The sequence below is a fragment of the Callospermophilus lateralis genome, chromosome 8 (assembly GCF_048772815.1).
Source record: "Callospermophilus lateralis isolate mCalLat2 chromosome 8, mCalLat2.hap1, whole genome shotgun sequence".
NCBI classification, from domain to species: domain Eukaryota; kingdom Metazoa; phylum Chordata; class Mammalia; order Rodentia; family Sciuridae; genus Callospermophilus; species Callospermophilus lateralis.
Window position 1 is genome coordinate 134,180,701 of NC_135312.1, and position 72,089 is coordinate 134,252,789.

Genomic DNA, 72,089 nt, shown 5'->3' on the forward strand with positions numbered 1-72,089 from the left:
GAAAATTAAAACTCAAGGAAGTCAATAAATAAATTATGGACATTTGTAATGTACAAATTGTAAGAGAGATGCGAGTCATAGGTCCCTTTGCATGTATATCAAAATAGGACACATTCTTAGTAAGTCAGATGAAATATACATATGTTAATAACAGTATAGTCATACACATAGCCACAGTATTTTGGAAATCAGGTTTTCATCATTTTTGTTTTGTAATTAGATAAACCTAATTGATTCTTCTGTAAAATAAATGAGATAAGCCTATGTGGCCCCCTTTTTATAGGTCCTCTGTAATAGTCACTCATGTTTCCTGATATGACGTACCACAGAGTGTTTATTTAACACAGATTCATACACTGAAAAGAGACACTTGAGGTGCTGAGCGGTGAAACCCTAGGTCTGGCACTCTAACAGGAAATTTCCCTTCTTCTTCTTTTCTGTCTCATCTGGATCATTCCTATCTACTAACTTTCTCCTCTCTTTTTCCCTTTATGGGTATTCCTACCTACACCCTTTTCTTCTTTTAAACTATAGATTCCATGTTGAAAACAGAAACATCTTCATGAGCAAGTCACTTAGGAGCATGACATCTGCTTCTAGCCTCAGTTTAGCTCTAGGTATAGGAGGGTACAAACATGGAGACACTGGTGTCCATCTACCGCTTCTTGTTTTAAACTAGAACTGGCCTGGTTTGGTAACATCTCAGCAGCCGCCTCACAGTTTCACTTCCATCTCTATTTATAGAAACTGATCCCTGGTACTTTTCTCTCTCCAACCTGGACCCTGAGTTAGATCAATCAATTCATGAGCCACCAGCAGTAAGAAAGCTGTATTTTGCTATTATTAGACCATTCTGTTTTTCCCCCTTCTTCTTCATCATCCCTTCCTTAAGCCAGCCAATCCTTTATCTGACCCTACCAGGCTTCACAACAGTCCCTCAGCCTCTTTTAGTTTGGCTTTACCACTTCCAAACACCATTGCCATTTTATAATCTCAGCTTAGGAGAGACTTATATTGGAGATAATTAGCAAGAGGAAACTGGGGCTTAGAGATACATAAGAAAATGAGAAGAGAGAGGGCTATTTGGAATCCAACTTTACGGAGTAAAATGAGAAGTGAATGAATGTGAATTCTAGTTTGTGAAAAACAGAAAGAACTAAAACATCTAAATAGGACTTATGGAGGCAAAGACTGAACAGTTGGAAGAATGATTCTAGGAATTAAGAAAATGAGATGTGGGAGTCTGGAGTCTGCAATGTCTGAGTCAAAAAGAAATATAGTATACGTTCCCCACCAAATCCTCACCAGCATTTATTATTATTTGTGTTCTTATGTTTTCCATTCTAACTGGAGTGAGATGAAATCTCAAGGTAGTTGCGATTTGCAGTTCCCCCTGATTGTTAGACACGTGGAGTGTTTTTTTCAAACATTTGTCTGTCATTTGTATCTCTGCTTTTCAGAAATATCTGTTTAGTTCTTTTGCCCATTTATTAATTGGGCTATTTATTTATTTTGTGTTGAGTTTTTGGAGTTTTTATTCTGGATCTCACTTTCCTATCAGAGGAGTTGGTGGCAATATTCTCTCCCACTCTGTGGGCTCTCTTTCCACGCTCTTGTTCCTTGCTGTGCAGATGCTTTTTTACTTGATGCCATCCCACATTTTGATTCTTGGTTTTATTTCTTGTGCCATAACGTTGGAGTGTTGAACCTACATTTTCTTCTAGCAGTTGAAGAGCTGCTTCTAATTCCTAGGCTTTTGTGGGGGTGAAAGATACAGTCCAGTCTCCTTCTTCTACATGTAGATATCCCATTTCCCCAGCTCCTTTTGTTAAAAAGGCTGTCTTTTCTCCAATGTAGGTTTTTGGCACTTTGTCAAGTATCAGATGACTGTGTCTATGGGGAATTGTCTCTGTGTCTTCTGTTCTATTCCATTGGTCTTCATGTCTGTTTGGGCGAAACCCAAAGGGCTATTTGTAATTAGAGAAACCTAATTTTAGGACTTCTTTTTATATTTTTCTAGCTCTGTGCAGAATGTCATTGGTATTTCAATGGAGACTGCATAGAATCTGTATAATGCTTTTGGTAGTGTGGCCATTTTTGTCATAGAGCACAGGCCAACCACAAAACTGAAGCAGCACAGAGATCCCCATTTACCCAAATACTTGTAAATAGGCCAGAAAGATTTCAGATTGTAGCATGAGGTTATTAGAAGGCACAGGAAAAGGGAAAGGGGATCCTTTCAGGGGAGAAGGTGGGTCCTCTCCTGCCCTCCAGTTTTATTGGGAGTGCCAGCGCAAGTTTCAGAGTCCTACCTAAGTCTACCTTCTGACTTTTGACTGACAGCAGAGAGATTGCCTGGACTCTCAGAGAGCTGGTGGGGTGCTTACATGGAGTCCCCCTGTTTTCCCCTCAATTTCCTGTCCCTTAATTGGTTTATTACCCTTTGAGTAGCCCTCAGAAAGCTTTTTATGTGAGGGAGTTATTGTTTTTGTTGCCAGGGTGGTTAGTGTTGGGATAGTTTCAGTGACAAAGGAGGATGTGGGCCACCTAGCAGGGTGTGACCTGATCTTGAAAGAGTAGTTTCCTTAAGGGGTCGGGGGGAGACTTTGACACGCCAAACCCCCAACTTCCAGGTGCTTATATGTCAGATAACGTCCCGATGGTTTTCAGTTTTTCTTCATTGTCTTTTCCCTGCTCATCCATTAATGGCTGATCATATACCCAACATTTTGACAATATTAGTTCTGCCTATCCAACAACATGGGGGTCTTTCCATCTTCTGAGTCTTGTTCAATTTCTTTCTTCAGAGTTCTGCAATTTTCATTGTAGATTCCTTTCACCTCCTTGGTTAGATTTATTCCCAAGTACTTAATTTTTCTTTTGTAATTATTATAAATGAGATAGTTTTCTGATTTCTATCACAACAGACTCATTATTAGAGTATAGGAAAGTGACTGACTTATATATGTTAATCTTATATCCTGCACATTTGCTGAATTTGGCTATCAACTTTATTTGTCCTCTGGTGGACTTTTTTATTTTTATTTTTTTTTAGTCTTCTAAATGTAAGATCATGTCATCAGCAAAAAGAGATAATTTGACTTCTTTTCCTATTTGCATTTCTTTAATTTCCTTCTCTTGTCTGATTGCTTTGGCTAGAGTTTCAAGAATTATACTGAATAGAAGTGGTGAGAGTGGATGTCTTTGTCTTATTTCCTGATTTTACATTGTTGGTGAGACTAAAAAATAGAACAACTACTCTGGAAAGAAGTATGACAATTTCTCATAAAATTAGAAATAGAACCATTATATGACCCAGATTTTCCACTCATTGGCATTTATCAAAAAGAACTAAAATCACTATACTATAGTGACTCAGCCAAGTCAATGATTATAGCAGTACAACTGACAGTAGCTAAGTTATGGAACCAGCTGAAGTACCCATTAACAGATGAATTAGTTAAGAAAATGTGGTATATAAACAATAGATTTTTTTAACCATAAAGAAGAATGTAATTATAGTATGGATGGAACTGGAGAATATTATGCTAAGTGAAATAAGCCAGACTTAGAAACTCAAGGGGCAAATGATTTCTTTCATATGTAGAAGTTAGAACAAAATAAGGGGAACAGAGGAAGGGGAAATTTCATGTAACTAGAAGGAAGATCAGTGGGATAGAGGAAGGAGGTTGAGAGGTGGGAGGAGGGATGGGAAAAGAGAGGAGTGGTAGAATGAAATTATCAAACTATGTTATGTACATATATAAATACACCACAGTGAATTTCACCTTCATGTGTATCTATAAAGCATTAATTTTTAAAAGACCCATCAATAAATAGTAGGAGGATCAGTAGAGGAAGAAGAATAAGGATGGGGGAGGGGAGGGAAAGAGGAAGTACCCACTACAGTGGAGCAAAATATGTTCCATGCCTGTATAATTATGTCAAAATAGCCCCAATATTATGTATAAATATATTAAACTAAGAAAACTAGACAAACATAAAAGCACACTTAGTTTTCTACATATATGTCATAAGAATGTTGCTTAAAACAAATCTACTGAGCAACCATACTTACCCTATACTACTGGAAAAGGGAGGAACTATAGATAAATCACCTAAGGAAAAATAAAGATGTTTTATTCTTTTCATGAAAAGAGATGTATTTCCTGTTCTCATCTTAGAATCTTGAAGTAACATCATGGAAATAGAGAGAAGCCATAACTGAAGCAGAAAAAAGCATCAGATTTTTATTCAGTCTGGTAGCTTTTGGAAAAACACACAAAAAAATGTTATTTGAAGTAGAACAAGGACTTATAGGGAGTTAAAATTTTAAAATTAAGAAGTATTGATTATGAATGAACCAAATTCTCTCATGATGTAAGAAACTCTTTGAATAAAAACCTTCTATAAACAAGAAATAAATATGTTTAAAATTTAGATGTAAGTCCACACATATGAAAAAAATACCATTAATGTATATCTAATTCAGATAAAGATCAATCTGAAGCTTCATCTTAAAATGTATATGATGAATATCCAGAAAAGTTTGCAGAAGCAGTGGAAAGTGAAAGGAAAATCAGTGTTTAAGATCATGTAACCTTTGACATTATGTGAAATGCTAACTCTTTTATTTGATGTAAAACTTTTATAACAGCTATTCATATATGCAGATATACCCTGAAAATCTGACCTAATATTCCACTTCTAACATAAAAATCCTTTGTTAATCAATCACCTGGAAAATCAGTTACCAGGAAAAAATATTTTTGTTGGGAGCAAAATTTTGTTTTTGTTTTTTGTTTGTTTTATTATTTTAGTGGTAAAGGGGATTGAATCCAGGGAACTTTACCACTGATCAATTCTCGCAACCCTTCTAATTTAATTTTTATTTGTTGTTTTTAGATATACATGACAGTAGGGTATATTTTGACTTATTATACTTATTATGGAGTGCAACCCATTCCAATTTTGATCCCATTCTTGTGGTTGTACATGATATGGAGTTACACTGATTGTGTATTCTTACACATTCATTCCCCTTTGTCTAATCCAATTAACTTCTATTCTTCCCCTCACTACCTCCCCTTATTATGCTTTATCGTCCACAAATCAGAGAGAATATTTGTCCTTTGGTTTTTTGGGACTGGCTTATCACTTAGCATGATATTCTCCAGTTCCATCCATTTACCAGCAAATGACATAATTTCATTTTCTTTATGGCTAAGTAATATTATACTGTGTATATATATTTTCTTTATCTATTCATCTGTTGAAGGGCACCTTGTTGAGCTGCTGTAAACATTGATGTGGCTGCATCACTTTAGTATGCTTATTTAAAGTCCTTTGAGTATAAACTGAGGTTTGGGATAGCTGGGTCAAATAGTGGTTCCATTCCCAGTTTTTTGAGGAATCTCCATACTGCTTTCCAGAGTGGTTGCAACAATTTGCAGTCCCACCAGCCATGTGAATGTATCTTTTTCCCCCACATTCTCTCCAACACTTATTGTTACTTGTATTCTTGATAATTGCCATTCTGACTGGAGTGAGATGGGATCTCAATGTGGTTTTAATTTGCATTTCTTTAATTGTTAGAGATGTTGGACATTTTTCATATATTTTTGACCATTCATTTTCCTTCTTTGGTGAAGTGCCTGTTCAGTTCCTTTGCCCATTTATTAATCGGGTTATTTATTTTGACAGGGGTCTTAACTAAGTTGCCAAGGCTGGCCTGGGAACATGTGATCCTTTCCTCACAGCCTCTGTGTTGCTAGATTACGGGTCCGTGACAGCAAGTCCAGCTACAACTTTTCCAGTTTTTCAAATATTGGCTTTTTAATTCAGTAGATTGATTCAGTAGACTGTTTCTCGATTATATTTATTCTGATAATAAAATAAAAATAATGATAACAACTGTGGTCTTCTAGTTTTATTGGATTTGCTTTTATTCCTTTTGCTTCTTCAAGGAAGACTAACTGTTCTTGGCTGTGATCGTTAGATTTCTATTCTTTTGAAGTTGTATTTTTAGTTCATTTTACCATCTCCAACTAATTCATATTTTCCCTCTTCTTCCCAGTGTCTGTGCTCACACCGCCGCAGCATTGACAGTAACAGAAATGAAACATAGACCCCAGAAGAACCAAGCAATGCACAGACAGTGCTGGGAGATTTGAGGTACTTAATAAATAAATGTTGGGTGATAAGTAAACAATTCAGCAGAGTTCCATTCAGTCTATCACTAGCCATTTAACTTGGATTTAAAGTTTTTGGAGCTTTATTTTCTTACCAAAGAATTATAAGAATTTTTTTCCCCTTCTTGACCAAAATGTTGTTATGAAAACCAAATAAAACAGTGAGAAATATTTTGGAAAATGTTCAGTGTTAGACACAACTTAGAATGAATTTATAAAATTATTATAAATTTATAGTTTTAATGAATTTGTATCTATCTCTATATCTATTTATCCATCCATACAACTTTCCCTTTATTTTCTTGATGAACTACTTAAAAGTAAGTATCCTGACATTTCATCTGAATTCAGCCTGAATACCCTAAGAGCAAGGACTTTACCTTACGTAACTATAGCAATGATGTAATGAAGAGCATTATTTCAGTGTCTAACATGGGTTCAGTAATATACTTTAAAATAGAGCAACAGAACTTTCTTACATTGCTGGTGGAAATAAAGACTTACATCATCATTTTTAAAAACTTTGGCAGTATTTGGCAAAGTGAACATATAAATGTTTTGTGACGCACATATTTAATCCTGGGTAAAACTCAAGAGAAGCGCATACAGCACATAAATATCAGGAGTGGCGTCAGAAAGATATGCTTGTCCTTCCACAGAAACGTCAATTTGAACAATAATCCAGACTTTAGAATACCTTCACAAGAAGTAAGGAATCCCAGTGAGATATTATGTCCCCTGAGAGGGGCACAGAAAGAAGAAAAGACGCACTGGAGACGGCAGGAAGGCCTCTCACACAAACACGTCCCCTCCCTAGCCCTGACTGTCTGTAGGAAGAGAATGAAGGGAGTGCCAGCTTCACCATGGCCCAGTGCTGGACCACCACAGGGAACTCCGGTGCCAGACCAGGTACCGTCACACCAGGCTGTAGCCTGGCACCTGGGGGCCAAGCCTCTCAACTTGCTCTAGGGCCACTCTGGCCCCCATGGCCCAGGCTCCATTGATCCCACAGACTCATGCTTCAGGCCTGCCTGAGGACTGGCCTGGCCCTGGAGGCTCTGGACACCAGGCTAGTTAGTCCCTGTGGCCCTAGGATTCAACCTCCCCGGGTTGAAGGCCTTTGCAGCAGATCTGGGGTACTGCTACCTCAGTCCATCCTGCTGCTGGGCGTACCCCATAGGCCCAGGCTGACTGGTCTCCACGCTCACTCCCACAGCCCCAGACTACAGAACTCCCTCTGCAATTGCAGGAGCCAGGCTTTCCACTATTGGACACAGACGCTGGCCAACACCAGTGGACCTGGGTATTGGGCTGGCCTGAGAACTGAGGACCAGGCCCATCCTGTGGACCCACACACCTGCTGACCAGGGCCCACCCAGCCCACCTGGGCACAGCATCTGCAAGCCTTCCCCCAGGCCCCGCCCCCGGCCCTCCCAGAATCTCTGGACACATGGATTGGTGAAGTATACTCTCTGCCAGAGCCAGCCTGTAAAGAATTAAAGAGGAGCTTGGTTCCTCACAGACACAGTATAATCAAATTCTCAAAAGTCAAAAGAAAAAGAATTTTTTAAAGAGCAAGGAAAATCATCCTGTCGTGTGCAAGGGAACCTATGTAAGACGAGAAGCAGATTCCACACCAGAAAACTTGCAGGCCAGGAGAGAGTGGAAAATATAAAGTTCTGAAAGACAGACCAACAGACAGACTGCCAACCAAGAACACTAAACCCAGGGGTGCTTCTACAATGGAGAGAGACATTGAAGACACACACTGTAGCTATGGGTATTCGTCACCGGACCTGCCTTCTAAGAAATGCTTACAGGAGTTTGTCAGGTGGAAACAAGGGGTGATTGCCAGCAATGGAAAAGATGTAGAGTATAGAACTCACTGTCAAGTGAGCAGCCTGGGCAAATGGAGACCGTTCCAGTGTGTGCTGGTGGGACGGAAATCACTTTTACTTCAACTATTTTTAAAAGACAGAAATATTAAAAGCTACTGAGGCTACCTACAATAATCCATTAATGGATACACAATATAAAAGATGCCAATTGTAATATTAATAACATAAAATATTGAGGAGAAAAGTTAAAGTATATAGTTTTGTTTATCGTAAGTTATATTGTTACCCTCCTAAAAGACACTGATATAATAGGATGCTTTATGTAAATTTTATGGTAACCACAAATAAAAAACTAGAAGTGGATACATAAAAGAAAAAGAGAAAGGAATGAAGATACCACTATAGGAAAATGACCACATCAAAAATGAGCTAAACTTGAACTGAAAGAGAACAAACTAAGCCTCATGTTAATATAAGAAGAAATAACAAAAATAAGAGAGCAGGAATGAATAAAATAAATAAATAATAGAAAATATCAGTGAAACTAAGAGTTGGTTTCTATGAATTGAAAAGAAAATCAATAAATATTTACCTTGTCTAAGAAAATAAAAGACAAAATTGTATGAAGAAGGCAGCATTACAAGTGAGACCACAGAAATTCAAGGGACCATAGAAGACCAGTGCGAATCATTGTATGTCAACAAATCAGGAAGCTTAGGAGAAATAGAAGAATTCTGAGAAATACAACCTACCAAGATTAAATCATGAAGCAATAGAAAATCTGAACCAATCAGTAACTGAAGAGATTAAATCAGCAATCAGAAACCTCCTGATAAAGAACAAGAAAATTCAGGACCTAATTTCTTCACTGGTTAACTCTAAAAAAATAAAACTAACTAGAACTATCATATAATCCAGAAATCCTATCCTGCTTATGGGTATATATTCCAAGGAATTTAAATCAATAAATCAATAACTCAAAAATACATTTGTATGGCCATTTTCATTGTAGCATCTTTGGAAATGGCCAAGATATGGAATAAACCTAATTTTTGTGTGTGTGTGTGTGTGTGTGCTGGGGATTGAACTCGGGGGCACTCAACCACTGAGCCACATCCCCAGCCCTCTTTTGTATTTTATTTAGAGACAGGGTCTCCCTGAGTTGCTTAGTGCCTGACTTTTGCTGATGCTGGCTTTGAACTTGTGATCCTCCTGTCTCAGCCTCCTGAGCTGCCAGGATTACAGACGTGAGCCAGCTCAACCTAATTTTTTACTGGATAAAAGACAAAGACATTACACACACACACACACACACACACACACACACACACACGAATACTAACCCTTATAAAACACAAAAATCCTATCCTTTGTGAAAACAGATGTACCTGAAGAACGTTATGATATGTGAAACAAAGCATCACAGGAAAAAAATAATGTATGATCTCATTTATATGTGGGATTTTAAAAAGTTTAAGAAGAGATTAAGTGTCAGTTGCCCAGGGCTGGAGGACAGAGAAGATGAGTTGTTTTGTTGTTGGCTACCAGTTTCAGTGAGGCTGGATGGATGAGCCCTGGACACCTACTGTTCAGTCTGGTGACTGTGGTGAACAATATACTCTATTGGATTTTTGGCATTTGTGAGGAGAGTAGATCTTAAATATTTTCCTCACATACACGAGGAATAGTTATGTGAGGTGATGGAGATACTAATTTGTTTGACTATATTCATCATTTCACAGTCTACACATATATGAAAACAATTTTTACAGTTTAAACATGTACAGATTTTTATCCATTATATTTCTGTAAGTCTGGAAAATGAAATAAATAAATACTGGAAAGTACCAGGTATTGGTGATGCTGTAGTACAACAGAAATTCTTTTATTATTGGTAGGAGTATAAATCATTAAACATTTTTGGACAGGACATCATAGAAAAAAAATGCATATGTTTTTACTAACAGGCACATGAAAACCACCTAGAATAGCTCATGATGTCAGTCTCACCTTTCTGAGCCTTTTCTTTCAGTCATGGCCTTCAAATTGCTACTGCATTAGTAGTGCCATAATACTTTCAAACACATTAAAAATATCTTCCAGCTTTTCTGGTTACTCTTGGCATAGACCTGGTTTATAACACACCATTCAATTATTACATGGAATTGCTATAATTTGGATTCTGAATATGCCCACAAGGTCCTTATTTTAAAGACTTGGTCTCCGGGGTGGCAGATTTGGAAGGTAGTAGAACCCTTGGGGTAGGTCCTTAGATCACTGGACACATGTCTGCAAAGGAGATTATGGTACCCTGGTCCTGTGTTCTTTTCTTTGCTTTCTTGTTCATGATGTAAGCTGTTTTCTCTTCCACCTCTTCTTACCGTGATGTACTATTACCTTTGCCAAAGGCCCAAAGCAATAGGGCCATCTGGAACCTTCAGAGCCATTAGCCAAAATATTTTTTCTCTTTATAAGTTGATGGCCTCAGGTATTTTGTCATAGTGACTTAAAACTGACTATACAGGGGTCATTACTTTAGAGTCAGAAATAAAGCAGCTTTTATTATACAAAAAAAAAAAATGGAAATACCTGAACTCCCACTTAACTTACAGGTACCTTTTATATAATATCAATAAAAACTGGGGTGGTCAGGATTTTCAGTTCTCTCAACAATTTCAAGTCAACCTTTATCCACTCTGATTATTTTTCAGCATCTACCTGCTGGAGGGTCTGTGGGTGTTACTGCTGGTGTGTGCTGGTTATTTAAAGGAAATTAGAGACCTGCCTTGTATATAATACCTGGGATCTTTTTTCCCATTCTTCACTATGTTGACCATTTTATTTCCACAATCAGAGGACCATTTCAAATAGATTTCTCATCATATAATTCTCAGAAGACTATGTTGATCAATACTTGCAGCAAATAACTGATATTACAACAAATACCACATATTTCACAATGAAATGCATTACAGTGAAATATCTACGAGAAAAAACCTTCTTAGAGCACTTTTGCCTTTTGAGGTTTAGAAAAATAAAGTTCTCACATTTTCCAAGATTTTATAATCTGTGGCTTTGCTTTGAGAAGAAACTTTTGAGATTCCCCAGGATACTTTTTAAATTTTAAAATGCTTAAGTCAACGAACAGGACTGGGTTTAATAGACAAGAGCAAGCATCAAATAGTGCAGACAAACCTTGCCAAAGGATGTCTTCATGCACTCATGTGGGGCTTTGTCCTCACCAAAAGTGAAGACTGAGGGGCAGGGGGGCTTTCAGACTGACTGCATTGCAACAGAGAGGGTGGCTTTCTTCCTGGGGTGTTCCTGTGTGAGCAGACTGTGAGGTCTCAGCGCTACTTCATCAAGTAGTGATTTGCAGAGGGAAGGAGGGGGTTGCATGTGAGCCAATAGGGATCTGAACAGAGACCACCGATCTTTAAGGTCTTACATTAAAAAGCTTCTCTATACTCTTTGGTGCAACAATGAGTGAGCCAAAATGCAGTTGCCGCTCAGTTTGCAACATGGGCACACAGGAATTCTCAGATGTTGTCTATATCTATACATCTCAGAATCATCCTTAGACACGTTTTATGAGAGTCTACTTAGAATTAAGTTTTGTTGCTGGGTATGGTAGTGCATACCTGAAATCCCAGTGACTTGGGAACCTGAGGCAGGAGGATCACAAGTTCAAGGCCAGCCTCAGCCATCTAGCAAGACCTTGTCACAAAATAAGAAATAAAAAGGGATGGGGATATTGCTCAGTGGTCAAGTACCGCTAGGCTTCATCCCCAGTACCGCTTACCAAAACAACAAGAACTAATCCATGTTTTATCACCACATATATTTTCACATCCCAAAAGGCATTACTCAGTCGAGGACTACCAGTTCGCTAGGCCTGCCACAGGAAGATAGTACAGACTGAGTGACCTCAATGACAGAATTACTTTCCTCACGAGCACTACCAGTTCGCTAGGCCTGCCACAGGAAGATGGCACAGGCTGAGTGACTCTAATGACAGAATTACTTTCCTCACGATTCTGGAGGCTAGATGGTCAAGATCAAGCCTTTGGGAGGGTTGGTTTCTCTCCTTGGCTTATGGATGGTGTCCCTTCTCCCTTGACTGTCTTCCTTCTGTGTGTCTTGTGTCCAAATCCCTCCTTCTAGATTACCAGTCTTGCTGGATTAGGGCCCCCCTAATGACCCCCTTTTAACTTAAAGACCCTATCTCCTCCTCTCAACCTGAAGCACTGAGGTTAGAACATCCGCAGAGGAACCTCTGGAGGGCACAGTTCAGCCACACCAGGGAGAGCCTTCTTATGACTTCTAGCCGCTCCTAGCTGTTTTGAAACATCAGACTGGAAATTCTAAGGGCTCAATCAAGGTGCTACCATTCTATCAAATATTTTGAGCAACGTTATGACCTTAGAATAAAGGAAAAAAGCCTCAAGATGAAAATCGTTAGCACAGGTAACTCTATTATGCAGGGTTGGGCCAGGGAAAGAAAACTAGTATTTTAAGGAAGAGATTTAATTAAGGGCATGAGATGTTTCTGAAGCTGCTGGGCTCGCTGGGGAATCCAACGCAAAGAAAGACAGCGGCTAGCTCCGGGGCTTGCTAAGGCAGGGCGGTCAGAGGAGGGCCTGCTGTCCTCTAAGGTGGGCCTGCAGGGAAGAGCTGCTGGTGCCCACCCTGCAGGGGCCATGACCTGGGAGTGGTTTCTAGGGTGCCCCAGAGGCCGCCGCCAGCCTCAGCCTTCCTGAATGCCTTGGACCACCAGCGGTGCCAGGGGCAAGGAAGGAGGAAGCCAGAGCTCAGCTCCTTGGCTTCCTTGTGCTTCTGTTCTCTGCTGTCTCCTTCAGAAGCCGCCCTGCAGGGACCACCTGGGAAGCACACCTCCAGGTTTACAGAGCTGACTCCAGGGAGCGTGTCAGGAGTGAGGAGGTCTAAACAGGCAGAGAATTGAACCTTACATTACGATCCTGACTTGTAGTCACATTTTGGGAGGAAAAATAACACATGGAACACTGACTTTGCCATTTAAACTTATCCAATGTGCACAGTTCATTCAAAACCTGTAGGTACTTGGCTCCACTCACCAGATGTTCTAAAACAAACAGAAAATGATTTTAAAGGATTCAGTGAATACTGAAAGATTTATTTAAAAAATTAATTCAATGCATATTTAAAATTTCCACAATTTTTGTAGCTATTATCACTGACTATTAGAATTAGCTTTGAGAAAATAACTTCCTTATCATCAGAATTTCTTCCCTGCTCTAAGAATTTACTGAAAAACAATCTTTTAACTAGTTGTTTGGTGCAAGTCAGAATAAATTCTGAGTATTATAAATAATACAATACTATTATTTCGCCCTCTCTTAGCTTCTCATACAGCTTTATTTCCCTTTTAAAAATCCATTGTGGAAGTGATTCTGGATATCTTTATAATAATAGCCATTATTTATTTTATATAGTTTCAGCAAAATATTTATATTATTAGGAAAAAAACCCAGACATTTCTTCAAAAAGGAGCGTCTGCTTATGGAAAATTAGTCTAGCAGAGCTGGAAGGTGCTGGGAAGAAGAGAAAAATATGATTTATTTCTGGTCTGAGTTTCCCAGCTCTGCTTGCTGAAGCTCCACACCTGTTCCTTCTTACCTGCCAGGATGTCTGTGGATGGGAGGGTGGAAAAAAGAACCTAGTAGATCTACACTGCATGATAACTTTGAAAACTTTTAGATAATGAGACTCAAAAGAGAAATTTCTGCCCACCTAAAACCTTTGCCTGATTCCCTCATTCCATATTATGTTTAGCTTAGCAGCCAGGAAAAGTCTTACTATCTGCGTCTGGGAAACATTATCACACCTTAAAGGGTGTGGTGCTTTAGATGGGTTTAACAAACCCAAGGCATTGCCAGATTAGTCCTTGAGAACGAGAAGGGTGGTTCAGTGAGATTCAATCTGCCTTGAGGTCCATTACAGAAAAAAAGAGCAGGAAAGTGAAGACTAGGAGAACTAAGGCGGCTTTTAACTGACCTTTAAGGCCTCCAGCAAGGGCAAACACACAGGGCATCCAAATTAATGACTGGCGTTCCTAACTGTGAAGATTTAAGTTTTATAAGTTTCTTGCACTTTATATACCAGGACATCATCACTAGAGTGTAAGAACTTGTTACTCATTTCTCCTAACTTTTAAAATAGACATCATTAGTTCACAATGACTATAATTTTCTTTTAAGTTGGTTGTGACACACCAATGTGCAAACACTGACATAAGCTTATAGACACAGCTGCCTTTCCTAGTGTCAAAGTAACCATCCATATTTTCATTTTGCTTTATTCTCATAGAAAATTAACTAATTGTGTTTTGAAAACCTGGATATATGAAATTCTCAGTTCTGGTTTCCACTGGTATTAACTGTTCTCTATATTTCCATCTCAATTCCATGATTTCTTCTGTTTTCATGAATGGTATTAAGAGGCAGTGGCATCAACCAGCTCAGTGTGGGGGAGGGATGGTAACCTGTGTATATAACACGCAGTCTTTGCACATTCAGGAAGGACTCATGAGATTATTGAATGATTAACCTTACATAATAGAACCAAAGTGTACAAGTTCGTAGCACCTTTCATTTAATGAGAAAAGCCAAACATGTTTATAAAAGACAATTTATGTTGAACTTTTTAGCCAACACACTTAATCTTATTCCCAGTTGACTCAGGAAAGGGTATTTTTCACACTCAGTACAAGGCTCTGTGGCATATGCAGTGGTTTCTCATGCTGGAAAGTGTATAAACTAAACAGAACTATGTTTTAAAATATCCCTTCTGTTTTAGTTGGCTTTTTTATTGCTGTGATTAAAATACCTGACAAGAACAATTTTAGAAGAAGAAAAGTTTATTTGTGGCTCATGGTTTCAGAACTCCCAGTCCAAAGACAGCTCACTTCATTTCTGGGGGCTCAAGGTGAGGCTGAATATCATGGCGGAAGAGTGGGGTGGAGGGAGGCAGCTGAGGACATGCTCTGCAAGCAGAGAGCACCTCACCCAATACAGACCCCAAAGGCTCACCCCAAGACCCACCTCCTCCAGCCACACCATGCCTGCCTTTAGTTACCACCAGTTAATACGGATCAGGGATGAATTCACTGATTGAGCTTTTGTACCCAATCATTTCACCTCTAAAGTCTCTTGCATAGTCACACTTGAGCTTTTGAGAGAGACCTCATTTTGGAACTATAATACTCCTTCAAAACTTCAACTCTATGGAATAATCTGTTGTGTTGGCTTATTCAACTTTTGCATTATCTTAACAATAACAACAACAACAACAACAACAAAAAACCACAGAGAAACTATGTCCATTAATTAATTAAATTTGTCTTTGCTGGTGTGGCAGCCATTGCCTCCTCATTCTTAGAGAATGCTTTTTGCATACTTAAGAGGAACGTGCATGTGCTATTGTGTGGTGCATGCTGTAGAACACTGTTGGCTGTAATTGGTGCATAGTATCCACAAGTCTTATTTCCTGACTGATTTTATGTCTAGTTGCTCTATACATTTTTGAAAACAGAGTACTAAAATATCTAATTATTATAGCTGAATTGCCAGTTTTTTCTTTCAGATTTCTTAGATTTTGCTTTCCACATCCCCTATGTTGTTGGTTAGATGTGTGTTTATAGTTGGGTGAAGTTTGCTTTTATCTTTATGCAGAATATTTCCTTATTCCTGTAACAACTTTTATCTTAAAGTCCATCTTGCCTGGTAATCATTCCCCTCTGCTCTCTTCTGAGTAGGATGTGTGTGGAATCTATTTTCCCATTCTTCATTTTCCAACCAATTTGTATTTTTGGATCTAAACTGAGTCCTTTGTAGACAACATATATTTGAATCATGTTTCACCCACTATTTCAATCAGCCTTTTAATTGGAAAGTTTATTCATTTATAGTTAATGTGATTATTGATTAGAAAAAGATTTATTTCTACATCATGTACAACCAGAGAAATGAAAAGTTGTGCTCCATTTGTGTAAAAAATTTAAAAAGTAAAATTTTTTTAAAAAGTTATTTCTTTCATGAAATATTTTATTATTTATTCATTTCAACCTTCTTTTTTTTCCTTTTTCTTTTTTTTATTAATTTTTATTGTTGGTTTTTCAAAACATTACATAGTTCTTGATATATCATATTCCACACTTTGATTCAAGTGGGATATGAACTCCCATTTTTACCCCGTATACAGATTGCAGAATCACATCAGTTGCAAATCCATTGATTTACATATTGCCATACTGGTGTCTGTTGTATTCTGCTGCCTTTCCTATCCTCTACTATCCCCCCTCCCCGCCTTCCTCTCCCCTCTTCTCTCTCTACCCCCTCTACTGTAATTCATTTCTCCCCCTTATATTTTTTTCCCTTTCCCCTCACTTCCTCTTGTATGTAATTTTGTATACCCCTGAGGGTCTCCTTCCATTTACATGCAATTTCCCTTCTCTCTCCCTTTCCCTCCCACCTCTCATCCCTGTTTAATGTTTATCTTCTTCTCATGCTCTTCGTCTCTACTCTGTTCTTAGTTACTCTCCTTATATCAAAGAAGACATTTGGCATTTGTTTTTAAAGGATTGGCTAGCTTCACTTAGCATAATCTGTTCTAATGCCATCCATTTCCCTGCAAATTCTATGATTTTGTCATTTTTTAATGCAGAGTAATACTCCATTGTGTATAAATGCCACATTTTTTTTTATCCATTCGTCTATTGAAGGGCATCTAGGTTGGTTCCACAGTCTAGCTATTGTGAATTGTGCTGCTATGAACATGGATGTAGCAGTGTCCCTGTAGTATGCTCTTTTTAGGTCTTTAGGGAATAGACCAAGAAGGGGAATAGCTGGGTCAAATGGTGGTTCCATTCCGAGCTTTCCAAGAAATCTCCATACTGCTTTCCAGATTGGCTGCACCAATTTGCAGTCACACCAGCAATGTACAAGTGAACCCTTTTCCCCACATCCCCTCCAGCACTTGTTGTTGTTTGACTTCATAATGGCTGCCACTCTTACTGGAGTGAGATGGTATCTTAGGGTGGTTTTGATTTGCATTTCTCTGACTGCTAGAGATGGTGAGCATTTTTTCATGTACTTGTTTATTGATTGTATGTCCTCCTCTGAGAAATGTCTGTTCAGGTCCTTGGCCCATTTGTTGATTGGGTTATTTGTTATCTTATTGTCTAATTTTTTGAGTTCTTTGTATATTCTGGATATTAGGGCTCTGTCTGAAGTGTGAGGAGTAAAGATTTGTTCCCAGGATGTAGGCTCCCTATTTACCTCTCTTATTGTTTCTTTTGCTGAGAAAAAACTTTTTAATTTGAGTAAGTCCCATTTGTTGATTCTAGTTATTAACTCTTGTGCTATGGGTGTCCTATTAAGGAATTTGGAGCCCGACCCCACAGTATGTAGATCATAGCCAACTTTTTCTTCTATCAGACGCAGAGTCTCTGATTTGATATCAAGTTCCTTGATCCACTTTGAGTTAACTTTTGTGCATGGCGAGAGAAAGGGATTCAGTTTCATTTTGTTGCATATGGATTTCCAGTTTTCCCAGCACCATTTGTTGAAGATGCTATCCTTCCTCCATTGCATGCTTTTAGCCCCTTTATCAAATATAAGATAGTTGTAATTTTGTGGATTGGTTTCTGTGTCCTCTATTCTGTACCATTGGTCCACCCACCTGTTTTGATACCAGTACCATGCTGTTTTTATTACTATTGCTCTGTAGTATAGTTTGAAGTCTGGTATCACTATACCGCCTGATTCACACTTCCTGCTTAGCATTGTTTTTGCTATTCTGGGTCTTTTATTTTTCCATATGAATTTCATGATTGCTTCTCTATTTCTACAAGAAATGCCGTTGGGCTTTTGATTGGCATTGCATTAAACCTATAGAGAACTTTTGGTAATATCGCCATTTTGATGATGTTAGTTCTACCTATCCATGAACAGGGTATATTTTTCCATCTTCTAAGATCTTCTTCTATTTCTCTCTTTAGGGTTCTGTAGTTTTCATTGTATAAGTCTTTCACCTCTTTTGTTAGGTTGATTCCCAAGTATTTTATTTATTTTTTGAGGATATTGTGAATGGAATGGTTGTCCTCATTTCCATTTCAGAGGATTTGTCGCTGATATACAGGAATGCCTTTGATTTATGCATGTTGATTTTATATCCTGCCACTTTGCTGAATTCATTTATTAGCTCTAATAGTTTCTTTGTAGACCCTTTTGGGTCTGCTAGGTATAGAATCATGTCATCTGCAAATAGTGATAATTTGAGTTCTTCTTTTCCTATTTTTATGCCTTTAATTTCTTTCGTCTGTCTAATTGCTCTGACCAGTGATTCGAGAACTATGTTGAACAGAAGTGGTAAGAGAGGGAATCCCTGTCTTGTTCCAGATTTTAGAGGAAATGCCTTCAGTTTTTCTCCATTCAGAATGATGCTAGCCTGAGGCTTAGCATAGATTGCTTTTACAATATTGAGGTATGTTCCTGTTATCCCTAGTTTTTCTAGAGTTTTGAACATAAAGGGATGCTGTACTTTGTTGAATGCTTTTTCTGTATCTATCGAGATGATCATATGGTTCTTATTTTTAAGGCTATTGATGTGGTGAATAACATTTATTGATTTCCGTATATTGAACCAACCTTGCATCCCAGGGATAAATCCTACCTGATCATGGTGCACAATTTTTTTGATATGTTTTTGTATCCGATTCGCCAGAATTATATTTAGGATTTTTGCATCTAGGTTCATTAGAGATATTGGTCTGTAGTTTTCTTTCTTTGAAGTGTCTTTGTCTGGTTTAGGAATCAGGGTGATGTTGGCCTTGTAGAATGAATTTGGAAGTTCTCCCTCTTTTTCTATTTCCTGAAATAGCTTGAAAAGTATTGGTATTAGTTCCTCTTTAAAGGTTTTGTAAAACTCTGCTGTATACCCATCCGGTCCTGGGCTTTTCTTAGTTGGTAGTCTTTTGATGGTTTCTTCTATTTCCTCAATTGATATTGGTCTCTTTAGGTTGTCAGTATCCTCCTGACTCAATCTGGGCAAATCATATGACTTAAGAAATTTATCGATGCCTTCACTATCTTCTATTTTATTGGAGTATAAGGATTCAAAATAATTTCTGATAATCTTCAGTATTTCTGAAGTGTCTGTTGTGATATTGCCTTTTTCATCCCATATGCTAGTAATTTGAGTTCTCTCTCTTCTTCTCTTCGTTAGTGTGGCTAAGGGTCTGTAGATTTTATTTATTTTTTCAAAGAACCAACTTTTAGTTTTGTCAATTTTTTCAATTGTTTCTTTTGTTTCAATTTCATTAATTTCAGCTCTGATTTTAATTATTTCTTGCCTTCTACTTCTTTTGCTATTGTTTTGCTCTTCTTTTTCTAGGATTTTGAGATGAAGTATGAGATCATTTATTTGTTGTTTATTTCTTTTTTTAAGGAATGAACTCCAAGCAATGAATTTTCCTCTTAGAACTGCTTTCAATGTGTCCCATAGATTCCGATATGTTGTGTCTGTGTTTTCATTTATCTCTAAGAATTTTTTAATTTCCTCCTTGATGTCTTCTATAACCCATTGATAATTCAGTAACCTATTGTTCATTCTCCAAGTGATGCATGATTTTTCCTTACTTCTTTTATCGTTGATTTTCAGTTTCATTCCATTATGATCAGATAAGATGCATGGTATTATCTCTACTCCCTTATATTGTCTAAGAGTTGCGGGGCGATGGCGGGCCACTGGGCCTGTTCTGTTGGTGGGTCGCAGGTTCGCCTACCTTGCAGGCGCGCGCGGCGGCTCTGCCCCTCCCCCAACCAGGGCAATGTGTCTGGCAGGCCGCTGGGCCTGTTCTGTCGGTGGTCACGGTTCCGCCTACCTTGTAGGCGTGTGGGGCAGCTGTGCCCCTCCGCGGGTTGCTGGGCCTGACCTGCCCGTGGGTCGCAGGTCCGCCCCAGGCGCGGGGGGTGGCTCTGTCGCTCTCTCAACCTTCTTTTGTATTAAAAATATTTCTTCCAGTGTACCTTGTCCTTTTGTTAAACTATACTTCTTGACATTCCGCATGAAGATTATGGTTGACATCTTAATTGACAAAATCATCATCATCGTCATCATCATCTACTTTTTACAAATAACCTAATTGCAGTTGTATATAAAAACTTCACTCCAAGCTGGGATTATAGCTCAGCTGGTAGAGTGCTTGCTTCATATGCTCAAGGCCCTGAGTTCAATCCCCAGCATCAAAAAAGCAAAAACAAACAAACAAACAAAAAAATCCAACTTTCTCTCCAATACTGTTGTTATGACCAATTACATCTTTTTACTTTTTGGGTTCATTAAAATTAATTTGTATTAATTTTGTTAATCTGTTGCTTCATTCCTGTCTTCAAACAGCAGATACGAAGGCATTACAAACAAAGACACAGTGCGTTGTGGTTTGCACCAGTGAAGTGGCCATTTCTGTCCCGGTGGTCTTGACTTCCTCCTGTGGAGTGACATTTTTTCTCATCTTGAGAATTCTAGTAGCCCTTTTTGGAAAGAAATGCTACTAATGATCTTTCTCAGTTTTACTTTATGTGGAAGGGTCTTAATCCCTTTTCTTTTTAAAAAGTGTTTTTGCCAGGTACAGAGTTTGATTCTTGGATGATTTTTTTTTTCCTTTCAGCACTTTGAATGTGTCAGGCCTCTGCATTTTGGCTTCTGTGGTTTCGGAGGAGGAAGAGGCTATGAATTTTATTGCTGGACGTGATGAGCTGCTTCTCTGACGGCTTTTCCTATGATCTCACTTGAGAGTTTGATTTTGTTGTGCCTAGGTGTGAATTCCTTCAATTTCACCCAACCTGGAGCTTATGCAGCTTTTTAGATGAGGACAATACTATTTTTCAACAAATTTGGGAAGTGTTGCCCATTATTTCTTCACTATTCTTTCGGCCCATTTTTCTGTCCCTTTGAAACTTCTCCAGTGTGTAGGTTGCTGTGTTCGATGGTGTTGCAAAGGCTCTTAGGCTCTGCCCATTTCTCATCATTTTTTTCTTTCTTTTTCTCCGTTTGGATACCCTCATGTCAAGTCTTAAGAGTGACGTTTTTCATTTCTTTTACTTTTCAACTCCAACATGTTGCATTTTCTTTTATGGCTTCTCTCTCTTTATTGATGCTTTCAATCTGGTGATGCCCCATTCTCATTCTTTTCTTTAAGGCTCTGGACAGAGTTTCCGTGAGATTTTTAAATATATTTAAACTAGTGAATGGATACTCTTTAGAAAGCCCAGCCTCTGGGATTCCTAGGGCAGAGAGTCACCGATTTTCATGGGCATGGGCCACAGTTTCTCATTGTTTTCATGCATTGACAGTTTTTGCTGCAAATCAGACATTTTGAATATTATACTGTGGCAACTGCAGAAACCAGACTCTCTCCTAGGACTTGGCAGGGTTTCTGCTCATTATAGCTATTATTGTTTATTGAGTGAATTTACTGAACTAACTCTGTGAAATCTATACTCTTTTTTTAGGTGGCCCTGAAGTCTCTATTATATAGCTAAATGTTCCGCTAGGGTTTGGACAGAGACTACTTCAAACACTGGACCCCATACACTGCCACTGGCTTCCAGGGGCTCTGTGGGCACTGCAGACACCCTCACCACTGAGCCAGGTAGTGTTCCCTGCTTATACAAAGGCTCCAGTCTTCAGGGTAAGGTGGAGGGCCATCTTAGGTCTTTTCTGAGCGTGTCTGGGCACAACCCTGGGCATGTGCATGCCGTTTAGATTCCCTGGAAGCTGGAACCTGTCAGGCTGAAGCCTGTCAGAATGCTGAAGGGCAGCTCGTTCTCCAGTCCTCCTCCCACTCTCTTTGACCTATGGTCTCCCTCTCCTGTTATCACCTTAGGAGCAGCAACCTGAAAATATTTTTGACACATTCCCTTAGTAGCAATGAGCTTAAGACATAGGCTAGTCCGTTTCAAAAGCTAAAATAGAGACACCACTTTTGAGCTGATCTTCCAGGAAGTCATCAGAGAGATGAAAATTAATAATAATAAATTATAATTATTTGTGGAAGAAACCCATTCTGTTCCCTCTAACAAGGAGAACGCACTTGAGCGAGCCCTTTGTTTGTTTTGATAAATGTTCCCTGAGTTGCTGCAAGCCTCTGAGGAAATTCAGAGTCTGGAAATGTTGGTTCTGACACTTTTTGCCTTTTTTTTTTTTTTTTTTTTTATGAGGGGCAGAATTTTCAGTTCCTTACTCTGCCAGTTTTGCTGATGTGCTGATATCACTGAATGGATACAGATTTTCATCTGCAAAGTCCTTACCTTTTTATAACAGTTTATTTTCCCAATTTTTTTTTTGTTGACTGATGAACCCTTTTACTTGCAGTCAATTGCATTATTAGCCAGTCTGATGATGAGTTTTATAAGTGTGTTTATTCAGCTTTTATTTATTTACTAAGTATGAGTTGTATGCATTCTCTATGTGTGGTGAGGCCTATGTTTTACCAGATTTAAGACTTCAAGTAAGCAGCTCAAAGTGTAGTGGTGCCAACATCTCCAGAGTCTGATGAGTTATATACGCTTGCTATTAAATATTGATACCATGTTTTTCTGATCTGAATAAATTTACCTTTGAGCTAAGTTAGTCAAAATTAAATTACAATGTTAATTTAGCACATGGGCTTTGCTAATGCTGAAAGCGTAGTCCTATTAGGGTACAGAAGAAGCATTCTTATAGCCAGACATATGCCCTGAGTTTGTTTAACTTGGACCCAGGACCTCCTAGCCTGAATGGCATGCTTCATTCCAACTTTTAAACTGTCGACTGAGTTAAGATGTGTTGATGAATATTAATTTCTTTTACTAAAAGCAGTGACACGGAGACATTCCTGTTGTCTGCTTGTTTCATGGAATAATGAAGGGTCCTGGCTATTTCCTGCAAAGTGTAGATGTTGGCACCTGGAGCTGATGGGCATATTTCAGACAGCCTGTTTTGCCGTTTCTGAATGGCCTCGAAGGTGCCTTTATTCTGTTTCTCCTGCACGTGTTTGATATCGTAGACCCCTTCAGAGACTGTCCCGGGGATTATTTATAATGTACTGATGTTACCTTATTAGTAGCTGCTATTTCTGCACAGAAGCATGAGGTTTGTTGACACTTGTTTTACTGCTGAGAGCTTGCTTTTGGTGTCTGGTAGACCACTGTGGAGTTTCACTGCTGAAACGTTACGGCAAGCTGGAGGGAAAGTCTCCCCATGTTCATTTCCCTGCAGGTTCCAAGGGTTTAAACAAGCACCTGAATAAGCTCTCAAAACTTGACAGATAATGCAGTTTCACTATGTTATTATGTTCCTGTTTCAGTTGGCACTTCGAATCCTCTCACAAACAGTTTGTGGGGTTGGTAATTTTCCTTTGCAAAAGTATTTCAAAAAAAGGTCCAAACCTACAGCATGCACGTAACATTATAGAAGGGAGAAATATTAAAGCATGTTTTAAAAATTAATTTTTGAACAGTAATCTTTTGGCACTGATGAGTACTTTCCAAAGAGGGCCGTCTCGTGACACAGGGAGGATGGGACACGGTGGATATCCACTCTGCACAAGGGCCTTTTTCCCCAGCAGCTTCATGAAGAGCTCTGAACTGAGGCAATTGAAGCAGACTGCTGCTCATTTTCTTCTTGCCCATTACATGTTCCTGTGCCATCTCTTTTCTAGCTTGGGAGGATCAAACAACTTATAAAGGATGTCTGCAAACTGATTTTTTAATTTAAAATATATCATGGGATCAAACTTCAACAAAATTGTATTTCCATTCTTTGAGGCAAGTTGTATTTTTTAATTAAAACTTTTTCTCTAGAAAAATAAATATACCCAAGACTGTTTTATAGTTTCATTTTGCTTTGGTCATGATGGAAGCCATTAAACAAAAAGGCCACAATTGCATGCAAAATAAACCACAGCTTTTGTAAGGCTTAGGTAAAGAGTTGACGTTTCTTTCTCATTCACATGTGTAAGTGTATGTGTATTTAGTGTGTGTACACGTGTGTGTGCTTATACATTTGCTTTGATTGCACTTATACGTATGTATGCATGTACACATATAAGTCAACATGTAACAATGCATATAGTATTGCGATGTATGTATATATGTCTGTATATGTAGTCCTGAAATGGCTAAAATTCAGGGAAAAGTAAGCACATTGTAATTCATCTCACTTGTTCATTTATTCAGCATTTGTTTTGATCTCCATGATGCTCAGTGCTGAGAAGCAAAGCAGCATGTGCAGACGTGGCCCTCCTTTCAGGTTGCCTAGAACACAGGACGTGTGGGTGAAGGGCAATGGCAGTAATCCAGGAAAGTGCCGACAGGGCAGGCAGAGGATGCTGGGGAGTGTCCGGTCCTCTGAGGGGCCTGGAAGGCTTCCTGGAAGAGGTGCTACCCATTCAGAACTGAAAGTTCAAGTCACCCTTAACTAGACAAAGGTACTATGTGAAACCGCAGACTCCTTCAGAGACTGTCCCAGGGACAGCGAGAAGCAGGTGAGGAGGTAAATGAAGAACAGGTGAGAAGCAGGTGAGGAGGTAAATGAAGAGAAGAACAGGTGAGAAGGCAACGCAGAGTGGAAGGAGCAGGGCTGAGACATGGGGAGCTGGAGGAAGCTAAAGGAGGGCAGAGAAAGCCAGGGGCTGGGGAAACAGGCTGGGCCTAGACTAGGAGGACTCTCAAGGCTCACGTTAATGGGTTTCAAGTGGGAGAATGAGACCGTTGGTCAGATCTGAGCAGATGGTGAAGAGCTGCATGCACAGCGATGGGCCTGGAAATCCCTGAATAAGACCCAGGGAACTTGAAACAGTGACTGAGGCCAAATTATGTTGTTATATTGTGTATTGTGTGCACATTCAAATACACAACAACAAATCCCATCAGTATGTACAATGCACCACCAAAAATGTGGGAAAATGGTTAATATTTAATAACCAAACTTATTGGTCAAGTCTACAGGTCTACAGTGATGAGACATCGGTATGGCTGATCTACTGGCCTTCTCCAGTAAATTTGTTTAATATCCGATTGTGAAGATCACTTACAATTCCTTGTTAACCTCTCTAGAGATAATTTATTGCTTGTTAGAAATAGTATGTATCTGTTCTTTTCCTAATTTTTTCTTCTCTTAGTTTAATAAGAATACAGATTAGGCAAATTTAGCTACTATTATGTTAATTAAGCTAATGAATAAATAAGATAAAAGAGAACTACAGACATAAAAGTACACTTTGAGGATGAAAATTCAGATTCTGTGTATTTAGGACTATCAAGAAAATAGGAAAGCTTGCTTGTGACTAGTCAAATTCCCTAACCAAAAAGTATCAAGAAAAAGGTCACACCATGAACATTATTAAGCCCAACAGGGGAAAATCTTACAGGTAAGAGGTGACTGAATATGTGACAAGACGTAAGCAAGATCCCGACGTCCCCCCATAGCCCACAGAACCTGAACAACTGGATTCCCCAACCCCGGACACTTTTTTCACGGTTCTAGTCTCCACTTTGAGTTGGCTCTGCTTCTTGAAGCTTATTTTAAAATGATTTCACATTTCCCCAAGAATCTCATTCATGAATTCATGAGCCTGGATGAGTTTGGCGGAGCTGACTGTTTCCAATAGAGAATCAGATTGAGAGGGAACCAGACTCAGAACACACATATTCCATGCAATAGGAGCAGGAAACTGAGAGATTGGAGAGAGGCAGGCTGAGGTGGGGGGTGAGACAGCAGTCTGAGTATCTGAGCTGGGAGGAAAAGAGTGGGTTCTCAAACTTCAAAAGTGCATTGAAGAGAAACTAAAGAAAAACTTGTGTCTTGACATTTCTAATTGCATGCTGACTCAGTGCAAATTTAATCAATGGGATTTTAACATAATTCTAACTCTGTGGACAATATCTTAGCACTGATTGCAAGGAGCTGAGCTTGATAATTAAAGCACATAGATCCAAAGCTTACTAGTCTGGGGGACAGTTCTACCCTCCAGAAAAGGAAGGCATCGAGGCCCTGAACTTTTCCCTTCCAGCAGCCTCTGCTGTTCTGCTACCTGAGAAGGCAACAGATGGTTCCAATGGGGCCATCCCAGGATCCCACAGTTTGCAAGCTCAGGATGAAGGCCCTACTGTCACTGTTCCCTTTGAGTAGCAAATGTGTTGCTTATAAAGACTTCTTGGATAAAGGGACTCATAAAGGAACTGGCTTTGGAGGAGCCCTACATTCTGTGGAAGAACTTTTGTGGTCTCCGACGTGGGCTGGTAGAAAGGCACAGTGAGATTTGCAGTTAGGATCACACACAGACTCAAGGAAAGACGGGGTCTAAAACCCAGAGGGCTGGTTTTCTGCCCCCATGCCATTTAAGTCCACCTTAAGTCCACCGTAGCCTCTTGCAGCGGTCGATGCTCGTGGACATTAGTTTAATTAAGGGAATGTGCAGTCTGTAGCTGAGCTGGCAAGCTCACGGTCACTCATGCCCCCTCAATCATGGGTCTCTCTTAATTTCCTGACTTGATGGCTACTGCTAAATGACACAGGGGATGAATGAATAAAAAGTCCCAGCTCTTTTCTTTCATAGAGTCCCTAATTCCTATTTGTCCATGAATCACTGATACTAATCAGGCTGCTTTGGATCAATTTACTTCCTTTTAAGTAGAAGTGCCTCTTTTGTGGATAAAGTGTGCTTGGTAATATTTTTGAGTGCAGTGTGCTTATCTGCATACAGGCCTTCCTGTGCCTCTTATCAGCAGCATTGATTGGCATGCAGTGTTCCTGGACAAGGGCTTGCTTGTGAGACGGCCGGGGGCTGCCAATGCCGTCTTCAGGAGAGTTCTGGTGGAAGTAAACATTCTTTTATTACTTGGGAGCATGCCCATTTTCAAATTTGTTTAAAAGGAAAAGGAAATTTTCTCCCCACTGCTTATTCTATTTCTAAACATCTTGTAAAGGCCTCTTTTTCATCTTTATTACACGACATTATGAGGATGGCAGAAATTAGACATTCCCGGGCATTTACAAATGTCGTGTTTTGAAAGGTATATTACTTTTTCCACTGGAAATTAATGTAATGAGAACTGTTTTACAGACACTCTAAACTATAAAAACACAAACACGTTTCGTGTGTGGCATTTCTTTTCAATGGAGCATTAGTCCTGGGTAGACTGGTTCCTCCATGGCCCCATACTGTGTCCTTGGCCCCGCCAGCTGAGGATGAACTTGTCTCCTTGTCTTGTTCTTCAAACCCATCTCTCCATCCACTCTGCTCCTTTGCAATCTGTTTTTTCTTCCTTATTTTCTATCTATTCTACTTCTTTATTGGCCTGGGTTTAGATAATACTAACAGACATTTTTCTTTCCAACTTTTTCTAATCTATGTGTTCTCTTCCTGGGTTCGTATTACTCTCATGTGCAGAAAACCCCTAAACCAATATTTCTATCGTTGGTTTCTTCATCTATTTCAGCTTTTTGCTGAACTTGACCATTTGAAAGGGTCGATGGCTATTTAAGCAATATTATATCTGTCTGTAGACTTGAGAGGAGGCACCAGTCGTAAATCCAGCCACATAATGTGGACGTCTCTTGTTCTATTTCTTATTCCCTTCATTAATCCCATGCTTTACCAAATTCTCCAGAAACTTGAGCCTGTCGGTGTGTTGGAAGGTCACCCAGCCTTGAGTCATTAGCCCTTTCTTATCTTGGTAGGAGAAAATGCTGAGGAAAGGTATATCCAATATATTTAATGATCAGCAAGCTTCTCTTCTGAATATTTGCTAACTACTGAGGGAGGCATTTAAGTCACATATACTAATAATAAGACTATAAAGAACAGTGATAGTGATTTTGAAGGAGGTGTGTGATATTTTGACAAAAACTGTAGAATGTCATAAATTGACATAAAGTTGTAGAATGTCTTTCTCATTGTACCTTGCCACATTTATGGTTTCCATCTCTATAGTAACATAGTTAGCAAATTTATACAGTCCTGCACCAAAGTTACTTAAAAAGGGACATGTGATTTTTTTTTTTTTTTTTTTTTTTTTTTTTTGGTACTGGGGATTGAACCCAGGGCACTTTCCCACTGGGCTATATCTCCACTCTTTTTTATCTTTTATTTTAAGAAAAGGGCCTCACTAAGTGGCTGAAACTGGGCTTGAACTTGTGATTCTCCTGCCTTGGTCTCCCAAGTTGCTGGGATGACAGGTATGTGCCACCCTGACTGGTGAGCATTTGAATTATTGCATATCATTTTAAAAACATGAAGATGAAGGTCAGAAAAAAAACTATAAATTAACTGTCAGAATATACAAAGGAATGGGCCTTGGAACATTGAATTTTAGGAATTTTCTCCAGTGCCTCTTATTAACAAGGAACATGAGCATAAAAAGTAATTTTTGAATCTAATAAAATAAAGGAGGTCATGGAAAAGCCCTAATAACTGTTAGCTGCAAGTGCAGTGAAAACTGTGTTTATCTTAATTGCATTCAACAGTTAACAGATAATGCTTATGCTGTTGTAGGCACCCACTTGAAGCGGGCACTATTACTATTCTGATCTTGCGTATTAGTAAACTGAGGCACAGGCAGTTAAGTCATTTGCACAAATGGATGCAGACAGTAATTGGTAGAGTCAGGTTTCAAGTAGTGCTTAGTATCGACTAGTATTTGGGTGTTGGCTGTTAAAATTGAAATAATAAAAATTAATTGGAACTGTGGGTGTACAAGAACATTTTTATTCTGAAGGAATACACATTGAGTGTTTCAGTGGTAATGGAAAGTGGCATGTGAAAATTACCTTAAAGTCAGGAAAATTTTTGTGCATATGTGTACACGCACACCGACTGAACATGAGGTGCAGACAAATGAATAAAGGGGTCGTCTGGTGAAGATTGAGATACTGAATAGAGTAAAATGTTAACAGTAGGCAAATCTGGGTAAAGGGTATATGAGTATTCACTTCTCATTTTCTCTTTCTAGTAACTTAACTTTGAGTTTCTGGGTAAAATGTTCGCAGTTCTGAATATAAAGTTCAAAAAATTTCATTGATTTGTGATAAACAGTCTTCCCATGCATGTGAGCCCGCATCCTTCTGCCCAGCGCCCCAGCCTCCTCCCCTGCCTCGTGAAGCCCCCTGGCCGCTCGGCTTCCCAGAAGGGGTGGTCGGCAGAGGGGGCAGAGGGACACCTTTAGACTACAGGTCTTTGGTGAGGAGTCATCCCCATGTTGTGGCATCTATGATTTCACATCTGGAGTCCTCTATGAAGGTCCTTAAATGTGTAGATGTTCTTACAGAATTATTTAAAAAATTATTGACTTCTTTGATTATTATTATTATTATTATTATTAATATTATTATTTTCTTTTTATCTTGATTTATCCAAAAATTAATCTGCCCAAAGATAAAAAGTTGATCACATCAATATTGGTTAAGAATAGATGATAATCAGAATATCTAACTACTGAGGAGCTAGCATGGCTCAGGCACCGGCCAATCACAGCAGATATGGACTTTGTCCCCTGTTTCTGGCTGGTCCCTGACCTCCTCCATGGTGTCCAGTGGCTTGTGGAGCTGAGGAACTGTGTGCTGGTGAAAAATGAGCTATCAGGTCCTATTACTTCCTACTATTTAAAGAAAAGAATGGATGAGACTTGGGTGGGTAGGCAGCTCTAAGACCTTGATAATTTTATATGGTTCTGAAACCTACACCCTTTTCATGAGACTGCCTCTTGCTTCGCCTGCTAAGTTGCTGCTTCTCTTTAGAGAGAGCCTCATTTGCTTGGAAATTTACATGTTTTGTTTTTTATCACATGCATGGGAATGTTTGTTCTACACTTGAGGAAACAGAGTCATAGCATGTAGGTAACTATGAAAATGCTTTTAAATTTAGGGAAAGTTTTCTCATTGTTAGTACAGCAAATCTTATTATTCCAGATAATCTAGTTTTATAAGTAATTTGGTCTTTCTTGTTTAATACTTTCATAGTTATATAACCCATTTAGGCATAAATGTTATTATATATGCATATATAAACATCATGTATAACTTGTATATATTAAACATTAAGAATCCTCTTCAATATGGTCCTATAAGCATTTTCAAAAGCAATGTATGAGAGCCATTTTTAAAATCCCCAAACGCCTGTAAAATGTTGTTATCCTGAATGTGGTAGGTGTGTTGTAATGATTTTCATTCAATATCTCAATTCTTTTCATGCTAGATATGGCCTTAAGAATGATGAATTTCTAATCTTTGAAGGAGGACAGGATCCCTGGGGCAGGAGTTTTTTATATGGAAAAACATCATTCAGAAAAATAGAAGTTGTTGTTCCTAATCAGAGAATCCTTTTTTACTTCTAAACCTGTTCTAATAGAATTAGAATTCCATGGCATTGTGCAATTTAATTGTTTATTCGTTGAAGTGAAATTTGAGTATTTACATTATCCTCTTTCTCTAGCTTTGCGTTATTGACATAGATAAAATTAAGTATTAACTTAGAACACTACATAATGAAGAAAACTCTCTATCTGTAATGTTATCACAGCATTGGCTAATGGCTCTGCAAGTGAAATTGACCTCAATAGATTAGTTCTTCTTTCACATGGGGTTTTACTAATACCATTAAAAGTGCATGAAAACAGCCTTTTAGTAGAGATGATCTCAATACTTTTCCTACATTTAAATGTTAGTTCAGCTTCCCCCACTGCCCTCCAATCATTAAGTCTGTAGAAACAAGAGCAATTACGTTCAGAGTGCAGACTTGAAATCACCCTGGGGGCCTGATTCCAAAGAAGATTAAACCAGGGTGAGGGGAAGGGGAGTAGGTAGGCTGTGTCTCCCTTGAGCCTGGTGCCTGATTTTCCCCTGGTCTCCATTAGGTTTACCTGATGCTCCTCGGCATCTGGGTCAGCACTTATTTCCAAGATTTTATTAAGATAGTTAATTATTCTATTGTTTGTGGATTTTTAATCTGAACCTCATTATTTTTTCAATGGTTGTTTACTCTGAATTTAGGAGGCTCAGCAGGAAAGCCAAATTAAAAGGGTCATTATAGAACAAGAAATGCAATGTGTTTAAGAAGTTGTAAAAATGAATTTTGCACTAGAACGTTTTAAAAATCCCTTTTAAATGATCTCATTTATTTGTTTTCCTAGGGTATGTGTCCTTCAGCCACACAGGAGATGATGTGGGTTAACACTGTAATGCCACAGTGTCTGTGTGAATCACCACATGGGATAGTCCTCCCTGGGCTCCCAATGCAGCAGGGTGAATACAGATGTAGATGTTGGAAGTCTAGAGCCTGGGACTTGCCAGTGAGAGTAGGCAGCTCACTCTGAGCTCCCTCAACCTTCCTGTCTCTAAAATACTGACACATCCATATCCCACAAACTACATTGGTCTCAGAAATACACTGAAATTCTGTTTTCAGGTAGGTGAATAGTGAAATTACTACCCACCATATTTTACAAATCTCTGTATTATTTTGTACTTTCAACCTAAGAATTGTTTCTAAGAGCTTTTATTTTTCTGCTTGCAATGTTGAACCTGTGTGCCCGTCTGCTTACCTCGGTATGTCGTTGTACCAATAGTGACTCTCTCAGACTCTAAATGACTCAATAGCAGGTACTGGCTGAGTGGAAGAAAAATTATATTTCATGATTGGTGGACAAATGGCGTGGCAGTGTCTAGGATGTATTTTTTTTTTTTTTAATTTTTAAAACCGATTCTACCTTGGAATGGTGGACTTGGATTTAAAGAAAGTTATCCATGTTACTTCTGGAAGACATGCTGGTTGATAATTTTGTAGAATAGGGTGAAAGTGGCATCCCCAAAGTGGCAGGCAGCCCAAAACAGCTTCAGTTAGAGGCAAAGGCAGAGAGAATTTATGTTGCCCACATCAAAATGAGAATTGCTTTCTCTTTAAGTACTAGCTTGTCTGTGTTGAATTAACTGCTATTTACATACACAATAGGAACTTGGTTATAAGATACTGTCAGCTGACCATCTTTTCCCAATCTTTACCTCTTTAGTCATATATACTTTTCAAGTTGAATTGCACCACATGCAAACATTTAACTTTCAAACATATGATATATTGTAAACTGTATTTGGTGTATGATTCAGTGTATAGGCTTGGAGTAAATTATTTTTGATATTGGTTAATAGTCATTTATTAGTTTTGTGACTTATCTCTAGTAGACAAAACAATGCTTTACCATGAGTCCTCCATGATTATCTTAGCTTGTGGAATTCAAGATGTTTTCAGTTTTTGTACATCAACACAGACAACAGCTAGATAATGGGAAACATGTTCTTTTTCCCTCTGAACGCATTTCATGTGAACCACGAATAGGAAATATTAAACAGACAACTGACGGTTTGGAGATTAGGAAAAACACATGAGCACATATTTCCAAAAATAATTGTGTAAAAGGACACATAAGAAACTCAATGTTCTCTTCCCTTTCAAGGTCTTGCTTATAAACTTGAACTGTTAAAAAGGATATTCACTATCCCGTCTTATCAGGTTAAAATTAAAGACGATGATTAGGACCTTCTGTTTCCTTTTTAAATTCTCTTTTCGCCTTGCCGTAGTATCTTCAAGTATCCAATGATTTGAGAGCTTGATAGCTTATCTCTACTTTTTGATGTATAAGTTTCTAATTTATTTGTATTTATATGTATGACACTCAACTTTTCAAACACGGAGAAGAGGCGGGATTCTGTCCAGTTTCAGTCATGTAAGTCTCTCAGCTGCTTCCCTTTGGTTTCGGGTCCTTGGATCCTGCCAGGTTTGGGGCCTCTTGTCACTGTGCAGGTTGCTGCGTGAGAACTGGCTGCAGAGGTAGGTTTGGCACTGGCTGAATCAGGCCTGCCACTGGGTCCAGGGAGGGCCCATCAGCCAGGACTCCAGCAGGACATGGAAAATCAGGAGGAAAAGGGGTGACATTGGTGACTCAAGCAGTGGGGGTGAAGGGGAAAAGAGCGCAAGACATATACATTTAAAAAGATGGCCAAAAGGCTAACGAAATAAAACCCACAGAGCAGAGCCAGAAAAGTGGGTATTACAGAGGGGTACATATGGATTTTTCATACACTAAACACAATACAAAATACTTTTAAAAAATTTGCATTGACATCATTAGATACATCCTTTTGCAAATTTTGTGAAAAAGACTGAAAACTTGAAATATTAACAAAACCTATAACAAGGATAGGTTAAAGATGGACTCATTACATTTAGTAATTTCATAATGGTGAAAGATAATTTAAATTAACCTTTAAATAGAAAGAAATTAATAATGTATTAAAATAGAATTCAATTAGCAAAGGTGGTAAAAAAAAAAAAGTCCAAGTATTTTAAATACTAACAAGAAGAGGCCATATACAAATTAAATTCAGATAATAGTACAGGTTTTTAATGCCAGTAATTTAAACTGAAAAATTTAAGATAGAAAAAAACATTTGATTATGACATGTTAAAAATCAGAGCAAACCCACATAAATATCTCATACTAGACAAGGATGCCAAAAACATACATTGGAGAAAACAGTCTCTTCAACAATGATGCTCGGAAAACTGGAAATCTATATATAGTAGAATGAAATTTATCCCCTATCTTTTAATTTGGATGAAACTCAAAGATCTAGGTATTAAATCAGAAACCCTGCACCTGCTAGAGGGAAGGGTAGGCCCAGCACTCCAACATGTCTACACAGGAACTAACTTCCCTAACAAGACTCCCGAAGCACAAGAAGTAAGATCAGAAATCAATAAATGGGATAGTATCAAATTACAAAGCTTTTTCACAACAAAGGAAACAAGTGAATGAAGAGAGTGGGAGAATGGGAGAAAATCTTTGCCATCTCAGGGCATTAATCTCCAGGATATACAAAGAACTCAATAAACTTAACACCAAATAAACAAATAACCCAACCAATAAGTGGGCAAAGGAACAGACACTTCTCAAAAAAAAAAAAAAAAAATACAAACAGCCAACAAATATATGAAAAATGTTCATCGTCTCTAACAATTGGAGAAACGCACATTAAAACCTTTCATCTTACTCCAGTCAGAATGGTAATTATCAAGAATACAAGGAACAATAAGTGTTGGCGAGGATGTGGGGAAAAGGATATTCATACATTGTTAGTGGGTTTGCAAACTGGTATAACATTCTAGAAAGCAGTATGGAGATTCCTTCAAAAACTAGGAATGGAACCACCATTTGACCCAGTCATCCCACCCCTTGATATATACCCAAAGGATTTAAAATCAGCATATTACAGTGATGTAACCACATCAATGTTTATAGCAGCTCAATTCACAATAGCTAAGCTACGGAATCAACCTAGGTTCCCTTCAACAGACGAATGGATAAAGAAAATGCAACATATTTACACAACAGATTATTACTAAGTCATAAAAACGGATGACTTTATGGCACTTGCCAGTAAATGGATGGATCTGGAGACTATCATGCTAAGTGAAATTATCCAGTCCCCAAAATCAAAGGATGAATGTTTTCTCTGATATGTGGAAGCTAACTCACAATAAGTGCAGTGAGGGTGGAATAAGAAGTTAATTGGAACTTGTCTTGTCTAAAGAGTAATGAAAGGAACAGAAGAGATAGGAAAATGAGACAGAAGAATAATCTGACATAACTTTTCTATGTACCTATATGCATATACCACAGTGAATTTCACCATTGTGTACATCCACAAGAAATTAATTTAAAAAAAGAACTATGGGTAAATGGCAGATCAAGGGATGGGGTGGTGGGGGAAGGAGAAGTGGGGTGGAGTCTGAATTAGAATGAGATATGTTCCATGCTTATATGATCATGTTGAAAATCAATTCTGCTGACATATATAACTAAAAAGAACCAAAACAAGAGCAAATATTTATCCCTTTTTATATAAAAAGGATAGTTGCAAGAAAAAATATTGTTAAACACTCAACAAAAATATATAAATCTAATTTTAATTAGAAAAATCTTAAACATTATCAGTGTGCCAGAGCAAGTACTCACAAAATCAATAAGGACCTTGCTAACTTAAATACAGAGAAAAGAGAATCCATCATTTTGTACACTTGGCCAATGTAGGATCTATGATCTCTTCATGTATCCACTTAAAATTTAAATTGCTCTTTATCAACAAAGACATCCTAATAATATAATAAGGCAAAAATCATTAAGGTTATACTTTCTGACAAAAAATATAGTAAATTATTTAAATTAATTAATTTAAATCTAATTGACTCTTAAAAATATTCATAAATATTGGGTCAAAACCAGCTAGTTTTTAATTTGCAAAGTAATGCAATTACTTGAATATATTTACAGAAATACAACTGAATTTCACAGAATGTACATTTCTTAGAAAACTCCTTTATTCTTTTGTAAACAAATGTAAAATTGTGTATGTGAATGAACCTGTTATATTAACATTTTATTTTATTTATTTTTATTTTTTATATTATTAGTTGTTCAAAACATTACAAAGCTCTTGACATATCATTTCATACATTTGATTCAAGCAGATTATGAATTCCCATTTTTACCCCATATACATATTGCAGATTCACATCGGTTACACATCCACTTTTTTACATACTGCCATACTAGTGTCTGTTGTATTCTGCTGCCCTTCCTATCCTCTACTATCCCCCCTCTATATTAACATTTTAGTAAAATAAAATTGCTAACTAAATTGTTACAAAGTAAAAATTAATGAGAAGTAATTCATGCTTAAAATATAGAAAGTACTTTTCTTCCCATAGCACGCGTTATGTATTTTTATTTTATAACATGAGTATCATAAAACTCTACCAAAAAATTAGCAATTAACACCTAATTTTCTTGAAAATATTCTTGAAACTAGAGGAGGAAGAAATACAGAGGCAAATATTTGAACGGTTTAATAACTTTCTTGGATGGATGAAGGAAGGAAATCCTTTTCTTTTCTCAGGCCCACTGCAGCCTACTTTCTCACCTTTATCATCACACATCTGGGGCAGCGTTTAGCAAACCTGCTTCCCTCATTCTCCCAACACCACCCCAGAGGCATGGACGAATCCTGGGTTCTTTTCTCAGTCTTCAAGCTTTCTCTCCAGCAACGTGACTGCAAGTCGCTGACTTGAGAGCAAACCCTTAGGCCCAGCAAGAATAGGGACAGAGACAGGCCAAGAATTCAGTTGGGGTGCCTGTGGAGGTGCCACCCGGGTCACACATGGCCCTGTGGAGGGCCCTGGGAGGGAAGGCAGAGGCTTCTTGGAATTCTTCCTTGGACTCTTTCCCCCAGGGCAGAGGAAGCGGGGCTCCCCAAGGGCAGTTCCCCTCTCTGAGGGGACTGGGAGGTAGATACCTCCTGGCTGAGAGAGCCAGGTGCCCATGCTGGGAGGGAGAACCTGGGATGTTCAGGGCCCTACCTGAGGCGCCTTCCAGCGCCCCCCAGGTTTCACACAGGCCCATTCTGATGAGGCAAGCAACTGACATCAGTGTTTAATTCCTGAGTCACAAGTAAATACCACAGCGAGTAAGATATTTTTCTTGGAAAAGTGGAGTGGCTGATCTTTTCAAAATCATGAAAGAGATCCATAAAATTATTATAGTAGAATTTTTTTTTGGGACATGGATAAAATTTGAGAGAAAGCACACACATTTAAAACTAGAAAGGTACGATCAAATTAGAAAATTTTACAGTCTATTTATATGGAAAGTAATAAATAATGGTGTTTCCAGTAAAATGTCATAAATTATTTCAAATTACACCTAGACCCAATTTTGGAAAAGTGACTTATAATGGAAATTTAGGAGACTGAGTATTTTTTAAGAAACACATTTTAGAACATAAAATTCTAGTTTTTTAAAAATCTTTCTTCCCACTTCTTAAAAATATAAAGTATTCATTGTCTATAGTGGAATATATAATAACTAATGAAGCAAATACCAACATTATGTTTTACTGTCCCTTCATCAAACGATGTTTATTTTTATGACATTTTATAATTTGGACCAAATATGGTTATGGTGAATAGTTAGTTTCAACTATTTTCCATGGAAAAACAATGTACAGGTTCGATTTTAGCCCCTTGTTTTAAACAAGAAATATTATGTATTAGAGTGAGTTGGGAGGTTGTGGCAGAAGGATCACAAGTTCGAGACCAGCCAGCTTCAGCAACTTAGCAAGACCCTAAGAAACTTAGCAGGCTCTGTCTCAAAATATAAAAAATAAAAAGGACTAGGGATGTAGCTCAGTGGCAAAGCACCTCTGGGTTCAATCCCCAGGGGAAAAAAAGAAATGTCGGATATTAGACATGCAAAATCATACATTATTTAAAACTTAGTTAAATTTATTTATTGAGAGTCAAGTAAAACATTTTTTTTGGTACTGGAGATTGAACCCAGGGCCTCGTGGCTGCTGGGCAAGTGCTGTACCACAGAAGCACACCAGCCCAAAGTAAAGCAACGTTTTAAAGATGGAATAAAGAACCACTGGCTATCATAGTCTTATCATGGAATTATTTTTAGGTATGAACACAAATCTTGTGTTCTGTTGCAGTTGTTACAATTGGAATAACAAAACCTTAGCAGGCATGAGCCCTGTAATGATGTGAGAGTCATACATGGGCTTCATATTTGAGGACTTGATGGGAGTCCCCTAAATTTGCTGTAGCAAGAAGTTCTCTTATAATATGTGTATTTCTTTGTTGTTATTTTGTGTTTTGGTCTCTTTGAACTGTTGGCAAAGTGTCTTCAGAATTGATTGTAAATCTATTCATGATTTCTTGAATCCAGGCCAGAAAAGAGATGATGAGATATGAGAAGTGAAGTCTAAAGCTTAGGAGATTTACTACTGAAAGGTAAAGGATTTGTATTATGAATTTTGACCTGTAAGACTCGCTTGATACAGAGCTAGAGGACCACTCTGAGCTGTTTGGAGAGCGTCTAAGGTCCCATGTTTGCCTCACTCCTGCTCACCACTGACGGTCATTATAGTTGAGGTTAAATGCTGCCCAGGAGAAGGCCAAGGAGGGGGAATCTTGGAGAGTCCAGTGGTACCAAAAGTGGAGGCATAATGAGGAATTGTTGGAATATTCAAATCCCCAGCCTCATAGAGGAACCTGCATTTCTTTCTCATAATCTGATTTTGGCTATATCCCTCCTTACTTTGTCTCAAGCTTTGAATTCACTATGTTCCTTTCATGGAAAATACTGGTCATTTACCTTTGAAGTTCTGGAGGTCCCTTCCCTGAATCACTTTCATCCTCATAGTTTTATATTATAAAATTAGCACAAAACCTTTTGTAGATATTCTAAAAACTCATCCTGTGGGAAACAGCAGGAGAAAGAGCGTACTTTTTAATTTAAGAAAACTTTTTATATGACTTCTTAGAATGTATTAATAAGCAGAACTGAACTTGAATGGCTTTCCCACCATTGCTATGTCTTTATTATTGAGAATCTCAGAAGCCGTGCCTTCAGAATTTCATTTGATTTTATCAGGGACCTTTATTGCCAGTCCTCCCTGCCCACTCCAGCCACGACTACTGCTCTCCTTTTCCTTCTCCTTCACTTCCCCTTCCTCCCCTTCCCCTTCCCCCCCTCCATCTTTTCCTCCTCCTTCTTGGTTGGATAATAATGTGTCCAGGGACAGTAGTGGGAGCTCCATGGAGGCAGTACTGTTGGGGCAGCATAGGTTGGGTAAATGCTACAGCCTGAGTATTGACATGGTTCCTTGTGTGTCAATTTGACTGGGCCATGAAGTGCCCAGACATTTGGCCAAACATCACTCTAGGGGTGTCTGGTGGGTGCTTCTAGATGAAATTAATATTTGAATTGACAGGTTAAATAAACCCACCCAAATGTGAGACCTGAATTGAATAAAAAGCTGATTGAGCGAAGCTCTTCCTGCTGGACGGCTGGATGTAGATACTGGTCGTTCCTGGCCTTCACACTTTGACTGAGATACTCCTTTTTCTTGGGTTGCAAGCCTGTCGGCTTTCAGAATGATCATCATCCTAGATCATCCTCCGTCATGCTTCTCAGGCCTTAGGACTCAGGATACCGGTGACAAGTTCTGCTCCCCCACCTGTTGAAGTTTGAACATTAAAGAAGCACGCCAAGGCAGGCATAAAAAGCAGGGTTTATTTAAAAAGGGGAAACCTAGACTTGGGGCCATAGCTGTATCCTGGTATCCCAAGAATACAGCTATGTAAGGTGTTCTGCCCATTTTATATGTCCCAGGTTCCCTTTGTTCTCCTCCCTCTTCCCCTTGTCTCTCTCCTTCCTGCTTATTCCACTAGGCCCAGGAATGCTCAGTGGGAGGGTTGAAAAGTGGAAACAGGTGCGCTACAGGGGGCAGGGCAGGATGGAGCAGCCCCATTAATTAACAACCTTATAGCTCCCTGAAGGGAGGGGCAATTCCCGGGACAGGTTACCTTAGCTACAGGTTAGAGCAGAGGCAGGTTCTGACAGTTAAAGGCCATCTCTCCACAGATGGAGAGAGCAGTACAGACTTGGGGTTGGGGACTTTTGGGGGGGTGGCTCAGGAATTAGAGCCATGTGGGTGACTAAGGATGGGGTTGGTATGCCCTTGGCAGAAAAGAATGTGGATGGTGAGGGTGGGGTTGGTATGAGGAGGCGGTGAGCCTTTCTCAGAAAGACCCTTGGGCGGGAAAGGGAAACCTTTTCTTAAAATGGCGGCTGACACTTAAGATGGCCACCCAGAGGCTAAGCAAGGACCTTACATCCCCCCTTTTTTGTTATTGGGCCCCTGAAGGGATAGGAGTGTAGATCAATCTTGAATAACTGCTTCCTGCTGGGAAGGGTCAGCATCTGGACCCTTGTTAGGGGTGTGGGGTGTCATCGAAACAATGGTGATGATCAGGAGGCGCTGGGTGATGCTGACTTTGGATGGCGCAGTTTGGGTGAGGAGTTGGAAGTCCTGTGACAGAAGCTGGTTCATGGTTTAGTAAGAGTTCCTTTGAATCTGGTCTTTAATAAATCTAATGACACAGGGGGGAAGCATTAACAGAAGGCCTATGACAAGGAGAGGGCTCAGGAAAGGAAGTGCCCCGTGGAGAAGGGGCTTACTTAGCTGCCGTCTTTCAGCAGAGGAGAGCGGTTGTTCAAGGTCCTGTTGGAGTTGTTTTATCTTATCCTTTATTATATCAGATTGATTGACATAAAGAGCATTTCAGACAAAGTCTGCCTTTTTTGGCCATAAGATTAAGGTCCATTGGATTCTGCAGAGCCACAGCAGCTTAAGAATCAAGCTGGGGCTGTTAGGTTAGTTGCCAGGAGACAGAGTGGGAGAAGGGGAAGAGGCAGAACTAGGCTTTGCCAGAACAGCATCGCTGTATTGACCAAGAAGGTTCCTAATGTGTGCAAGAAGGGGCCAGAAAAGATGAGGAGCAAGAGGTAGTGGAGAACCAGAGGGTGGTGAGCTGAACAGGGAGATAGGCCGCCCATATAGAAGCTCAAAAGAGAAGACGTTGAGTGGCTTCTTTGAGAGGGCCTGTAATCTAAGAAGAGCCAAGAGAAGGAGTTTAGTCCAATCTAAATGTCCACCTTGCCAGAGGACAGGGGATAGTAAGGGATATGAAAATCCAGGAGATGATGAGTGCCTTAGCAACAGACCATGAGACATGGAAAGTAAATTCAGGACCATTATCAAACTGGAGTGAGGAGAGGAGGTCAAACCAGGGAAAGAGTATGTTCAACGAGGAAGCTGGCCACCTTGGGGGCACATAGAGGGAAGGCAGGTGCGCAGAGATTGGAGGTGGGATTTTGGATTGGGAGTTCTCCATGGAGAGTTGCATGCTGGAGTGGCTAGAGACAGGCATCCCCAGCTCTAAGCCAAACCAGAGTAGAGGAGACAAGAGTGAAGAGGGTCATCACCACATAATTCACTAGCCCTGGGGCTGAAGCCTTGTGGGGTCTGAGAGAAGGGGGTCATCACCTGCTACTCCCCTAGTCCCAGGCTTTGCTGGTAGAGAATCTTGGTTGCCTGGCCAGGACTTTCATGAGCTCTGCTGAGGAGCTGAGAACCGAGATCCAATGGCCACTTAACGGCACTCTAGGTCCCAATATTATCAGGGATCTTTTCAACTATTGTGAGCATTTGGGAAAATGGAAAAGAGATATCATACGTTCAGATCTTCTCCTCTCTCGAAGCCCTTTCTCTGAAACTCTTGCTCTCCCACACAAGTCCTCTTAGCTTTCACCGCCCCTCTGTTTCTAATGAAGCCACTGTAGCAACTGTCCCTCAGCCCCTCCGCCCTTCTCTCCTCCTGCCACAAGCTCATGGGCTGCCATTGCTACCCAACTCTCATCTCTGGGTCCTCTACATGAGGTGCTGGAGTAGATGGTGTAACCAGGCTCATGTGCCTTTCTCTTTGTCAGATCTTTCACAGATAGAAGAGTGATCTGGGCCCTGTACTTCAGGCCCACCACATATATCAAAGAGTTCCAATATCTGACCCAATCATATGATTTAACCTCCCACGATGTCTATGTGACCTTGCCTAAGGTCATATGTTCATATGACCTCCTGCCCGAGAAGCACAGGAGAGTTTGGGAGTAAGCTAGAAATTATGCTGATGAGGTACATCAGACCTCCACTGCCCATCCAGTTGGCACTGAAATGGTCCCTCATCAGGACCCCAAATGGGATTATGATTCACCTGGAGGAGTAACTAGTAGAAACCAATTCATTACTTGTCTCATGGCAAGGTTTAGAAAGGCGGCCCATAAGGCTATCAATTATGAAAAGCTCCAGGAAGTCCTCCAAGTTAAGAATGAAACCTTCAGCATTTTTAGACCCCTGACCAAGGCTTTATTACAGTACACTAATCTGCCTCCTAAGACTCCAGACGGAGACCACTACTAATGACCCACTTTTTCTCCCGGAGTTTCCCTGATATTAAGGCCAAACTAAGGTGTCTCAAGAGGGGGCCCTTAACTCCCCAAGCTGAGGTTCAGGGAGTGGCCTTTAAGGTGTATAACGGGAGAGACAGGAGGGCCCAGAAGCAGAAATATCAGATGCTCACTCAAACCATCCTTCTGGCCTCAGCATCTGTCCCTGGTTCCACTGGCCCACAGAGGGTCCCTCAGGACTGTCCAGATCCTGTTTTAGGTGTAGACAGATGGGTCACTGGACTCATACATGTCCCAAGCCTAGCAAACCTCTGGGACCTTGTTCTAAATGCCACCAGGAGGGATACTGGGCCATTGACTGTCCCCAAGCCCATTGAGGCCCTGGCCATTTGGCCCTTCTGGATCCACTTTCCAACTCTTGGGACTGACTGCAGTGGACTGATGATGCCCAGGTCCCCATGACCAACCACTACCATCACTCTGCGGGAACCAGGGGAACTCTGTGTATTTCAGGTGGGCCTGGCTCCTTCCTCCTACACCTGGCTACATATTCAGTCCTCAAGATTTCTGAGGGCGTACTGCTCGTTCTATGACCTCTACTGTCAGGGAAGAGGGTAAACCTTACCAACCCTTACAGACACCTAGCCTTGTTTGAGCTTTTGGCTCTCAAATTTTACCCACTCCTTTTTGGTCATTCACAGTGCCCTGTTCCCCTTATTGGAAGGGACATCCTCACAAAGTTGGGGGCCCAAGTTCCTCTACAGGCCCTGCCCCTCCTCATTCATCCCTTCTCCTTGGGGTAGGTTCTTGGTAACGGTGGAAGACGGGCTCTAGTCTCCAACTTCACGGACTCACTCAAAGTTGGCCTCCTTGGTCTGACCTGACTCCATTTACCCATCCGCACTGGCTGCCCGTTTAATTCTGGCTTCACTCAGAAAGGAACTACTCCTTGCTCTCTCGGGCTTGCCAACTGCATCTCTTGGAACTTTGTCTCATAATTGTGTGAACCAATTTCTTAATTAATCAAAATCAATTTGTCTGATTTCTCTTTCTCTCTGTTATACGTATCTCTGCATGTGTGGGTCCGCTGTAGGTTTTGTTTCTCTGGAGAACTCAAGAGCACCCAGGTAACCGTGGCCCTGTGAGAACCCTCTAGGGATTTTAATGTGCTGGCCTGTAAGGACACCCCTGAGGGGCCGTGCTGAGCATTTCCCAAACCTGCTGAACTATAGAACAGTCTTGCATTTTGTCTTTTCGTTTTAAAAAAGTATTTGATATACTGCACATACATTTGTTAAGTCAGTTTGAGGTGACTAAGCATCTCGTGTGCACCAAAGAACCACCAATCAGGCGCCCATGGAACCGCCGGTCAATCAGCAGGGTCTCCCGGCCAATCCTGGATCTTAGCCAGCGCCCTACCCCCCACCCCCAGGAGGAAAAGGGACTTTAAAAACTCCCTTTTCCTGTCCCAAGACCTCCCTTCCTGCCCTAAGCCCAATAAAATTCCAGTTGGGTCCAGCACTGCACTTCTCCTCAGACCCACCCTGTTGATGTGAGGGTCTCACCCGGGAACAAGATCTCAATAAAGCCTCCTTCAGCAGCCCTTTTAAATCTGCCTCCCCTTGGTCGCCGCTGCCTGACCTTACAACGTTTTTAAGAATCATTTTTAAAAACATGTTTCATATCTATGTGAATAATATAGTTTTTAGCTTCTAAAACACTCAGGAGATATTATCCCTTAACTCTGGAGTCAATAAATAGTTCTTCAAGAGTCTGCTTATATTTACAAGAAATTCCATTCCAGGGGTAAGGCTGATCTTTCTGTGAAGGGGAAAGAGTAAGGTCTCATCTTGGATTCTCTGTATCCTGGGAGGGAATGAAGAACCCACACCAGGTTCACTTCTCTTGCAATTTCATCTCCCCTGGACACAGTGCCTGCTGTGCCTGCTGCCCTCTCCCTCTGGTTTTACCAAGTGAAGCAGCAGTCACCTAGATATTTTCCTAAAAATTATTTAAAATCAGCATCCCAAACCCCCAACTCCTGCTCATGACCTGCATGGGGAGGGAGTGGATAACCATTGGAGTTGTGGGTGGAAATGAAGTTTGGGAAAGTAATATTAAGAAACAAACCCAAACAGCGCAGGAAAATATTTGAAGCAGGGGCTTGATGGGTAGAAGAGACCTGATGGGTCTGATGCTGACAGAGAGAAGCCCGGAAGGTTTCACTTGTAGTGAAAGGGATTCAGTGAGGAGCGTATTCAGAAAAACAGGATCGAGTGGGGAAACAAGTTGTCTGGGGCTTGGCAGGTTATGCCCATCTCCAGGCGGCTGCGTTTGAACCTAGGGCTGTGAGCTAAAGCAGGGCTCTGGCTTGATTGGACTGGGGAAGGTCACCCAGGAGTTCCCAGAAAAGCAGCCTCCCTGCCTTACTACAGCTTAAACAAATCCACAGTTCACACAGGACTGACTTCCAACCCCCGACCCTAGGAGTCAGGGGCAGCGAGTCAGGCAGTGTCCCCAGTGCCTACGGGGTGCAGGGATCAAAGAGAAGCCACAGCAATGGGGTGGGCCTCCTACGGCATCAGAGCCCCTGTAGGGGGAATGGACAAGGCTGCCGCCCCCAAGTGTCATCTGCCAGTGCCCACATGCCTTCCACCAAACCCCCAGAAAAGAATGGCTCCTAATATATTTGGAGCACGTCTCATTGGCTGAATGTAAGCAAACGTGTTGGTAATTGGTAAACTATTTGGGGGTTCTAAGGCTCTGCAGCTTAGAAAAGCTTAGAAGGGAGGAGGGTTTTGACTCTGAGCACCAGTCATACCTGAATTGCACTAATAGGAAGAAAACTGTGTAGAGCAGGGATTGGCCATCCTGGGTTGGGGAAAGAAAGAAAAGAAAATGGAATTTCTTTTTATGTTGCTAATTAGTATCATCAATTATCAGGAGAAAGAATCTGAAGTCAATGTTTTTTTTTTCTTTCTACATTTTTTTATTGCTGCACTATAGTTGTGCATAATGATGGGATTTGTTGTTCATATCCATACATGCACACAACGTGACAATGTAATTTGGCCAATCTCCTTCCCCAGCACCCCCCTTCCTCCCCTCCCCTTGGTCTCTTTCCATTACTGATCTCCCTTTGAGTCTCATGAGATCCACCCTCAACTTTCTTTTTCTATTTCCTCTCTAATTTCCATATATGAAAGAAACCCTACAACCTTTGATCTTCTGAATCTGACTTATTTCGCTTAACATAATGGTCTTGAGTTCTACCCACTTTCCTGCCAATATCATAATTTTGTTTTTATTCATGGCTGAATAAAGCTCAATTGTGTATAAATATACCACATTTTCTTTTTCCATTCATCTGTTGATGGACAGCTAGAATGATTCCATAGTTTGCTTATTATGAATTGTGCTGCTATAAACATGTATACCCATTATCGCTGGAGTAGGACTTTAATTCTTCAGGATAAATACTGAGGAATGGTACAGCTGGATGCTATGGCGGTTCTGTGTCTGGTCATTTGAGGAAACTCCATACTGGTTTTTAGAGTGATTGTACTAATTTAAAACCCTTCCAGCAGTGTAAAAGTGTTCCCTTTTCTCCACAGCCTCTCCAATGTTGATTATTATTTTTATTCTTGATGTCTGTCATTCTGACTTGTATGAGATAAAATCTCAGTGTAGTTTTGATTTGCATTTGCCTGATTGCTAATGATGTTGATGTGTTTTACGTTGTTGACCATTTGTGTTTCTTCTTTTGAGAATTGTCTGTTAATTCATTTGCCCATTTAGTTTTTCTTCATGTTTTTTGTATATTGTAGACATTCGTCCTTTCTCACAAGAATAGCTGGCAAAGGTTTTTCTCCCATTCTGTAGGCTTTCTCTTCACCTTCTTGTTTCCTTTGTTGTGCAGAAGCTTTTTGATGCCATTTCCTTTATTAACTTGTGGCATTATTTCCTGAACTTGAGGGGTCCTAATGAGAAAGTCAATGCCTGTGCCTATATGCACAGTGTTGACCCTGCATTTTCTTTTAGGAGTGCATAATTTCTGATCTAATTCCTAGGTCTTTGATCCATTTTGAGTTGATTTTTGTGCAGCAGTTGTTTTTTTTTTTTTTTTTGGTGAGAGATAAGGGTCTAGTTTCGTACTTCTCCATATGAATAACTAGTTATCATATGTTAAAAAGTCTGTCTTTTGTCCAGTGTACTTTATCAAGAATCAGATGACTGTAGATGTGTGAGTTTGCCTGTTTTCTATTCTGCACCATTGGTCTATGTGTACATTTTCATGCCAGTACCATGGAGTCTTTGCTACCATAACTCTGTAGTATAATTTGAAGTCAAGTATCCTGATGCCGCCAACAGTATTTATTTATTTATTTATTTATTGGCTTAAAATTGCTTTAGCTATTTTAGGTCATTTATTCTTCCAAATGAATTTTAGGACTGTTTCTTCTAGTAGTGTAAAGAATGTCATCAGGTTTTTTTGTTTTTTTTTTTTTTTTTAATGGGGATTGCATTGAGTCTGTTTATTGCTTTTGACAGTGTGGTTATTTTAACAATATTAATTCTCACTATACATTTACAAGGGAGATCAGAAAGTCAATGGTTTTTAAAAGTTGGTCCCAGTCTCAGCATTGGCAGCATCTTTGGGCCACAGCTGAAACTGAATCAGAAACTCTGGAGATGGCATGTAGAAATCTGTTTTAATAAGCTCTCCAGATAATTCTGATGCACACTAAATTTTGAGAAGCATTGGTATAAATTTTTTGCAAGGAATATCCCACAAGTATTACTTGGATTCTAGTAGGGGCAAAGAATGCTTGAAGTTTTATATACTCTTATGAGAAGTTAAAGTAAGTACAGTTTCTATCCAAAAATATCTGGGTAGGGCTGAGAAATTAAAAGGAAGTGAGCCAGCTAAACTTTGCATTTTGCAGTATATTTGCTTAGAGTTGGGATATTGGTGCCTGAGGTACTACAAAATGAGTTGGCCCTCACAGCTAAAAGGTATTAAAGGAACTGATACAAATGATTGTAATTTTAATATATATACTCTATGTAAAAATGGATAGGCTGTGGAACATAGATATGGGTCAGAACACTTGAAAGCCAGTCCAGTTCCATGGTGCTCTTCAACACTCATGCATCCCAAGCCACAGTGTCCAGTGGCTGGCAGCTCCTGTTCTATGTTGTGTGCACAGTAAACTCCAGTGAACTGAAATGTGCTCCATTCACGAAACATCTTGCCCCATAGGTAAAGAGAATCCTTTACTACTTCCAAGACAGTCCACATCTTAACTTTCTCCTCCCTAACTTTAAAAGTAGTTAAAAAAAAAAAAAAAGGACAACACAAAAAACAAGCAGTTACCAGCTAACAAAACAGGGAGTTTGAGATCTTATCATGCACCAAGTAAAAACGGATTTTCAAACTGTCTTTTTAAATTTATGAATTGCTTCTGTACAGGCTTTCCCCACATCCTCTAGCGGGTCTCACGAAGGCAGAGTTGCTTCAGACACAGTCGACCTGGGGATAGAAGGAATGACTTGTGAAACCAGGCGTTTCTCAGCAAATCATATAAAAACCTCACTGGGGACTCTGCTGCCAGGAGAAAGATCTTAGGCATCTGCTGTGCCACCTCTAAGACAATGAAGGGTGCCAGACACATCAAATTGGGGCTTCCAACTGCCGATGTCCAAGTTTAGCCTGACCACGCTTTCTCCAGTCTTGAGAACCAGCGTAGTGCTACCTTCTTGCTCGTGAGGTGATGTCACTTGGGAGAGATTGTCTTTCCTGTTAATACAAATCAGACGGGAGGCTGTCTGTGTAAAGAAAAGAAAAGCAAAAATAAAAAGTATTATCTTGATTTATAGTGGAAAGAAATAGGAAAGGGTGTATTTCATTTTGGAGGAGGGAATCAAAAGGACTCAGGGCAAGGAGAGGAGAGAAAAGAACATGCATGTGCGTATTATGAAGGTCAAGAGAGTCGGAGAGTCTAGTCATCACATTTGATTTTAGTCTCTTTGTCTGATAACTAAATGTGCTCTATTATTCAGAGACAGTGAATAAAGCAAGATGCTGAAGTTCTGCCCTATTGGCTTTGGGGAATAGTGGAACAGTTCCATGTCTCCATTAGGGCAGTGGTTTTGTGACCACATGCATTTTTTAGATTTTGCAGAGTTGAATTCTAAAAAGCTTGAAATTTGCTCTAGTGAATCAAGTGTTAAAATGACATGTACATTTTAGATTGTGGAGTGAAATGCAAGTTGTTCTGAGCATCTCTATAATGAACTGTCTCTAAAGCATATTAATTTTATAATTTACTGAAACAGTGAAAAAATGTTAAAAATTAATGCTAAGACCTAGAATGTTTATACAGAAATGACGTTTGAAAGAAAGCAAGTTGTTTAACTTCATATAGACTATAAAAGGAATATTTAGGTTTAACAACCTTGAACTTAATTTTTCACGTCTTCCAAAAATCTAGATTCACCTTTGTTTTAAAAGAGACAAATGAGATGACATTGGCAACCTTCATCATGAACATTTTTACACATTTTACTAAATGTTCCGTTTATGTAATAGGAAGAGCCAATCATTTTCTGTGAACGTATACACAGACTTTCACATAGACATCTAAATACAGGGAAATGTGCATTAGCCAGATGATGTAAATTTATCTTACATCATTTTCACTTTTACAGTACACAATTGATGATTTTGATTTTGGTTTTTGCTTTCACAGTATATTATATTAAGCATTTTATTAATGTCTATTTTTAAACCTGATTGTTAAAATGATTTTTAACATGACCACTTCCAATCTCTTTAAACTTTGGATTCCATCTCCTCCCTCTCTCCTCCCAGCCAAGCCATTTTAACCTTCTAATGGGTCCCTTACTTTTCCTCATTAAATCTTAACAACCTATTACTAGCTCTAGGCTGGTCTGGCTTTCTGCAGAAATTCATGCTGCCTTTGAATCTGAAGTGCAGAAGGACTTTTTGGGGGTCGGGTAAGGGCCATGGGGTAGAGCCAAGCACGCTGGAAATGCTCATATCTAAAAGCAATCTGCAATGAAGGCTCGTTATGGAGAGAGTGATGAGGTGAGAAGCCCCAGGGTTCGTGTGTAGCTTACTGTATTTGCTATTTAACAAAGATGTCCTTTAAAAATAAGAACCCACTTTTCACTTGAAAGGAATGGGTTGCACTCTGCCTCCCCCCCGCCCCCCGCCCCAGTTCATGCACTTGTCTCAGTACATCGCCTGCTCAAGTGGGTCTGTTTCTTCATTCAGTGTGGTAGATTTTTACTTCATTTGTTTACGAATTCCATGAAAGAAGGAAGAATCCAAACTGCTGTGATTCTCATAATTTCTGTAAAGTACCATATTCTTTAAGGATGGACAAATCTTCGAGTGACTTTGAAATAAACTGAAATCCCACTAACAAGTTTTCAGTGAACAGAATCATCTTACACAAATCACAGCTGTAGGTTAGCCTATTATCGGAGGAAATGGGGCCTTCCGAGTATTCAATTCAACTCGGGCTTATCATATACAAATTGACACTAAAACCTGGGCTACCCAAGATCCCTGAGCACACAGAATAAGGTTTATACAACCTCACTTGGTCACAAGCATTTTGGAAAAGATGGTAATTAGAATGGGTGGAGCCCGGAGAAGGCATTTCTGGGGAGGTGTCTGTGGGTTTGCAAACCCACCTGGTAAAACTTCCCATCTTACTGTTGTTACGCCTAAACATTGGACCACATCCATTGATTTTGGGCAAAGAGACTTCATTTTCTTCACTTCAAAAACTTTTGTTAGGTTCTGCCTTGTGACTGCTCTGCCCACAGTAAGACCTGTTGAACCTGTGATAGTTAACAGGAGCTTAAGGCATTTAGGGAATTGGCAAGGTATGACAGGAAGACAGGGTCAGGAATTTAAATGAATAGAAAGGTGGTCACACCTACTAGGCAAAGGAGATGCTGGGGGCTCGCAGGTAGCCTCTGTGGCCTCTCACTAATTAGAAATGGAGAAGGAGGAAGCTCACCTCCATGTCACTGTCACTGTGCCAGTAGGAGGGGGAGCCCACTCCAGGTTTGATTCATGTGATGACGATGACACCACACATGTGCATGAAAATCATATGAAAATGTTTATTGCTGCTGTAATTAGGTCTCTCGGGAGAGCAGGGAAATCTGTCAAGCAAGTTCTAAAGAGCCAGAAAAGGAGACCATGCGGGGCTGTCCTGAGCGGCGGAGTTCCCTGGCGTGAGCTGCAGCTTATTCAGTGTGAGTGTCCATCAGGGGTCACAGCAGCAAGCAGCCAGGCTTTCCTATCAGCTGCCAGATGTGGGGCACCCTGGAAAGAGGGAGAAGCAAGACTTAAAAGCTGTCAGCAGTCCAACATCAAAAATGGAGTAAGCAAAGTAAACCAATCTCCCAAAACCCAAGGCCGAATGTTCTCTCTGATTAGGGGATGCTGATGCATAATAGGGGGTGGGGGAATGGAGGGGCTTTGATTGGGCTAAGGGGAGGGAGGGAAAGGAAGGGACATGGGGGCAGGAAAGACAGTGGAACGGAGACGAATATCTTTACCCAAGGTGCTTGTATGACTGCATATGTGGTGCGACTCTACATCGTGCACAAGCAGAGAAATGAAAAGTTGTGCTCCATTTTGTACAATGAATCGAAATGCATTCTTCTGTCATGTACAACTGATTAGAACAAATAAAAAACAATTTTTGAGAAGTAGAAAAAAATTAATATCTTAAAAAAAAATGGAGTCCGACATCGTATACATTAGAGTGAGAATTTCTGCAGTTCTGGGACTTCGTCTATTTCCACGGGAAGGAAGTCTGATTTTGCTTTCACTTCCCACAGCAGATTTTCTTAGAAGTTTAGGTTACAGTCAAAACTGAAGTCTGTGATCTTGTTTCCTTGCGAATGGAGAGAAGCACCTTAGTTCTCCTGATCTTAGGTACATGGCTGCGGCCCCCAGGGCTGACCTGCCTGATGAACTCCATTTCCCCCATTGCCTTTGTCTTTGCTTAGAAGGCCTGGAAATGGTGCCAGAACCCAGAGTCTCCAACAGCCAGAACAGTGCTGTAGGAACTTCTGTGGTTGCCACCAGCTCCACAGTCATTGATGCAGGTGATTGCCTTATTTGGACATTTCTGGATGGCAGTTCTCAAGGTGGAAAATTAGGAGTCTTGCTGGGGAAGAAGAATGTTCTAAATTTCAGATTTCTGTGGACCGAGACCAGCAGCAGTACCAGTAATGACAGTACAAATCATGGCCGTGGGGAGCAGCCATGCCAGCTGGGGTCCTTACCAACACTGAGGATGGTGATTTATTTCAGTGCAAATGCCTGCCCTACCCCTCAGTGTGTTAGAGGCCCTAAGGTTCTAACATTTACTTCCAGAAAAAACATCATTACATGTTTAAGTTTTCTAGTCTTATCACTTTTCACATGAAAAAATACAGTGTTCATTACCAATGCTTATATTTAGATGTTTACACAGGAAAGTCTACATGTGTTAGTAAAAATATAAATAAAAAAGCCATATATCCCTGGGAATATGTAGAGCACATCAAAAACATGGCTGCTTTTTGGTCGGTTCTACTGACGGGGGACGCCCGGGGGACGGGTGTGCTGATGCCTTTACACTTCCCGGAGGTGACCTGAGAAGGTGGGAGAAGAACTCCAGGGTGCTGCTCTGCTCTGCTCTGTGATCCTGAAGCAGAGACGATGCCACCCAGGGCCTTTGCCCTCAGGCTTCCAGTTGGGTTTGGCTCCTGGGCTGGGCAGAGCTGTGCTCCTCCACGGAAGGCCCAGCTCGGGGCGGGAGGTCCCCTCTCACAGACCTCAGCTACGCTTTCTGTGGGCCCAGTAGCAGCCATTCCCCTGGCCCTTTCAGAGCCTGGGGTAGTGACTTTCCCTGTAACTAGTCCTGAGTTCTGGTTTCCCTTTGTCTTGTTCAGATTTTGTAAATAATTTCCTCAGTAAAATTCCCCCAATTTATCTGACTTTGGTTCTCTGTCTTCCTAGGACCTTGGCTAATTTACTTAAATGACGAAGAGCTAGAGATGCAAGTGGGGTGTGGTGTTGCTTGTCTGTAATCCTGGCTCCCTGGGAGGCTGAGGCAGGAGGATCGCAAAGTTTGAGGCCAACCTGGGCCACTTAGTGACACTCATTTTCAACAAAAGGCTCTGGGGATATAGTTCAGTGGCAAAGCCCTTGCCTAGAATGTATGAGGTTGTGGGTTTATCTCTAGTACTAAAAAAAGAGAGTGAGTTAGCCATCTAAAGTTAGGGGAAGATATCAGCAAGTGCATTTTTGGGAAAACCTACTGATTGATGACACATGTGTCATATTGCTCTGTAAAGGTGGTAAGTCAACTACAACATATCCCTGGATAAGTTTCCATCAGTGATTTTTCTTACATTCTCATTGAATAAACATTGTGATTACATATTTGTGGAAGGTGCATGAATGAAGTGCTACAGCCATGTGGATCTTGTTCAAAGGTTTCTATCTTCGCTCTGGACTTTGAGTTTGTGAGCAGACATTATTGCTCTGGTGCTCATTTATTGAGAGCTGAAGTGGTAGTAAATGTGTGCAGTAGGGCCACTTAAGGATGTCTCCCCCAGTAACAGAGTATGTATCGAGATGACTGCGGTTAGAACATTTTATTCCTTCCTTCTCCTCCCCTGCCACCACACACATCCACAAAGCAAATCTTCAATTTATCCAAAGTACAGCTTAGCCTTGAAATCATCTCGGACGAGATCCTGGTAGCCTCCTTTGCTGCACATCTTACACTTCAAAGCATGTCATAATTAGTTTGGCTTCCACTCTCAGATGCCTTTATGCTGCCTTTACAAGAACATTATTTTCTGCTTTGGAGTAATGTACCGCTTTGATATGATTAATGAGGATCTAGTATTTCCTCCAGTATTTTAGTGGAAGAATGAAGCACTTAATATAGGGGTTTCACAAAATGTCCTTATGAAACAAATGGAGGCCAAAATTTTGTTCTGTGTAAAATTTTCATTAGATACTGAATCAGGAAAGAAGATGTATTTTGGTGGAATAAAAAGGAGTCCTGATTAGTTTTGGTTTTTGGGGATGGTCTTGTTTTTATAATAACTTTTATCAGCCCTCTTCCCCACATGAAACTTAGGAAAGTCTGGGATATTTCCATTGCTTTTCCTGTTTTTGTTTGGCAGATATTCATGCATCTTGAAAAATTGTCTTTTTAAAAGCCAAAGGAAAGAGGATGATTTTTTTTTCTAAAATTTTAATCATATTTTCCCTAAGTTCTAAAGGTTCTACAATATTTTATCCTAGTTTTGACTGCAGTTTTGATGAAAAAGAATTCACTCTCAACTCTTCTTGTGGATCACACTTTTTGTTTGGGTTTTAACTCTTCCAGGTGGCCTACTTTGACAGAATGGTGGTCCTTCCCTTTTTTCTGTGAACATATTTGAGACACGTTTATCTAGGGTACATATTAAGAAATTTTCCATGGGTGAATTTGATTCTTGTCTTTTCTCATCAATTTATCCAACTAACTTCCAAAGTTTCTTTGTAGTTTCGAGAGCCTTATCCCTCTCTAATTATATGTTAGAGCAAAGAAGAAATGTGGACCAAAGACGGAATTGGATAAAGTACAGGAAAGTTTTTCCCTTGTGTATTACGCTGTATTACTGCAGAACAAAGAATATTCTGAAGTCTTATAAGAAAATTTTTGGCCTGTTTACTTTTGTTTTCTTTATATTGCTCTTCAGAGATATCCATACTCTAATTTCTGGAGCCTGTGACTATGTTGCAATACTTGGCTAAAACTGGAAAAATTCAAGGTTAAGACATGCTATTCGACTGTGTCTGTCAAGACTCAGCCCTTTTATACTTGGGGAAGGGCTGGATGACAATCAGTTAAACATAGGACTCCTGGAAAGTTGCAGAAGGGCCCCCAGTTTGAGTCACTATTTACAGACATTAGACGGGTGGAGAACTCGATGAACAGGTGTCAGTTCAACAATGTTGCATCCTGTTATGTTGGGGCAGGTATGAAACTGCCCTCAAGGTTTGGATAAAAGGTTGTTTCACACTAATGCTGAGTAGCAACAGGAAGGTTTTTATACAAAATAGTTCTGGTATGCCAGGGGCAGAAGGCCCAAACTCAGGGAGACAGTGGAGTGGAGATTTGTTTCATCAGAGTAAATGCCCTGCACCTGTGGCTGTCCCCTCCCCTGCCCTACCCCTGCCTGTCCTAGCAGCCCATGAGCAACTCCAGCTGGCTCTCCTTCCAATGTCTGCCCTTTCACTCATCTTTGCACACTTATTGTTACCCTTTAATGAGGAACAGCTAAGATTTGTGATGTGCTCACTACCGGGACTACCAAACCCAGTGATAAGCACCTTCATGTATAAAGTTTAATAATCCTCCTACGATTCCTGATAACTACAGCTTTGATGATGGTGATGATAATGATGATGATGATTTCAATGAAAAAGATTAATGTGAAGAATGAAGTAGTTGCTCCACATCACACCACGGGTAGTAAGTGAAGAGCAGGAATTTGATCTCCTGATCTCCTTTCCCAGCCTGCACTCAGCCATGACATCACATTCTTTTCAAGACCCTGAGCCAAGGCCCCCTCACCATATCACGCACACTTCAATACCAGCTTCCTCTGTGGACGTCTGTTTAGGGACATGCTCCCTCTTCACACCCCTGCTTAGATTTAGGATGTTCTCTACTGTGTAAGAATTGGTTGGAGACCTTCCCCTGATTTTCATTATAGGAACCAAAGCAACAAGTTTCCTTCTTCCTATTCTTTGAAGATTGGAGTTTGGGCACATGACAAAAGTTGGGACTTCAGGTTGACATCACTCAGGAGTGAATCTGAAGAGAGTAATACCCAAAGGTGGGAGGAAAATTTTTGTGATGATATGGAAGCATCTAGAATCCAGGAGAGAGTTCCACCCTGGGAGTACTGAGTGATGACTGGACAGGGATTTGGAAAAGCGTCCCACCCCATCGTCTCCATCTCCTTTTGGTTGTGTCTACTGTTGTCTGCCCTTTCTCCATTCCTGTCTGGTCTCCTTGTCCGGTCCTCCATCTTTCCGGATGATTCTGTGGGTTGCTTGATGGAATTCAGAACAGTTCTTTCTCATGTTAGTTAAAGTATGTTTATGATGCGTGCAGCCTGCAACCTTACTAGTCTTCCATTCTTGATCTGTTTGCATTCTGTTGGGATCCAGATCGGTCTTTTAAAAAGGCAAATTAATATTACCTCTTGATAAAAATCACAATTGAACTGAGAACGGAATTCAAGCTCCTTACTGGGCCTTTGGGTTAATAACATCCAAGAATCTCTGTCCACTTTCCTTACCTACCCTTCTTTCAATCTTCCTCAGTGTTTTTCTGAGCTGTTTCCTGTGACTGCCAACCACATGATTTGATAAATATCTATTGAATAAACCAACACATAAAGAAAAGATGGACTTTAATATTTTAGTTGTATACTATCTAGAATGGTTGAAATCCTAAGTGTCCCCCTGGGCTGAAGTTTTTGTCACCAGCCTGTGTTCCTGTGGCAAGTGGTGGACCTTTAGGGCATGGGGCCTAGTGGAAGGGAATTAAGTCACGGGGGAAATGCTTTTGAAGGGGGAGTGTTGGAACCCCGCCTCCCTCTTTCTCTTGCTTCCTGGCTGCATGAGGTAAGCAGCTTGGCCCCATCGTTCTCCCTACCATGACATTCTGCCCTGCTACAGGCCCAGAGGCCAAGGAGTCCACTGACCATGGACAGAAAACCTCTGAAACTGTGAGCCAAAGTCGATCTTTCCTCCTTTTAAGTTATTTACTCGAGTATTTTGTCACAGCGATGAAGGCTAACACATCCCCACCGCTCTCTTCTTCCCGTAGTGCTCTCCTGTGTCCTTAGGAGAACTTCTGGGGTGTAGTCCTGGTGAGGAGCAAGGACACTTCCGATGTGGAATCAAAGAGGGACCCTCCTCTTTCTTTCCATTCCCATGGATTCAGGGAGAGCAGGAAGCACTGACTTGGCTGTCCAGACCTCATGCTTGGGCAAGGGTGACAAGATGGGTGGCCAGCCTCGTCCGTCTGTGTGACCTTTGCTGCGACTGTAAGGCTCCCTCATTTCAGGAGCCCTTGGTTTCTGTCTGAGCTCCGAAGCTAATGCTCCAGGCTCCTGTTACTTTGGTGAGACCTGATGTTTTTCAATATTCCATTCCTTGTTGGGGGTATGAATATAGCTGCTTTCTGTTACTACTGACAGTCCTCACTGATAATTACAGTATAATAGCCTCGGTTTTACCACAGATAAACAGAAACCAATTTCAAGCTTAAAAGGTAAGACTGTGGTTATAGTCTCAGCATAGTTGGCTTGATTTATGGTTGGGCATACAGGAAAATGAAATGTAATTGGCTCAGAAACCTTGAATCTCTAATCAGGGGCATGTTCCTGGATGGTGATTTTTATGGTTTTTGAAAGAAGATGTATCCCAACTCTGCCTGAGTACCTCAGGATTATTTTTTATCAAAATATAGTGCTTATGAAAAATTTTTTTATGAAAATGGGAGACAAGTACTTATGTAGGATCATGGAGTTCTGTACCACAAGACACTGTGTGTCTGAACTGGTCTGGTGACATGAACTACAGACACCTACTTACCTGGAGTTCTGCAATGTGATGTATTCCTAATTGAGTTCACTTCACTACCCCACCCCTGACATGGTCTCTGTCCTAGAGTTCACTACAAGAGCAAATCTTCCTGATGTAGGGTAATCATTACTAAAAATCGAAAGGATTCCTTGCAGGGTTTCTAGCAAAATCCCCCACAGTTCAGAGTCATATTTATTAGAAGTGAGCTGGCTGGAGGCTCTGTGGCAGGAGCTTGCCTGTGCTCACGGCTTCATGACTTCAATACTGTGTTGTTGTTGTTTTTCTTTTTTAGGTTGGTATCATTCTGCACATTGTTGCCGACATCATCTTTTAAAAATAAAGGTTAGCTCATGTCATTCCCTTGCTTGATCCAGAAGTGACTCCCCTGTATGTCATAACCTCTTTTCAGTGCCCTGAAAGGACTGATTTCACTCCCGTACACTTCCTTTCCTTGTGTCCGGTCACTGCTATTAACAGAAGGTAGCAAGCTTGCTCCTGCCCCAGGTCCTGTGTTACTCACTGTGGCTTCTGCCTAGACTGTTATTTCCGCAGGCCTCCCCTGGCCGGGCTGGACCTCAGAGGCTGTGTCTTGGGGAGTGCCTCACCCAGCCTGCCCAACGTGCATCCTCCTTCACTGTCAGTGTTTTTCTTAATAATTTCCTATACCCCATTTGTCAGCTCACTGTCGTTTATACCTCCCATTTAAATTTAAGCCTATTGACTAGGAAATCTACCTCTTCACTAAGAAATTTCCTGCATGTGGAGTGTGCCCAATATAAATTATTAGGTGAGCAAATAAGGAGATATGTGTAGAATATTGAGGTAAAGATCACTGACAGGGTTGTGGGTTTATTGGCAAGTGAGATCAAAGTACAGTCAGAAGCCAAAGTACAAAATATAGGATAATGACCACCAGAATTTGTCCTCCACATGCAGGCTCCCTGTATTGGCAATGACTTTGATATACCTGTAGACTTGCAGTCTTCTGCCAGTTCATCAGCTGCCCTACACCTGCCGCACTTCAGAAGCATTCCATCCCAGTCCACGGCCTTGTTAGAAAGGAAATGTAGTCTGAAATTCAGCCAGAAGTAGACAGCACGAGAGGCAGATCTGTATCAGCTTGGCTCTGCTGCCAGGCTTCATAGCCAAGTCAGTTTATCCTTTATGCCTCCTGTGAATCCTTTTCAGAGTCACACCTGCAGTTAAGTATGACTCCACAGCAGTTAAGTAAGCAAATAAATGCAGAGGCATAATACATGATAAGAGATGTTGGAAGAAAAACTAGGAGTGGTTATCTGAATTGTTAGGTGAAATCATCACAGGAAGATAACATTTGAATTTAGAGTTAAAAAAGTGAATATATTTCATAAGCAAAAGAAAAAAAGGGAATCCCAGACATATGTTCTACAATATAGAAAGAAACAGAAGTGGGAAATGCACTGTGTGGGGAAATGTAAGCAGTTGGGTCACTAAATTATGGGGATTAGAGAAAAGCCAATGGATAATGGAAGTTTCAACTGGAAAATTATGATTCTAGATTATTAAAGCCCAGATGATAAATGACTCCAAATTCATTTGTGTAACAAGAAACCAATGGTTTCTTTTATTTTGAGGAATTTCAATATCAATTTTTGTGTCTTAAGCAGTTACTTTTGGTATCATTAATTCAAAAGAGACATTTAAAAAAAATAACTACTATTTCTTAGGCACGATAACATTGAAGAGAAGTGAAATAGTACCTGACATTGACGATCACATAATATAATGCATACCATGATATGCTTTAAATTGTATAAGAGCTCGCTGTTCCTGTTGCAGTGGGAGCAGTCTGGATGGAATGCCTGATAAACGAAGCCAGAGTCTATCACTGTGATAGATTAAAGAAGACTGGACATCCTTTGCTCCACTAGGATTATGCAGGAGAGTTTAATTTGCTTCTTCTCAAGCATGGGATGACAATAGTGATGTAAGTAATCAATAAAGACAAATCACTTTCTGGACGTTTGTCAGTAAGGTCACTGGGAAATCCCTTCAGCATTCCCTCACGCCTCTTGGGACACTCTTTGTTGGGACCTAGATATCATCTAAGAAGTTTGACTACCCTATTGGGAAGAAGACATGCAGTGAGCACACAAAGAAACCCTAAGAAAGCAAGAGAAAAATTGATGTCAGCCTCAGACCGCTTTAGCTCCCAGCCATGCTAGTCAACTCAAATGAAGTGTGAAGCATTGCAAAGTGGAAATGAGTAGTTACTTCCGAGCCCTGCCTAAATTGCACCTTTGTGAAGTGTCTTAAGCCACATAAAATACTAGAACAGTTATTTAAACCAAGGAGAGACTGAGATAAATTCAGAGCCAAATTGTCCCAAGACAAGGAGACATGGAAATGGGACATAAAGTGATGATGGAAACTGCAGGGAAGGGCAAGGAAAACAGTCATGTCGGTCTGGAAGATGGTCACAGCAAGCTGTCTAACTCTAATGGACAAAACCAGAAGAATAATGGGAACTATGCCGAGTCCCAGGGTAGAGGAGTGGAATTTTAAGTGAGCTTGTAGGAGTAAGTTACAATCACATTTATATGTATGTAAAATTATAGTTGTTGAGTTTTAAAAACAGCCCACCAAGAAATAAAAATCTCCTGACCATTCTTTTATGAAAGCAAATTTTTCTGGAAATGAGTTAATTTAAAAGAGAAATGAAAAGAGAATGGCCACCAGCTGGACTTGAACAGATAATTTTGAATATTCATGAAAATGAAGTATGTTAGGGTGATTCAATTTTGAGTGATTTTTTTCTTCTCAAGAAATTTTTTTTGCTGTTATTGTTACATTGTTATTTTAATTAAATTTAAATATAGAAAATAAGAAAAACAAAGAAAATCAATTTTTTAATATTTATTCTTTAGTTTTTTTAGGTGGACACAATATCTTTATTTTACATTTATGTGGTGCTGAGAATTGAACCCAGTGCCTCACGCATGCTAGGTGAGCGTGCTACCACTTGAGCCACATCCCCAGCTCCAAAGAAAATAAATTTTAATTTAGTACATTTTCATTTGGTTTCAGATAAAATTGGATTTTCTTCATTGCTAATGTTGGTATTACTCAATCTTGATTATTTATTTTATCTGGAAAATCTGTGTTCTCTACATTTCCTGATTGCCTTCAACTTGGTAATTTTTATTTATGGGAAAATATCACAATATTTTATCACTAGCATTAAAATGTGAAAGTGGGCATTATGTTTGTGTGTGTGTGTGTGTGTGTGTGTGTGTGTGTTATACTGGGGTTTGAACCCAAGGGTGCTTTACCACTGAGCTATATCCCAAGCCCTTTTTATTTTGGGACCAGGTCTCACTGAGTTTCCCAGGCTGGCCTTTAACTTGAGACCCTCCTGCCTTATCCTCCTGAGTCTCTGAGATTGTGCCAGTATGCCTAGCTTCAAGGGCATTTTAAGAATGACATTGAGTCACAGTTTTAAAAAATATAATTCTGTAGATATAGTATAATGGGAATATTAACATGTGTAATTGGCCTTGAAATAATTTCATTTTGTGTAAAATGTTTATTTTTAATAATTTTATAGTCATATGCCATATGTCTTTAAATTAAATAAATTCATTTCATATTTTACATACACACATATAGACATATACATATAATTTAATTCTATATAATATTGCAATTTTAACATAATTTATTATAAAATTTATTAACAATTATTAATAACAGATTCATGGTCATTATTCACATAACTAACATTTGCATGTTTAGTTAACAGTAGAATGGTATATTCATAGAATGAATCAATATCTTAAATTATCTTTGAGTTACTAGAAACATAATATTGATATCCTTGGTTGTCAAAGAAATAATTACATATTTAGATAATATCCTTTCTCCTTATGGCTATCTTTTTTCTTAATTAACTAAATAGTCTTTACTATAAGTAATATCACATTATATTTCTCTAGGAAAATGATTTTTATACAAAATTAAGCCTATGAATACCATGTTACTGCAAAAATGAAGATTTGAAATAGTCTCTTTGTCAAAATTCATGGATGTTATATAAATTAAAACAATTTGGACTATGTTTGCAATTTTCAAGATATTTCTGGCCCTATTTTTGGTTTCAGAGGACATAGTTTAAATAAAAAAGTGAAGTTGAAAACAAAATACTTATATAATGTCAAGAAGCTTGTACTAACTGGATCTTTACATGAAAGAGTAAAGAAAGGAGAAAGACAAAATAAATAAAACATAAGTATGGTAAATTTTGAGGGTGTGGTAAGTACTATACAAAATTATTTTTGATGGCATCTTTTCAACTGACTAGGTAAAATACAAATTTATGTTACCATGGCTGCTTAATTTGTTTTTTTTGTAGCAATTAATTTCTTTACTGATACATTGAAATTTGTTGTTGTTTTCCATCAGTACATTTATAGTAAAACAATATTCTTTTTTAAAATGTTTTTTAGTTATAGATGAACACAATATTTTTATTTATTTATTTATCAATCTATCTATCTATTTATTTATTTATTTATGTGGTGCTAAGAATTGAAGCTAGTACCTCACGCATGCAAGGCAAACACTCAACTACTGAGCTACACCCCAACCCCTAAGACAGTATTCTTAATGTACCAATTTTACAAGTTATTTTTGTAATATTATAAGAAATACCAAATAAGAGAAGACAAATTGGCTAAAAAACAATGCATACTTTATAATCTGTTTAGGAATTTGTATTATTAAGGTGGTTTTTAACATAAAATTTTAAAGGATTTTAACTAATGCTACTTGATTATATATATGCAAATGAACACATAGTCATAATTATAAGACTTAGAAGAAATTAAGATGGTGGATTTAAGTTAATTACTTTTGGCTCATTTTATTTTGGGTAGTTAGGGCATTCAAGAGATTCATTGGTTCTGGTGACTATAAATATGTGCTCAGAAATCAATATTATCTTACTTTGAAATGCAGCATCTGTTATATGGCTTATCCTTCCCAAGAATAAAACTCCATGACTATTTACTGCCTTGAAATATTTTATTTTTTCTTTTATTTCATATTAGCTTCTTTTTCCTTACAAATTTAATTGTCGAAGTTTCAAGCTCTTATGTTTAATGTTATATGAAATCAAATGTGATTCAGTCTACTACCATTTTATACAATCTAAAAGGATCCATAAGTCCTTTGTTTCTCTGATGAAACACTTTAATAGTATTTTAGTTACATGAACTTGCTAGAAATTGAAATTTACAGTTCCATTTTTTTTTTAGGCACTTTTAGTTGAGTTTTCATGTGGATTAAAATCCTCTTTTCCATTAGAATCAAAGATGTCATTTTTAATGTACTTCACACATAAAAAGTCACTCCTTACAACTTTACACAGTCACATTGGTCTTGTATACATGTAGTGTACATTTAGCATAGCTCTGAAACCCTGCTTTTTCAGTTTCTGATCTTTGGATATTCATCTTTAAATGTCTGTATTACACCAAAAGCTTCTTGACATGGATCTGGGTGTGTGTGTGTGTGTGTGTGTGTGTGTGTGTGTGTGTGTATGTGAGAGAGAGAGAGAGAGAGAGAGAGAGAGAGAGAGAGAGAGAGAGAGAGACTGTGTGTCTGTGTGTAAGACTCTGAGAGCAAAGGCAACAAAAGCAAAGCTAGACAAATGGAATTGTATTAAATTAAAAATGTCTACATTACAAAGAAAACTGTCAAGAGAATGAAAAGACAACCTATGGAATGAGAGAAAATATTTGCAAACAAAATGTTTTGGTCTGAAGGTCCAGATTCATATATTGAAACTTGATCATCATATGATTATATTTGGATGTGGGGCCTTTGGAAGTGACTAGGACGTGAGGACAGAAGGTTCATAAATGGACTCATATTCTGAAAGCCTCAGAGAGCTGCCTCAGCCTCCCACCCTGTGCAGACAGGGAGAAAGCCCTCTGTGAACTGCAGTGAGGGCACTGAGCAGACAGACCACCTGCTGCGGGCACCTTGGTTTCGGACCTCCTTGTCTCCAGGATGGTCAGAAACAGTTCTTTTGTTTGTAAGTCATCTAGCTTGTGGTATTTTTTTGTTATGCAAACATAAAAGAATCTAAGATACTGTACTTATGATGCAGAATTTATATCCAAATATATAAGGAACTAATTCAATAGTAAGAAAACAACTTATAAATGCCAGAAAGTATATGAAAAAAATAAAATACAGTAGGTATCCCCAAAATCCCACTTCTCTGTATTATATCCAAAGGAAATGAAATCAGTGTGTTAAAGAAGTATCTTCTTGTTCATTGCAACGGTGTCCACCGAGCCAAAATATGGAATTAGCCTAAGTGTTCACTGACAGATGAATGGGTAAATAAATTGTGATTTTATCTTTGTATCTATAAATTCATATATCTACAAACACACACACAATGAACCATTAATAAGCCTTACAAAGAATGATGGTCTATAATTTTTGACAGCATGGAAAAACCTGGAGGACATTATGTTAAATAGAATAAACCAGGCACAAAACCACAAATACCATATAATCTCACTTATAGATGGATTCTAAATATGTCAAACTCTTAGAAGCTGGGAGTACCATGCAGGTTGTCAGCAGCTGGTGGATGGGGGAAATAGGGACATGACCAAGGGATACAAAGTTTCATTTATGCAGATTGATTAAGTCCTAGAGACCAAGTGTCCAGCGTGGTCACTGTTGATAATAATGCATTGTACATTTGCAGTTTGCTAAGAGAATAGATTTTATGCATTCTCACTACACACATAAAAATGTAACTGGGTGAGGTGAGGGACATGTTAATTAATTTGATCGTGATAACCATTCACAATATATCTATCAAATGTCACATTGAATACCATTGATATGAATCATTTTGTCAATTACGCAGTAATATAGTTAAAGAAATAAATGTATTGCACCAACCAAAATTTCCCTAGTAATTTAATAAATAAATTTGAGCCCTAAAAGGAACATGACTTCTATCTTTGCCTAAGAGAAACTTCAACTTCAAATTTGGATGCCTTGCACATATGGAGAAGATTTTATTGACCCAGCATCAGTTGGCCATGTGTCTCAGCTGTTTTTCCAATAATTTCAGTGGATTGGCGCTGACTCATGCACACACCCTTTCATCCAATGCTCGTTGTAAAGAGGAGACTACATGTGCAAAATGGTTGGAATATGGAGAGCACACAGCGGCCAGAGAACAAAGAGACTTCAACATGGACGTCTGTGTGGGGCAGCATACAACTTTACCTCTTTTTAAGTGTGCTTTAAGTTGGTTTTATTCATGAAAATTTTTGCATGGAGGAAGATCAATCTGTTTATTACGTTATGCAAAAGGAGTTTATTACGTTATGCAAAAATCTTCCTTAGAAGAAATGCACTTGGCTTCTTTAATATTATTTTTAGTTTTTTTAGTTGACATGAAATTGTGCCTATTTATGAGATATTATGTTATGGTTTTAACAAATGTACATATTGTATAACGTTCAGATCAGGGTAAACATGTGTATCTTCCCAATAATTTATCACTTATGGTGGAAAAATTTAAAACTCTTTCTTACTGCTTTCTTGAAATACACAGTCTGTTTTCCCCATCTATAGTCCACCCACTGTGCACTAGCACCTCAGAACTTCTTTCTCCCCAGCAACTGAGAACCTTCCCATCCTCTCTGCCGCTATGCTCCCCAGCCTCTGGGGTCCACTGTTTGACTTTCAACCTCTATGAGATCCAGTTTTTATATTCCTCCTATGAGCAATGTAATGCGGCCTTTGTCTTCTGTGCCTGGATATTTCACTTAAAATAATATCCTCCAGTTTCATTCATGGCATTACAAATGACGGAATCATCATTTATGGTGGAATAGTATTTCATTGTGTATATATACAATATTTTCCTTTTCTGTTCATTAACAAGCAATTCACTACATGTAAAAGTAATGCCTCAAGTAAAGAAGAAACCATGTAAGTGGATGGAAATGTCATTTCAAATTATGGAAGTCAGAGACCCCAGCAGCCCTTGGGAAGAGGTCAGACTAGATGGGTGCTATATGCAGATACAATCCACTACTGGAGTGAATCAAGAAAAATTCAGACTCTGCATATGAGATATGGGAGACGGAGCAGACATATGCAGTCCAGAAAGTGTTCTTGAAGCGTTTTGAAAACCTTCAGATGAGGTCCTGGTTGAGCAGGCAGTTAAAGTTACTTATGTTTTAATTCATGGCTTTTTGGTTATAACACTAACATGATTATCTGAAGGATTTGTTAAAGTAATTTCTGTAATTTCTATATCCTTGACAATATGAAAAAAGAGTAGAAATCACGATTGTTTATGAACTTGTGTTGGTAATACAGAATACGTAACAACTCCGGCCTGGTCTGTCAGTGCAGAGCACAAGAGATATTTAGTTCCTAGTATTGCTGTAATTTTCCACACTGAGCAAGATAAAGCAAATGTGCAAATAATAATTCACTTCCACATGTTGCTTATCTTTGAGCCTCAGGAGCAGATAATCCAATGGGGGTCAACTACCACTTCAGATGGACCCTCTGTGAGAAACAGACCAGTAAATGTTGTGTACCCTTCTCATTCTCTATTTCTGTTGGGAAAAATTGGGTGACCAAAAATAAACCACAGTGGACTGTGGTCACTTCATCACCATTTATATCTTTGGAAAAAATGATTATAAAGAAAGAAAACATGAAATACCAAATTGCCATGGTATGAGCATATATTATTTTGAAGAACTTTTCTTCCAGATATTTTCCTATGTATGTTTTAAGTAGCTAAAATTATTTTTTATTCTATTTATTTATTTTTATTCATTTATTTGTGGTGGTAGTGGGAATTGAACCCAGGGCCTTGTGGTGCATGCAAGGCAAATGCTTTACCACTGAGCTATATCCCTAGCCTTTCTATTTTATTTTAAGGGTCTTGCTGGCTTCAAATTTGCAATCCTCCAGCCTTGGCCTCCTAATTCCATTTATCTTTACAATCTACACCTTTTTTTCTGAATTTTATAGTTATCTATTTTCAGTGAATATTCTTGATTAATTTTAAACTTTTTCTTCATTTTCAGAGATTTTTGTTTAATTTTAATATTTGTATTAGTATGAAGAAAGTTCTGGTGAGCATTTGTTTGAGGGAATCTTTTGTACATATGCAGATATATATGCACATATTTATATGATCCATATACACACAAACATGTATATTAATTATATAAATATATTTACCGATATATTTGTATACAAATCATTTACAAACATTTATATTTATTTTTATAATATATATTTATTATATGCAAACACGTGTGTGTGAACTTATGCCTATATAGATATATTTATGTATAAAACAAACCCACGGATATATTTTCCTTCTCTAAGGTAGATATGTTGAGCCAAAGTGCAATGACAGTGTGTAAGGCAGTTAATAAGAATTGCCAAAAATGCTTTCCACAAAGGTTGTTCTGACCTACATTTCCCCAGGCAGGATATGAAAGTGCCCCTGGAAGGTACCCAGGGTGACACCTTGTTAAATGTCTGATGCCTAAGGCAGGAGGAGCCAGGCTGAGGCACCAGTGTTCACACATGCGGTTGAAAATAGAAAGCAAAGTCTTTTGGCAGAGAAGAGGCTTGCCCACTGTCGCCTAGAGCCAGGGCAGCTTAAGGCCTCCATGAGCCAAGGCTCTTCTCCACTTGTGGGTCCAGCTGCACTTGGTCAGCCAGCGACCAAGTCACGGAGACGGGGAACATGAATGTGAGCGAGAAGTGATGTGCTCTTTCCAAATAAGCAAGTCACATACAGACAGCTTCCGTGGCACCCCAGCTTTATCAAGTGCCACACCTAGAAGGCTTTCTATAGGATCTTCGCTCTTTGTACCTTGGCTCATGAACAGTTTGAACTTCACCTCTTGTAACTCCTTTTGGTCAGTTGTTCAGTAGTTGTGGTGTCTTTGTGTGACAATCCTACTTATTTAGGTAACTAATTATCAGTGATAACTAGAAATACTTACTCCATTTGGAGTTTTAGTGTTAAGTATGTACGTGTTTAGTACAGTAATACTAGAGGTTGGGTGGAGTTTTATTAAGAATTAAATTTAAAATATTAATTCACTGAAGGTAAAAGTGGTCATGAATTAAGTTGAATGATGTGAAATAGTTCTGGCTTTCAGAAATAGCAATTTCATGTTTCAACATAGCTATTCAGTAAATATTTAGCTTTATTGAGATGAATGTTCAACTAAAGAAATGTAAAGAAAACTAAAAAAAATTAAGGGCACGTAAGAAATAACAGAGATATATTTTTAAAAATTGTATCCATCATGGAATATAATTTGCTCCCATATAATCAGTCCCCCACACAGTACTTCCCCTTCCCTCTCCTTCTCCCTCCCTCTATTCCCTGTGCTCTACCTACTGGTCTTCCTTCTATTTATGTATTATTTTTCAATCTGTGCTTTCATCTAGTAATGATTTATATAACATTTTTAAATGATTCAGTGAATCACATTGTTCCAATTTTGCTTAACAACATCTTTGTACTCAGAAAATAAACCATGGAGCGTTCAGGCCATAACTTAATCACACCTTAACTTTCGCTCTAACTCTGGTTTATAAACATGACTTAATGACTGATCAAAGTGGCCAATAGCTTAGGGTCTTTACAAGTCCTATGTTTTATACAAATTGAGTAAAATTATTCTTTTATTAAGAACTTTCAGTGCACATGACCTCCCAGGCCTCATGCCAGTGTGGAAGGATGCAGCAAACGGACTTCCAGGGCACCTGGCCTGGTAGGATTAAGCAAAGTTCAATTATCTGTAGTGTCACAGCTGACAAGAGGAAGCACAAGTCTTAAGTGAGCCCACAGAAGGACCTTCAACTAGAGGGCCAGAAGTCTTCCTGAAGGAACTGACATCTAAGGGGGAAGTGCAAGAACTGTCCTTGGCAGAGGGTCAGTGTAGGATGCCAAGGGAGTGATTGCTAATAAAGGATAAGTGCGAAGCCGGCATGAACCTGAGTGTGTGGTCTTTAGTAATATCAAGGCCTGAATCAACTGAAGTGAGTCTTTCACCCTGTGGATGCCACACAGGCATGTAATTCAGACAGAAATGATCACAAAAGCTAATTTTTGAGGAGCAAAATGGAATTGCATATCCCACTTGCTTTGGTGCATCAATCATGGAGCCAGATGTTAAGAACAGATGTCAGTGAGCCATTTCTCATCCTGCCTGTGTACGGCTAGGCACTCGCCATTGATCACCTCGGATGGGAGCACTTCACTGACAGAAAGTTCTTTGGTTATTTGCCAATTTCAACATGAGTCCTTGGTTTTGAAATCTGATGTGCAGAGAAGTGATAAAGACTTACAATGGAAGCACTGTTAACTGGGTATTTTTGCCTTGGAGTTTACCAATATATATAAGTCCGTGGAAATGAATGCTCCCTTTTATGGTGAATGAACATAAATTGAGGGTTGGCAAAGAAATAACATAAATGTTATGACTAAAAAATAGAATAGTTAATCCAATTTTAAATTCCAAATAGCCCCAAATCAGACCCTTGTACTGATAAATGGCAGAGTGAGTTTTGCTTATTTTGCTTATTTGATGGTAACAAAATGTTCGTTAAAAATATTTCTGATAATATTTTTATTCTATGCTTTTAAAGTTGGCTTTACATTTTTGCCTTACCATGGAAGAATTTTAATATGTAGAAAATTCTGTATTTCAAATTGTCTATTACCTATGTTAATATAATAAATATTCAAAAGTAGCTATTTACTGTAGGCTGCTAGCAAGTATAAATGTGTATGGATAGTATTGGAAGATTAAATAATCTTTTTGCATCTTTGTATTTTCATGTCAACTTTGTGACATGATCATTATGGCTGGTTATGATGGGGGTGGGACTTAAAGCATGTTATTTTTTTCTGTGAGTTTTCTATTCTGGCTTTCTTTCTACTATATTTCATTCCCTCTCATTTGATTCCAATCTCAAAAATGAATCAAGTTCTGCCCTGTTAGATCTGATATTGTAGTAAACAACTTAAGTCCTTCTTAACTCTTTACATAAATGGATAACTTTGATAAATGCAAAATAGTTTAGGTGGTTTACCCTAACCAGATCCTGAATTAACTGAAGTCGTTCATTTTCTTTATAAACATGTTGTTTTGTTTTTGTGTCAACTATAAGCAACTACCTTCCATACTCAAAACATTATAGCCCCATAGCCCATTGAAATCTTGACCTTTCTGCTCCCACTACTTGATTGATATGCTAAGTTTGAGTCAGTAGTGTGTTTTCAAAACCTTGCACTCCTTGTATCTATTGTGTTAACTGAATTTAATTGAATATTGCATAAGTGATGAAAGATGAATGTGAATGAAAATAATTACATCTAAAATTGAGTGGCATTGTTTAGAAGATTTAGATACAGGTAAGTTGTAATGATGTTAAGTAAAAATGTTCAAGATGGCTGAAGGAGAGGATTATAATATGCTAGAAAGCTTCTTCTTTCAAGTTGCTTTGCAATTCTTTTTATAATTTCTAGTTTTTTCTTTAAAGAAAACCAATGGAAGATAGTTGCTTATAGTTGATACAAAAACAAAACAAAGATGAGAAATGTAAGTAATACACTTGTTCTTATTCCTACAATGGAGAATAAGCAAGAATTTCCATGTTTTAGGTTAAAATTAAATATTTAAGTTATGACAGCACCACTTTTTTATGATTTCCAGATTTAACTTCCTCTTACAATGATTTTATGAATTATTCATCTCAAACGCATCAGATATGAGGGATTCTGTTTTTCCTAAATATCTAATATTAACTAATTAAATGTCAGTTTCGAAACCAAAGTCAAAGTGGTGGCTGTTCATAGGGCCCCACAGCAAACGGTGCAAGGTTTCAGATCCACAATGTGAAATCTGCCAGATATGGAACCCGAATTGCCCACGGTAGGCAAGGGTGGAGAAGAAACTCCTTGATGTATGATAGAGAAACATAAGAGTATATCACAGCAAAGAGGAGTGGTTTCCAGGGATCTTACCTAGTATCCTGTTCAGGGAAGTTCTTGTAGCTTTGAGATTTCTCCCTGCTACAGGAGTGAAAGAGGCAGGTAATGGGTAGGGGCTTCCAGTATTAGTTCTATTCTCAAACTTAAAGAAAAGTGGATGGATGTCATGTGAGGAGGGTGAGCGGGCCAAAAGGATTATGTCAGTTGATCTCACGCTATCATCTGTTTATTAATCACCTATCAATTATGTATCTATCACCTATCTGTCATCCATAATCTATCTAAACATATGCAATCACTGCTGTGGTTTGAATGTGTCTTCCACAGTTGATGTGCTGGGACTTCAACCCCCAATGCACAGCACTGAACATAGGATCTGTAAGAGCGACTATGGTTGACACTCTTCTTGGAGGAGTAAGGTCATTGAGGGCGGGGTCCCCTTTAAGGGATGAATTTTGTCCCCTTTCCTCCTCTCAATTGTCCATGTGATACTTCTGCCTGTTGTGATGCAGTCAGAAGGCCCTGAATTTGAACCTCTCAGTTTCCAGGATGGTGAGCCAAACACAATCATGTCTAAATAAATTTCCTAGCCTAGGTTATTCTGTTGCAGCAGCACAAAATGCACTAACATAACCAGGCTCCCTGAAATTATTCCTTTCTCTCCCTTCCCTGGGCTTCTGCCCCTCCTACTCCTTTGAAAAAGAAGCTCCACCTGGATTTGAACTTCCAGACCTTTCTTTAGGGTCCCAGAACCATTGGCCTTTGTCACACCCTTCCCTTCCTTAGTGACTTGATGCAGGAGGTGAGGAGCCCTGTGATGTTCTGGGTAAGATACTGGCCCTCCCTGTGAAGACCCACCAACTTGCATCCTCCCTGCCCAGAAAAGCCATTTGTGTGCCTCGGCCCAGGTGGACAGAGCCTTGCGGCACTAGCCCCTCTGTCTTCTCCAGGGCCGGCTTGGCATAAACCAGATTCCTTCCCACCAACTCTTGTCTCCCAAACGGTACTCCAGAGGTGGGCAGTCCAACATTTGATTCCGATAACACTTCAGACACACCATATAAACAATTTAATGTGTTAGCGTAAACAAAACAACAGTAAAACTACTTTATACCCTTTCAATATGGAATGTTGATATAAACGTGCAGCCAATCTCTACCAGTTCTGGTCTCCTAGAAGACCTAAAACCTAACTATGCAGCTAAAAGTTCTTTTTAGGTCGTTCAAGCACTTAGATATATGTCAGAGAAATGTTTATTTTTGCACATAGCTATTAATGACAATTGCTGGAAGGCTTAAAAAGTTCTGATTATTTTGTTAATTTAAATTTGGCCCTCTTAAAAATTCCATAACTTTATTTCATGATCCAGATAAATATGATCTTCTCAGGGTAAACATATGTCTTAAAATATAATACCTATCAGTTCTTAGGTTTTGTTTTTTCATCTGCGGTCCCGAAAAACACATTCCATTTCCATCCAAAATTTAATTTCTTAAAGTTGTCTTAAGAATTTTATCTGCACAGAATTTTTAGTCACTACAAAATAACTGGAAAATTTTCTGAAGATATTGTGATTGAATTACCAGGAAAAAAAAAATCTTACATGCTTAGAATTTCAGAATGATTTGAACAAGCAGCCAAAATTTGCTTTGTCATGAAGTCGCTATTTACCAAGTGCAGCTGGGCACCCCACTGCCTTATATGTGATATGACATGAAGAATCAGGATTATTCTCATCCCTGTGTGTAGCCAAGGGGGCCACAGCCACTGAATTAACACAGGGTCAGAAGGGGTGATATTCAGGAAAAAGAGCTTGTTTATGTTTTCAGAATTTTCTTGATATTTGTCTTCTAGCTTTGTCAACAAGCTCATCTTGTATATGTAAGTGAATTCTGAGTATGGTCAGTTTGTCATGCCGTGATGTGTACTGGTGACCTACTGTGTGTCTCATGTCTAAGTGGAATCCTGAAATCTTGCGAAAATACCCGTCATACCAAAGAAAACTCTCCATGGTAATTGAGTCAACAAGCTCTCCTTTGGTTTTAGCCTTAAACTGTCATATGACCTCAGAGAGCCCATCTAGGTTTGTTCAGTTTAAATCTAACAGAAAAAAAAATATCTCTGGGGAAATTCTTTTTCTGAATTGTGATTGATTAGACCTACGGACACGTAGGTTCAACTGCCATCTGGTTGGCAATCTGCCAGGTGCTTGGTGACATCGACCAGCGTTCATCAGGGAATGCCGCTTCCCCTTGACTCCCTGCTCCCTTTATGACTTCAGCATTTCGATCTATGTTTGTTAGAAGCTCCAGCCCCTGTCCTTTCTTTTCCTGTCTTCTCCTGCTT